The 72,089-nt window shown below is 38.8% G+C and overlaps 1 protein-coding gene across 1 annotated transcript; it reads right to left on the bottom strand.

The window, feature by feature from the left end:
- Positions 1–31,402: 31,402 nt before the first annotated feature.
- Positions 31,403–66,328, bottom strand: ZPLD1 (zona pellucida like domain containing 1). Its single transcript, XM_064521582.1, has 13 exons — positions 65,973–66,328; positions 64,143–64,271; positions 63,867–63,980; positions 54,014–54,127; positions 48,569–48,789; positions 45,139–45,320; positions 44,458–44,530; positions 41,774–41,871; positions 41,034–41,114; positions 40,028–40,199; positions 38,542–38,650; positions 35,280–35,309; positions 31,403–33,299 (listed from the first exon to the last, which is right to left on the bottom strand). The coding sequence occupies exons 4-13, from the start codon at positions 54,117–54,119 to the stop codon at positions 33,124–33,126; spliced, it is 1,248 nt and encodes a 415-aa protein (XP_064377652.1). The 5' UTR covers positions 54,120–54,127; positions 63,867–63,980; positions 64,143–64,271; positions 65,973–66,328; the 3' UTR covers positions 31,403–33,123.
- Between the last annotated feature and the right edge of the window lie 5,761 nt (positions 66,329–72,089).

Below are 72,089 nucleotides of genomic sequence, written 5' to 3'. Positions count from 1 at the left end.
TTCAAACAGAACTTCCCATTTCATCTGAACCAGCTTGTCCATCCCTATCATAAATTCCTGAGCTTCCAGGTACCCATGGACAGATAGTCTTTAGAGCATTACATACATTGTGCTCAGCCCCTGGAGGTAGGCATGCTCCTGTACCCATCCCTGCCAACCTATGAGCTTGAGACACAAACCCAAACCCTCCCACAGCAGCCAAAAGAACGTTCTCCTGAAGGAGAGAAAAGCAACCCTCTTGCACATGGAAACTCTTTTTTCCTCAGCATTTTATAAAGTCACAATGCTTTTCCTGCCTGTCTCCCGACAGACACTTAAATGACACAACCCCCCTGAGGAAATGGCTATATCGCCCTCTCCACATAGCTTGGTAATTGACACTTCCCTGAGATGTCTCAGCAACTCCTCTCTGCTCAATGCAGAACATGGGCTATAACAAAGGTGTCCTAGTGAACAGCTTAACTCCCACTCACATAAAGTCGCTACTCTGGCGTTTGTACAAGCAGAACAGCTGCAACAGGGACACTTCCCCCAGACTACCTTACCGCTTCTGACCTAAATCACAGAGATGATTTGACCATCTCTCTGCTGTATCCCTAAGTGTCTCCATGCCTACACTGCAGAACTGGAAAAGAAAGAGTGCATGCTGCCACCATTTTTCTCTTCTCTGAGTAACATGTGTCTCCTAAAATAATCTCTTTGTTTTATACAGTTTCAAATATTTGGTGAACTTAACTCAAATTTGTGCCTAGCTTCAAGACAACTGAATTGTTATTTCCTAGTTCAAATTCACCCTAAAATAATTTGCTTTAATCTCTAATCTTCTTCCAAATCCTTTCCACAGTCAAAAATAGGGGAGGTAGTGCCTTTATCTGTGGAGAAAAGCATGTGTCACTCCAGTCAGGTAAAAGATGCCAGCTAGAATAAAAATGTGTGTCCTGAAAATATTTGTATGTAGGTCAGATAGTCTTTAAATATGCATTGAAACAATATTAATATCACTGACCTGTCTGATCACAAGTGCAGCTGCTGCCTCAAACCATCTTGAAATTGTTTCTTCTGAGAATAAGTAGCTGCTGTCCTTCAAAATCTTCCTTTTTCGGGGAGGAGTAAGGAGGAGATTATTTACTATCAGATGTTCAGCTATGTTTACTGGTTTTAATGAAAAAAGAAACTTTAAAAAGGACATTTGATTTCTACTTAATGGCCCCCGAAGGTTTATCGTTTAAGACATTTGGCACTGGAGCCAAGGGGAAGTTTGTATTGCTGCTGTTCAGCTGTGCTTTGCCTCAGGTTAACTAGTACCTCATGTTCTGGTGCAGCTAATCTCCTGTTTTTCCATGAGCACGAAATATTTGCTTTGCTTGGGGAAAAATCCAAAAAAACAAAAATCCCCATATGTACAGAGACAGCAAAGATTATTCATAACTGCCATAATTTAAGGACAAAAAGAATTGTCTTATCTCACCTGTAGACTGAATCTAAAAAATGAGAGCAGAAAAGAATGACTCTTCCTTGCTGAAAGGAAGTTTTGGAGGATGTTATTGTGCTCCAAATACAGAGTTATATGTCCTCCGTGCAAAATTCTGACACCTTATATGCACTTTGGCTTAAGCAGATTTTGAAAAGGAACTGGAGTGGATATGAGTTCATTGCCAATACATAGTCAGCTGTGATGTCTCCGCTACATATTTATTCAGTGCTTGGCAAAATAGTACCTTCACATGGAGTTAGGTTCCTAAATGCACAGCAATATTACTAAGAAATTATATCTATAAATATGAGGGAGGAGGGTGCACACACATATTCACAAGTATGCTATATCCGTGCACGTAAAAATGAGGATGCAAATGAGAAGGCCTGTTTCACCATTCCTAGCATCTTCAGTCATTTGCTTCAATGCAAAATGAGTGTAAAATACACTAGCTTAGAGATGGTGGTGCTTTACACAAAACTATCTGCCCAAGTATCTGTAGGACAGGTATTATTAGCTAGGAGGAAAATTCATTCTTGAAGGCATAAAACTACCTTCTGTCAATGTATGTCACTTTAGTGCCACAGTTAGTGGTGTGACCATAAGAAAACAGCTATTTTGGATGCACATATTCTTCTACAGATACCTTGCAACAGCAAAACTGTATCACATCACATTTATTTTACTACAGAAATTCTTTAAACATCTGCTTACACACACACACACACACACATACATATATATATATATATATGACGAGTGACACAACAGAACTCTACCCCTTTAAGTATCTCAGGAGGGGTTAAGCAAAATAACCTTCATGCATGGACAAGCCCTAAATAAGGAAAGCATTTTCAAGAAGATGCCAGGATACAGTATCAGCATGCAATTAAGGAAGGTGCTAATCCTGCTCACATCACTGTGCAGTTAGGATAATGTCACTGTCTATTTCCACTTTGCAAAATACTTCGAGATCCTCAGATGAAAGCTGTATATCAGTGTGAGGCATTTATACTTTCATCAGTGAAGCAGATGGCATGTGGTATGCTTGTTTTTGTGTGAACTCTATAGTCATCACTGTTATAATTAGTTAAAAGCTATCTTCTACTTTATTGCAAGCTCTGCTGTTAGACAACATTTAGTAAGATCTGGTATTTCTATAGGAACAACTGTATTGTCATGGTATATACTTACGTAGTTTCCATCACTCTTGTATCCATAACTACATTTTAAAAGTAGTGTGCTATATGGTTCATCTGAAACACAATACAACAAAAGTATACATCAAGTAGTGAAGAGTGGAAGAGACTGAGAGGCCATCTTGTCCAGTGCTGAGCACCAAGCAGGACCAAGTACTCGTAAGCATTTCCTGACCAATTAGTCTAACTTTCAGTGATGAAAGCCCACATCTTCCTCAAGAAGATATCCTATCCTATACTAAATGTATGAGTTTTTCTAATACCAAATCTCAGGTTCCCATACTGAAATATAAATCCACTATTTTTACCCTTATTTTCTAAGGACAATTTTCCAGCCAAGGCTCTTATTCTTCACATCTATCTTTATATACTTGAAGATTATTATATCAAGTATATTGTATTCTTCTTCATTTCACTGAGAAATATGCAATGTGCTATGTACTTCTCAACTCCCTCCAACTTGCTGCTGCAAACCCACAGCTGAAAAGGGAACATTGGAAAAGAAAGAAATTATATATATATATATATATATATAATATATATAATATATATATATATATATCAGGCAAAGGACACATCTTTCAAATTAATTGCTGTTTAGCAGACTGAGGCTGGAAGACGAGCAGATTATCAGCTGCAGATTTGTATTTTTGGTTTATTCACATGAACAGTGCTTCTGCCTTTGCCAACAGGAACAAAGCACCTTGCACCAGACATAGATATATCTAGCTAAATAAGAGTAAATACACTACTGGTACTGACTGCATGCAGGGGATGTGTGACAATCCACAGATAAGGACAAAAAGAAAACATGAAATGAATTTGACTAATTCAGGTAAACATTATCACATGCACTGATAACAAATGGGGTCAGTTGTTCTACCCTCACAGCATGATGCACCCAATCAAATGCTCCTAGCATCAGGACTTCTTTCACACCTTAGAGCACCACATACTCTGTAACTAATTTCTACATTATGGAGATTTTAGAAGTTTAAGTAGCTCTTAGATAATCAGTCTAATAAATAAATCGGTCACTTACAGCAATGTTACTTGTATTTGTAATCCAATTTGTCCTTTACAATCCATTTCTCTTAGAAGAACCAATGCCTAAGAGAAAAGCTTCTTTGGGAAAGAAAAACAGTAGGAGTTGGCTCTGCTCTGCATCTTACTGGATAATAATTCCTACAAAGCATTGCTGGCCTGAATCAGGCAAGAAGTCCATTATGCCCAATATCTTGTCTCTCCCTGTTGTTCTCTACTGCTTTCCTAAAATATTTAGGGTCTTTGCTCCTAAATCCAAACCTGTGTAAAGAGCTACCATTGATGTCTTGTGGGTAATTTCCTTGAATGATTTAACTTATCATCAAGACCTCAGGAAATTCTCTAATCTGCCTTCTAGGCAAATACAAGATCAGTTTAATGAAAATCATTCCATGTCTTATCTGTTCTTAAAACTTCAAAGAAATAAAATTTCAGAAGATCTGTGGATAAAGAGCTCCAGTACTTAATTGTCCTTACTGTTGGAAAGTTTGTCTTAACATGTTAACTTGCATTTCCCTTGCTACAATTAAAACCCTCCATATTTTTGCCCTGTTCACATGTACTGTTAGTGCAAATTCCAGTTTGCACTCCTAAAACCGATTGTCTTACACACTCTTGCCTTGAATATTTTGACCGATGAGTGGCTTCAAATGACCATTAAAAGCGCACTAAGCAATACAGAGTGATTTCTACCTGGAACTGCTGCAATGTCTGTAAGCATAGCGTATGCACCTGATGCAATGCCTACACTTAATAACATTCCATTACCTCATCTAAGTCAACAATTGTTGATAAATGGATTTCAAGTGCTGTAAATATCTGAAGGATTCTGGCTGTTCCTATTTAATGGCACTTCAGTGTTAACTTTCTTAGGAATAAAATGGACATGAGTGTTAAACCACAAACCATTTAAAAACTTCCTTCAGAAATAGGATATAGTGTACATCTGAAATAGCATTCCATAAGCTGTTTGGACTTGCGATGGTGCTACAAACAACCACCCAGACTGTAAAATAGCCCTTACCATTTAAATTCCAAGATGACTCCAGAGTTAGAAGCTACCTGTGCACCTGATCACCTTCCAAAATGATCTCCTGAGATGTCCACCTTATGGTCACTGTATTTCCAAGGGCCACCTTCCAAGAGCTTCAATGCCATTCAGAGGAAAGCCAGACTCAGTCATTTAGCTGAGCAGTGAATCAGACCCAAATTTCACGATGTGTCTTAGTCCTCATCTGTGACCAAGTACATCCTGACTGCCTGGATTGTCTTCATCATATGTATAGCATCCATACAAAGAGCCAAAAATGGGGGGGAAAGTCAATTTAAATTAAGAAATATAGTTCATTCAGCATAAAGCCAGTAAACCTTGTTTTCATTTCAACTTTTCCTCCTAAAGCCCTACTTATTTTTTAAATAAATGGAAGAAAGTATTAAAATAAAATTCCTTGGGATTAGGAAAAGATAGCATCTTCTTGCAAGAAATAGCATGTTCTTTAGAAAGTATCAAAGGAAAGCACTTTGGATTTTTCAGAATGTTTCTTTTAAAAAGAATGACAAAACAAATACAAAAAATTTAAAAGATTCTGTGTCACCAAATGTGTTCAGACATAGCATTTAGCAGAAAATGTTTCACATTAAAAAAAAAAAGTTTGCCAAACTTTCATTTTGTGGCTCAGGCCACATGCATGCACAGGAGTGGCACTTTGTCGTTCAAGTCCTAGACCACCAGGCAGCAAGAACAGTAGATAACAAAGCAATAAAATGACTTATCAGCTATAGCAGCTGTTACACTGGAGACATTTGGTTACTCCACACAGACATCCTATGGCCTTTTTTTTTTTTTTTTTTTCCTCATAGATCTTTCAGCCCTGTGTAGTCAATTGGCCTTATACCAGCTCTTTTCCTAGCATTACGCTTTACAATCTGATCTTCTGCATGGAGCAGGTCTTTCCCTAAGATGTATGTTAAAACAGAAGATGATAGCTTGGTACTATACTGACGTGACTTGTGAAATACGCAGTAACATGTTCATATCTCTTCCCAGATAATAATATAGAGCTTCAGGACAAGTTACTGAAATCAAAAACTGTTTTTTCCTAACTAGCTCGTTGGGGCAAACATAGCTTCCTCCAGTCAGATCTCCTTGCACTGAACGCTCGAATAGCTTTACCATCTTGCAAAGAACAACTAGGTTCACAGTCATAAAGCAAGAGCTTATGATTTTCCATAAGCTAATATGGTGTTTAAAAGCATACTGTATTATTATTTACTTATATATATATACTCATGGGTTATTGCTAAGTTTATAGGAAAGATCAGTGCAGACTAGAACAGGAAAAAATGTGAGACTAGGCTGCCTTTATGGGAAATTCTGATAGAATTTAGAAGAAAGTAATTATATTACACTAAAATATTATTATTGTTTCAGCATATTCCAAATATATGCAAGACACTGTCAAACACTTGATGAGGCTTTCACACTTAAAGAGCTCCTTAAACATTGATTTGAATTGAATAGATCATTTTTTTTGGTTTAGCAATATTTTATTTCTTATTATCTCAAAGGTACTCAAATATGGGAACAGGAGCAGGATGTACTATTATATGGATAAACGGCCAGAGACAGCAATGTGAAGAACAAATTGAAAACCAAATCTCATACACAAATTATTATTAGCACTAATTCCTGCATATTACAAAGCATCTTCTTTGCATGTATGACATTGCCTTTTGCACCCCAAACATGACTTTAATTAAGATCTAACTTATTCATGACTATAATTCAGATCTAACTGCTAGTCTAGTCAAATCAGTGTAATTAGTCCCGGAGAGCATTTATAAGAGAACTAGATTTCCTTTTCATTTTTCTGTTTAGGCAAACATAATAGATGCTAGAAGACCATTCTGAAAACCTGAAAATTTAAAGAGCTTTACAGAGCTAGTGGGGAAATTCTAAATAAAAACATTGTTAGAAAGAACTTTCATAAAGGCTTATTTAGTTTAATTTATTCTTATAGACTGTGCAATAGGAGTGAAACAATAGAGATGATTAACCAATGTAAAAGCTCAAACTTTTCATAACAGTTTCCTAGCTTATTAAGAAATAGAATAGTACAAGTTTGTTCAACCCATCCATAGCTTACTTTAAAGGGGATTAATGACATGGACTTTTGCAGCCCTCCTGGGGAGAATATAAATGAGCCTATCCCCTGCATAAGTTGACACTAGCGTAACCAAGTCAGAAGAAAGTCCTACCAAACACTTTATATTCATCAAGCGTTCATTATCCTAGTGTGCAAATCCAAACCATACTCCACCCAGAAGGCAAAATTATGATGATAAATCAATCCATATGATTTGCTCTTTCTTCTAAGATTTCATTCAAAGTTGTTTTGCTTTCCACACAACTCCTCCTCCCCCACCCATGTTGCAGTACCTTTTGTGCCTCATCCATAAGACACTAACTTAGTCCTCCCTGCCAAACTGCTCCACGTCCAGCTACTCCATTCTGAAAGGAAGCAAACGAAAATTGTTTTTGCAGTGAAGACTATCCTGTTTCCCTTCCCCTCATCCCCACCTCTCCCTCTGGTCCAACCAGTGGAGTAAGAGCTAAAGTACTGACTATTTTGCTGGTCTCACTCACTAGAGACAAAGCAACGTCTTAGTACAGGCTGTGCCACATGCAGGTGGTCGACAGCGGTCTTCAGAGTGACATAGCCCTAGGGCATTACTACATAGATAACAGCAACTATTTTTGTTTTTACTGATCAAGGCTGGAGAAATTCACATTTACCAAGCATAAATCCACCAACTCAGTTCCTGAAGTTCAATCCCAGAGAAGCATCACTTTTTAGAACAGTCACCATGCTCTTAATTCTCTTTTTAAGTAAGCAGGGCTTGGTACATGCTTAGATTTAAGCATATAAGTAACTGCCTTCCTAAACTAAGGCTTTCTTAGCATCTGTAAGTGCAACTTGTTTTGAAATGATTCCCAGAGAGGGAGGAAAAAAAAAAAAAAAAAACACACACACACACACAGTCAACCTCACAAGCAAAGAATAGTTGAACTCACAATATAATGATGGCAGCTAATGCATGTGGCTCATAACACAGCACTCAGCTGATACAGTGTAAATAGGGGAGTCGTTATTAAACAGCTTATATGACCTATTGTATGAATCTGGACTGCTCAATGATGGCTGCTTACAAATAGCAAACTCAGATCACTTTTGACTGAACAGTTGGAGAGGTTCTCTTTAAACTGTATGTCAGAATACATAAGCAAGGATAAAAAAAGACGACTTTTTTGCCAATGTTTTGGAGTGAACTCAATGCACCAGGTGCTCAAAATCCTGGGATTGATTCTGCTCTTGATATGTTTTTACACCTGTGTGTTTCTATTATCTTCACTAATTTTCACCTTTGTATACAAAAGGACGATCAAACTCTCAAGAAATTAATCACTTATTTAATTGTTTGCCATTCATCACAAGGTCTCTGCTAATATTAAGCATGACAGATACTCAGTCAGCCGTGAAAAGAAGCCAGTTATTTTGATCTCAATCCCAACGTGGAGAAGAACATTCAATGTTTAACAGGGAGATGCAAGACTTGCTTAATTTCCAGAGGTATTTTTGAATTTTTACATCCCACACAACCCTACCAAGAAAAGACAATGACACTTTAGAAGCAGGTAACCGGATCATGCTTACTAAATTGCTTTTGACTCAAAGTTTCAGGTGATGTACTCCCTCAAATGGCAGGAGTCTTCTTCCTAAAAAGAATGCACTAAACACAGTGTATATGAGGTTCTTCGTAGTAATTCCCTACACAGTGCTAAAGCAAAACTAAATAAGAAACAGGACTAAAAGCCCGAGAAATGTAAAATGCCATTTACATTGCCATTTACATGAAGTACAAAACCAAGCTGTAATACCCACATACTTTGTCAGGGGTTGTATGATGGATGCTTAACATTTTGTAGGCACTGGCATACATAGTTATAGTAGTACTTCGATTGATATGTGAACTAGAACAGCTTGTGTATACTGCATAATCAAAAACAATAGTAAGAAATCTGAGACAAAATAAACTTACTAGACTATCCATTTCATTCCCTTACCAGTATAAGATTTTGCCCTATAATAATCTCATATCATTTATTCTAGTCTAGTTTAAAAACGCCTGGGGTGAAGGAGCTTCCCCTGAGGTATTATTCACAGTTTGATAGATCTCAGTATGAGGAAGGATTTCCTAATACACAACACTCATGCTTCCCTTTGAACTCTCATCCCATTACTCCTGGGTAGCCCTGGGCAGGCACCCTAATCAATATTTCTTTCCCTTCAGCTATTTGTCACCTTCAAGTTTCAGCAATCCATTCCTCCTGCTCCCACTTAATAATTCTTTAATATTTAGCAGTTTTAATCTGTTCTAGTAATATAAATTGATTCCTCTCCACACCTTCATTATTTGTGCCTTTTGCCTATAATTGTTCAAAACTTGTTGTCAAATAATGAGTACCTACTGCAGAGTGAGGAACAGATCTCAGCAGCCCTGATTCAGATTTCCCTGTTGCAGCCATGCCACGCTTTAAAACCTAACTGAGCCTTGTCTTTGGAGCAAAGGCAATCTTAGACTGGGGTCAGAAATGTATTCACCTATCAAATGTATTCCACTTCTTTGCATAATGTGCAAATGCAAAGGTATAAATACATATGTAAATTCTTGACTGAAGGTTTATTTTTAAATGTATATATAGACCACACGGTGAATCAGGCAGTTAACATTACAATTAGGAATGAAATTTGTGGGATGCATTTTGCTTAAAAGCTGACAGGTGGCAGTGTATCCTTAGGAATGAATGATCAAAACTTGGCTGCCCTATTGCTATGCATCTCTTCTTGGTGGTGGCAAGGAGTCTTTTCTTTCCTCTCTTTTCACATTTCTTTCTTCTTGATAATTTTCTTTCCTCATGTCTTCCTTCCTGTGCTCAAAGAATTTTTTTCACGTTCCTTCATTCAGTTAGGGAAGGGAAAACAACAAAAAGCATGCTGCAGAGCCTAATGCTGCATATTTGCGTGTAGTGACATTTCTAGTTGATTCCTAAAGGTGCTCTTTCCTCAAAATCATCTGAAAACGTTTGCCTGCAAGATCAACAAAAGGGACACTAAAATGAAGCAAGCTATTTCAGACAAAAGCTGAAAGGAGAGGGAAATCTGAATTAACAAGCTTGCTGATGCAAACCAGATCAGCCAGCTAGCCCAGTCTGCCATGCAAATACGTATTGTTGGTCTTTTATTAAAGAGCTAAAAGGGTAAAAACTTATCTGGCTTCTGCAGGAAGCCCGGGTGAGGCTGAATACATGGTGGGAAGGGAGAAACATGATGCTGATAGTATTTGTACATTGTCTTACTTCAGACAAGGAGGATAGTCTGTGTTTCAGCTCTTCTGGCAACATAGGCAGCTCCTTAGGAAAGACAAAATGGGCTCCAGACAGCATCTCCTGAAGCAGAGCCCATTTCTGTGCAGGTGCAGCACTGCTGACTCTCAGGAACCTTTTCTGCTTCATTCCCAGCCCCCAGCAGAGGAAACTGGGTTAAGAAAGAGCCAGACCCATCCTGTTGAAAGGCATGTTAGGGGCAGGGGTATAGAGCTAATGCACCCTTGCTGTTTTCAGTTCAACCCATAAGGGTTGTGAGAAAGCAGAGGATAGAGTAGCTCCCAGTGCAGCCTCTGCTGCCTTACTAGAGGCTTCAGTGATACCCAAAGAGCTGCTGAATACAAGGAGCACTGTGCAGGTTTAGGTCACCTCACCTTCCCCATCCTGGCTGCAGCACAGGAACAGAGTGCTTGAGAGCTGGAGTCAGAGACTTGAAGCAAAGGGGCAGGGGGAGGAAGAGATGGAGCAGTATTTCAGCGGGCAAGTGTGGCTAAGAATCAGCCTTCTGAGGATAGAGGAAATCAGGGGGATTGTATCTGAATGGGAAGGTGATCGAAGCAAGCAAGGCACAAATGTGAGAAGAAAACAGTACATGAACACATTGCAAAAGCAGAGCAGTGTCCACAAGGAGAAGTGAGACCAAAAGAGAAGCCCACAGTCCCTGGGAAGGAAACCACCCCATTTCCCCCCGCTGCCATTTCCCCATACTCAGGGAAGGGGAGGAGACTAGGCTCAAGAGAGGAGAAAACCCAACACTGACCTCCCAGGCACAGTCCCAGCCTTTCCAAAGTCCCCAAAATCCCACTAATCCTCCAGGCCTTTTCTCCCCTTGATCCCACCAAGCTCCGCAAAGCAGACTGTTGTCATACCATGCCACATGCTGCTCCCAGGCCTCTAGGTAGCCCCCCGCAGCTCTCCACCCTACCCCACCGACTGTCCCAACTCTCTCCTCGCACACAGGACCCCTGGGGGCACTGCCTGCTACACTGCCACCAGCCCCTTGGCCACCATTGCAAAGCTGAGCCCTGCCTACACTGCCAAAAAGCCTTGAGCCTCCTCTGTCTGTGGAAAAGGCTCTGGGCAGCAGAAACTCAAAAAGCAGGCAGCTCCCAATCTCCTCAGGACCGCAGCATGCAGAATAGCAAAATACTTGGTCATTTTTTATACTATTAGCTCACTGCTGTTGCCTCTTGGTTATTGTTGTACAAGACACTTAGCCTTCAATTTCTCCACATTTGTCAGCTTAGATCATTTCTATATTCTAAGTTATGAACCATTATCTTATTCCCCAGTTCTTCATTATCCAAAGCACATTAAAATCAGTGGAGTCTCTCTTTTGGCTTCAATATATTGTGGATTAGACCTGTGTGGCCCTGGTGCAACAGCATCTGGAATATTGCTTGGTGCTTTGAGCATGCTATTATCAAAAGGGAACTCAAAAGAAAACAGCCAAAATCATTTGAGGGCAGGGGCAAAATGCTATGGAAAAGATTGAGTGTGGGAATTTTAAAAGCACCTTGAAATAGAAGGCAACAGCTCCCTGAAGTGTTTTCAAAGTCTCTTACAAAGAAACTTAAAATATGGACGGTATGGCTAAAAATACATAGCACTTGACTAAATAACAGCAAAGGTGACAGACAAGGTAAGAATAGAGGTATAACAACTGGAATGAGAAATTTAGGACTAAACCCATGAAAAAAAAATCCCAAAATGTAAAATTGCTCAGCTTCTAGAATACTCTCCAACATAAATGAATGCCAAGCTATTGATCTGGCAAAGCACTACTAAATACTCTATAGGGAACAACGTTATGGATGCTCTAGCTAGGCCTCTTTTCTGTGCTATACATTGTGATTCTAGGACACTAGATAGAAGAATGACGATCCTATGAGTTAATTCTTATGAGTTAAAAAAATTGAAGAATCCATGCCAAATTATTCTGCAGTATATGCAAATATCTGAATGCAAATTATATTGTTCTCCTTGTCTATATTCCCAAGAAGCCACAGCATCTTTCAAGCTCTTTTTTCTTCATATACAGTGGATGTAGCCATCCATGACAAATTTGTGTTTTCTTTTCTGAGAAGTAATATACTGTATTCCTCAGTGGCAGAGAAGTGAATGGAGCCGCCATTTAGGAAATTTAAATGTTTACACCCAGAGGGCAATTAAGTCAGTTTTATATGATAATGTTATAAATGAAATGCTAATAAGTACTGTAAATGGCCATGTAATCACACCCTGTCATTTGCCAATTATTAGAAGGAGGAGAAAAAAAAGAAAAGAAAAGTTGAAAGCCAGCTGTAGAGCTGAAGATGACGTACTACTTCAAATGAGCAAATGCAGGTACTGTGTAATGTGCAGCCTTGGCAGTGGCATTTTATAGCAGGAATTCAATTTTCTAAGCGATGTCTGATTTCACCTTTTATTATCATGTCAGTAATAATAATAACTTGCTCTGACACAGGCATTTTCTTACGAGGATTACCAAGGGATTTATAAAGCTGAAGCTTGAGATTTCAAAGGAGCTGGAGGATGTGACTGTATCAGCAGCTGCACAGTGCTCAGGGATGGCTTTGCCTGGGCTCCAAGGCTGTGGGACACAGCCATGCTCTGGAAACCATTTAGACACTCTGTTATGAGGCTGTGCCCTAGTGGGACATGTCTTTAAGCAGAACTTATTTGCTATGCTCCTGTAACTAAATGGTTCCCAGACTGGCCCTCCTTCTATGACCCCAAGGGGCAAGTTTAGCCAGCTCTCAGCAGCTGTATGGACATGTCTTAAGTAGGTGCCCAGACCTCACCGAAATTCAGCTAAGTTTCTGGGCACACACTTCAGTAAAGTTCTTCTGAACATCTTAGGGTAAAACAATTCAGGCTTCAGTTTGCTTTGCACATGAAACCTTAAATGAACTAGACTCTGGGCACAGATGACCAACCTCATAGAAAAAAGTACGAGCCACATACCAAAATATAGGGAAGTGTTGTAGTCTCCGTTATGCATGTGGTTAAACAAAAGGAAAGCCTACATCTGACCTCTTTTCCAAATCAAGCCTTCTACTGAACAGTCAGACAGGACCCTGAATAATTTCTGCTACGACCAATCAACTACTACAAAAGCTGCTTACGAACTCAGCGAATTAAGTTCAGAATTTCACTTTGTGTTTTCACAAAATCTGTTCTAGCTCATCAGTCGTTGCCAGAAAATATGCTGAAAAAAAAGAATTTATTGGACTATTGAGATAAGTAAGTGTCAAGATTCAACAAATTAATGATTAAATGGATATATCTCACAATATTTATTACAGCATAAAGTCGTAAGTAGAACAGAACATGTCTTGCCTCAGTCGTAGGGTCTACCCTTATGAAGGCAGTGTTTCCCAAACCAGCAGAATCAGTGAGAAGCAACCAGCAGAGAGGGTACCACAATGGTACATGATCATATAGTTCCATGACAGCAGCAGACAACCACGCTGCATCAAAAATGCAGATTCAGTTTTTGCTAGTACGGCAAAATAACAGTCTTTTTATCATAGTGGGACTGGGTCAGGCACTTTAAGGCAGTAATGTCTGCCTCAAGCCAGGAAAAAAATTACACCAGATATCAGACTTCTTAACCTTTGAAAACAGTATCTCTGAAATTATTTCTTTCAGCTTTGAAGCCTTTAGGGATCTCATTTTCAAAATTCTCTCTACCACTAAGAAGGTTGGGAATTTTCTAAACAAAGTCTGAGATTCCCACTTAATCATACATCTGCAGGAAATAAGGTTTTAGCAGTAGGAAATATCAATGGACGCAGAGCAACACAGAGCGAGCTGCAAAACTTAATAGGTAAAGGTTAAGAGTGAACAGAGAGCCTCCTCTTCAGGGATACACAAGACGACAGCAAATCAAACAGGAATTACAGCACTACCTTGAGAACTATACCAGTTTTAAATACTTACACTATTTCACAAGTTAAAGGTCTTCAGATACTCAGACAGTTTTGTATCTGAGAATCTAGGACAGGATAACAAAGCTGACAAAACCATCATATTATATTTCTTAGACCAAACTAAACTACAGTAATTCTGACTGGGCTTTGCTAGTCAGACTCTGACTTTTCTCCATTCTCTTCCATTAGGAGTATTGATCATGAGCATTGGCCAGAAAAGTACAATAAACATATATAATAAATAAGACTACTGTATAGGAGAAAATTACTTGATATTGATGGTAATTAGCTGGCAATTTCCGTGCTTATATTTGGTTTGAATTAAGACCATGAAACATTTTCTGTTCCTTCTGTGATAGATGAAGCATGACAGACAAAGCAAGCCAAGAGGTTCATTTCTGATTCAATGCAAAATAAGACAAAAGAAAAAGCTCTAGAATTCAACATACAAAGTATATTATTATAGTTTATACAACTCGGCAGTATTGAGGGAATAAGATAGCAAAGATCCTAAAAAAAGCACAGGAACTTCAAGTAACATCAAAGGAGTCTGTCTGCATATCAACACTCCATGAGTAAGAAATCAGCACACACACACGTCGCAGAACCTTACCTACTTCAGGCATGATGTAATGGAACCTGCAGCACTTGCAGTCCCAACGAGCAGGAAAAGTGTGGGCAGCCCTGCAGCAACTTAACCTTAAGTCTCAGGCTGATTTTGACCTTCTCGACCCCCGCAAGCAGGACAAAATGGGGAGTAAAAGGCTTAAAATTCATCTTTGCATTTTGCCTCTATTCACATACTCACCCTGGGCCCAGCTGAAGGCTATGCTCAGTGTTTCAACTACACTTACAAGCAGTGATTTGAATGCACATTTGATCTTTGATTTTTGCCTTGCAATGAATAAAGGGAAATATTTCTCTTCGGTGGAGTTCATACACGCACTTGCCTGCCAATACTACCTGAACTCCATACATATTAACAGTAGGACTATAGGCAAAACATTAGGGTTTTTCCTTTTTTCTTCTAAAACCTAAAATCTAAAATCCTGCTCAGCTTTTATTCATCACCTCCTCTCATCATCATATAGAGTAACACAACTGTCCATATTTAAAAAACAGAAGCTGGGACAAATATTTGAGACACCAGCATTACATTCACCACCTGCTTTTACATGACCAATCCTGTCAACATGACTAATTAACATCCTTTCAACTAGTGCATTTTGCTTGCTTGTGGCCCAAATCTTAGCCATGTTGGCAATGAAGAGCATGGACACGGCCCTCCAAGAAGCACGCTTTCATGGCTCAGGTTTCTTTAGCAGCCCTTTCTGCTGGAGACAAACAGGGGTTTTGGAAGGCACAGTCTTACCGCTTTCCCTCACAGCAACCACCAGGAAAGAACAAGCCTGCTCAGGAAAGGAGCTGCTGGCTACATCAGTACCTCCCTGCCATAGCCCAGAGAAATGGGCTGACAGCCAAGCGCTCACGGTTGCCATTTCTGCTCAGGGGCTGCGTATTACGGGAATGGGAAGGAAAGGTTATCAGACAACAAATCTGTGGTGTGTTCCACCTAGTGTGCACAGAGCACTCCTAAGGCCCACAGCACAGTGTTATCCAAAGGCCAGAAAACAGGGAACAAGAAATGGGAAACAATAGTGGCAAAACTTCCATTGTACAATGCTGGCTCACTTTACATCCAGCAAATTTTTAAAAACTTTCCTCTCAGTGGAAAACCAACTCCATTCAGATTTGCAAAAGGAATTAAAAATCCACTGTCATTTCTTGTACTGTGTTTAATGGGGCCGATACCCATGTTACCCTATCAGTGTGCAGACTGCTTTTCTACTTGAAAGCTTTCCAGTTTCAAAATCCTGCAGGACACACTAATAAAGTCATAGAATTAAGCAAATCCCCAGCAGTTTATGTGAGCTGCGTGTATTAGAAAAAAGCATGTTAAAAAGGGAAAACAAAAATCCAGCAGGGACATCAAACAACTGACTTGATTAAGCAATGGAAATCAAATGGCAGGAAATTTCAAAAAGGTAAAAAGGATCATGCAAGAGAATTAGCACAGCTAGGAAGCATGCCTTGTCACCTCACTCATGCAGACAGGAAAACTGAGAAGGGACTTTTGTGAAAGTGATGTAGGAGGCATTCACATTTAAATACAATTCAAAAATTAAATGCGACTTATTACCTGACAGGAGAGATCCCCTTTCGCCAGTCCTCCCCTACCCTTCACAGTCTCCGGCTGGTAGCTATACAAATCCAATTCAGTGCCAAAAAGCCAAGCAAATTCTTTTTAGTTAATGCATTGTCAACATGGATTCTGAAAACTGAATTCAATAAAATTGCTTGAACCAGTGGTGCAACAGTGAGAAAAGAAAGCGGCTCAGCATTCAGTGGTTTTTCCTGCAATGTTAACAGCAGGTAAAAGAAATAAAAGTAATAAAACTCAGTTTTACTCATGAAAGGAAATAGGCATGGCTAAGTACACTCAAGAAGCAGAACAGTTAGTATAGAAATGCTGGTTTTATACATTGCCATTGCTTTCCAAAATAGAACTGCACATTTTTAATAGAAAAATGTAGAATAGGAAGGTATATATAATATGTATAAAGTGCATAACAGATACATATTTTCAATGGTTGAAGAACCATTCAAAATTATTTTCATGTTTCCTGAACACAGTTCTAGAATTTGTACAAAATATTTCATGCACTCAGAATACATCTACATTCTTACAATGCAGTCTGCTCTAGGTATAAGTGTCATAAGGAGTTATAAGGTGAGAAATTAAAACCAACATCCACATACCTGGTAGCCAAAGTACCAAAAAAATGCACGACCACAAGGTTTTAAAATGAGGGGGGAAATATATTGTTTTTGTTAAAACACATTAGGATCTCATTTGTCTAATTCCCAGTTTAATGATGCAGCCTCTTGGCAGAAAAATAGCTTTTCCATTAGTTAGCTTGATTCCATTGAGGGTGGACTTTTTGTAAACAAAAAAGCTTTAAGTTCAAATCGATTTTTGCTCTATTTAAATGAAAAAGCACAAACAGATCTTTTTCTGTGGGGGTATTTCTATTGGGGAGAGGGATTTTGTCTGGTCTGTTTTGGGGAAAGGTTTTTCTTTTTTGTGACATGGATCATTGCTAATCTAAGTTATTTCTAATTGTAGTAGCCTATTTCCATGAAATCATCCTAAGAGAAATGTAGCTTTATTTCAAAGAAAAAATAATTGTGGAAATGCCTCATTTATTCCTATTGATTTGAAAAGCAGGCAAAAGATCATTGTCTTAAACCTTTTGTGAATTTGTTACATAGCAGTAAGTTATTGACATAAAAAGCCTCAAAACTAAACTACTAAAAAGTTAACTTTAAGAAGATCTATTTACCATTATTTAACACCCCCTCCCCCCCCAAAAAAAAGAATCATGAAGTTGGGAAAGTCAAGATTCTATACACATTGCTTTTCCTTTTTTAATTTCCTTGTAAACTATTTAATACATTGTTGTATTGTACTTTATGTTGTGTGTTTATGTGCTAATCAGAGCAAATGCTAGAATGAATTATTCATCTCAAAATTAAGACATGATTTAAAGTTAGCAGCAGAGGTATGTTGATTCATCTTTATGCTAAATTTGCAGAAGTCACGAAGGCATAATAAATAATAGAGAAGGAAAAGGAAGAAAACTAGGGAATGGAAAGAAGGATATGAAAATGAAAGAAGATAACGAGAAACATGGAGGGCAGAAAGAGTGGTGCTGGCAGCCAACGAACTTTTCCAAACAAGAAGCAGAAGATGGAGGTAAACAAGCAATCTGAGTAAAAACAATGTGTCAAGTCCCAGACACACACCATCACCCCTTCACTCAACTCCAAATGAGAGTTTACTTACTGTGACACTATAGCACTTTTCATGTTTTGACATATTAGTCAAGACCCACTTACTGCAACATTTAACTCATTTCAAATATAGTTTTGCAAATTCACTCATTGAGTAATCTGTATATTTTCACATGTTTAGTTAGTTACCAAGGGACGGAGATGAGATTAAAATTCCCATGAAGCAAATGCTTTTGAAACATACAGCTGTTCGGAAGAACAATCCATTGTGAAGCTTCTTACCAAGCTATTATGAGAACTAGGTCGCTGCAGCTCTGACTATTCAAATGTCACTCCTTCCTTCCAAGGATCAATCACCACTAGGTCTCAGCTAATAAAAGGAATCTCTCTAGCACAGGGGGGGGGAAAAAAAAAAAAAAAAAAAAAAAGCAATTTCCTAAAACATCAATGACTTCTCACAAAAGCAATGCTGACTTTCCAGTATCTGCTGATAGATAATTGCTATAAGAAATAGAAGGAGCACAATTTGGAAGATATCTTTCTTCAAATACTACTTTGAGTTATTCATATGTCATTTAATGTTTAGGGAGGTTAGTTGGCTTAACTAACCCCTCAAATGATTTTCTTTTTCCTTTTATGATACCCTCACTTTTATTCCTAAGCATGGATTAAGTCTATGCTATCATTCTGATGCTTTTTGTTCTCCCACACCTTCACCTCCCACCATCTTACAAATAAAATAATACCCGTCTTCTTGTATGGAGAGAGAGGTGGTTTTAAGGTTTGCACAGCATGTCTGAAGATATTAATAGGTCTCTGAGTGCACTGTTTTCCCTCTGCCATTCTCACAGAGGACATCAAGAATATGAGAAAAATGTGAAATACGGTAAGTTCCCATATGTGTCATCTACTGCCTTTGTAGGTAGGGTTGACTTACATAAGAAACAAAAATCAAACCACAGGTTATTATCAGAAGTCACTGAGGCTCTATGCTTATATTCCAAGGGATTCAGTGGTTATCCATTACTCGCCCTATGTAGTCTGATGATTAATCTGGTGAGCTTTTTCACTACAACTGTATCTGGATAACATAGGCGAAAATTCTGTAATTTCACTATGAGTGTTAGAGCATACACAGTAATACTTCTCTTAATTGACCAAAAACTCCTTGCCATTCTGCTTTGTTAAATAACTCCTCATTCCTGAATTTGCACCATAACACAACTGTAGACTTGCAGAATAAAGAGGCCAAAAGCCTCCTAATTCTCACTGAAATAAATAAATATGATAGGCTAGAAAAGGAGCAGTGTTGGAATACTTTTCATTATTATTGAATTATCTCCCTTTCTCTATTCCAAGGGAAATAATGAGCGTTTTCTGTCTCTTCTGACATCACTATAAATAGCCTTTCCTATACAGCCTGTCTTCTTGACCTTTCAGGGATGAATGTAAGTATTGTGTCAGCATCCTCCACTGACCTGAAACTCGGTCCTCCCTGGACCTTCTTATGCTGGTCCTTAGCAACTGAAGCAACATCAGAGGAATGGAAAGCAGGCGAGCAGTTCAGGCATCTAAGTATGCACATCTAGTACACTAGTGCAACCAAGACCTACAGGAGACATCTTTGAGTGACAAGCAGAGACCAGGCAGAGTACTCTAACATGCCTGAAGTGTCACTTTATTTTTAAAGTGTCTGTTACCTATGTTTAGGCACCTAAAGCTCACCCTTCGTGACCATTCCTTTAATTTGAGTACTAGGGGATTACTGAACTGACAATTCAGAGGTGTCATCTCCCTCAGGTTCCTAAAAAGTTAGAGTTTGTGTGCTTAGTAAATCATTTGAAAAAAATCAGGCAGTGCAAAGCAAAGCTGTTTAAATCTCATACATAAACAGTTAATTGAACCTTTTAGCGAGTATGGAGGTGCCTTCTGAGAATGAAGGAGCTTTCTTTGCTTCTTTTGATAACTCTTCAGGTCCTGAGTCTCATTCCCACAACAGCTTAAAGCAGAAAAAAACAGCAAAGACAAAGGATAGATATAGGAATCCAGTCAGAAACAGAACACTAAAACACTACTGGAACTACTAGATTTTTTGCAGTTTTGTTTTTAACTTACAGTATGGCCATAACTCCAAAACAACACTAACGTAATGATGACACTATATCCCACTTCCCTGAAAAACCATGGTCAGACCTGAGTTCTGCAAGACAGATCTAAGGCAACTTCCGGACCTAACTGCTTAACTGTGAAAGAAATACAGCAAGACAAAGCCTGCTATCAAGAGAACAAAATGATCTCAGACAGACCACAGTGCACTGTGCACATAAGCATGTCAACAAGTCATGTTTCCATATTAATAAAGGTACAAAGCACATACTTGGCACACAGATTGACAACAGATGGTCAAAACACAAACCCAGAAATCTACTTAACCATAAATCTCTATTCATTGATTGACATCTATCAAGGAATACATACCTGCCTTGGCTAAGATGGGGATAGTATAAAGCCTGAAATCACAGCCTTTAAACATATGATTCTTTCAGATGACAGTGCAGAAGATTGCTTGGGCTTGACTGCCTAGTAACATCCTCAGGACCATGTTAGCATTCACTGCAATGTATGATTTATTTATTACCCATACTTGCCTGCAAGCAGAGGGGAGCCATAACCTGAGCATCCTAGATTAAGAGTTCACTGAAGCTGAAGTAATTTTTTTCTTTCCTTTTCACTTCTTGGTACTTCTTTGACAGTTGCTCTTAAGGGCTCCACCTCCACCAGTGGCTTTCCTGTCTTTCCTCCAAGCCAGAGGGATCCCCACCTTGAAGCAGTATACTCTAGGGCTAATTTTGGAAGGACAGGTCTGAGCTGGGTAGATAGACTCTTAAGAGCTTTTAAGTCAAAAAGGGTGTCGTTCACTTCAAAAGCTCAAACTGTTTCCTAAGTTTGTTTGCCTTTTTTTCTACAGAGAATAAAAATATTTAATATAAAAGGAAATACATTATTTTTGCACTTGCTGCTGCCTTTTAAATGTTCTATTAGTACCTGAAAAAGCAACTTATTCCTCCTTGCCATACCAAGGATGATAACTTTGTTACCCTCAGGTAACATAGGGCATCTGCTTGGCCTTTGTCCATGGAAAAAACAAATGATGTGGCCATATCATAAGAAAAAAGAATCTCATCATATTGCGGTACAACATACAGTATATAAAAGTAAAACACAGTACTGTTTTGCAGCACAAAGTCATTTCCTCAGAACTCATCTGGGTGATGTGAAATGGCCTTGCTCAATTCTCTAATGATTGACAGACATGATATAAAATACCAAGATGAATAATACTGGCCGCAGGGCTCTGAATCCTCCAACCATTTGTGGGATGCACTGGTCCCAGTAGGAAAGAGGTATTGAGCTGTCATCAGAAACTGCAGGACAACAGCTTCATATCTTTCAACAGAAGGCAAGAGATAAGATCAGGAATGGTAGGTCATCTTTTTATGCACAGATACATCAATTCCTGCTATGTCATACATTTTATCTTTTTACACTGATCTTTAGTATCACTACGGTTTCTTCTTCCTACTGCTAGATATGAAGTGTGACAACCACAAAACAAGTATTTTCCCCAACACTATTATGAGCAACCATCTGATATAAAAAATGCTATAAGCACTGCTAATATGAACAGCTTCTGAGCTTACACCTACACTGCTGAAACCAGGACATTAAGTATACTAGCCTTAATGATTCCTGTTATACAATACCTCCGCAAATTTACTAACATTAACTTACAATAGCAGCAACTTAGAATTCCTTCATGCTGACTTATATTGATCTAGAAACATGGTGGTTCAGAAACAAAATATTACAACCGCTAACAAGCTGATTGTAGCTGTATATCAGCTGTAATAATTGCTGGTTTACTGCTGTTATACTTTACTCCTTAATCACTAGAAAATAAACAAACAAACGAACTTCAGAGCACTGCTGTCCCTATCTACAATCTAGCTTGTTGATGTGCCCATTCAGGAAGGTGCTGTAATACAATGCTTAAAACAATTCCAGTCTTAATTAAGAAGAAGATTCTAGGCCTGATCCATTTTCAACTTTTCCTTGCAAAATCTCTTTTTGCTCTTGCTCATTGGTCTTAATTCTGACTCCTTCCTGCTTTTATGCCATTATCTGGCTCGCACTGTTAAATATTTACTCCCTTTGGGGGAGTACCACTAGTACCGCTCCAGCATAGCAGGAGGCAGGCAGCATGCATTCTAAAAAGCACGCAGCTGTCCTCACTGTGATCCGTGAACAAGTTAGACTGTAAAGTAGGGCATGGATTTATAGTATTTTAGTTATCTTTTGATAATTACCCCACACCAGGTGTCTTACCCAACAGTGAAAGCTAGCGAATGTGGGCAATTATCACTGTGTAGTTCACAAACTGCAACTTTGTACATTAGCTTGTCTCACAGTCACTTACTCGAGCAGTGATACCCTGCACCCTAAGTAAATAATCTTTCATCTGAGGATTGTACAGGCTTGTTTCAAGGGAGTAGGACACAGCATGTAACCAGTCCCCTTATCGTGTTATCAAGGAGATGTGCAATTCCTAGCTAACAACTCATCTGCCCAACCTTCACATTTAGGTAATAATCAAACCCCCAAAGTATCAAACCCAAGCATCTTCCCCCACCTCTAAATACACTTCTTCTAAAATGAGACAGAATTACCTTAAAATGAAGCACAATTTTAAGCAGCGTGGGTTTTTTTCCATAGACACATAACAGCACTAGAAGGAACTGGCTCCCAGCATGACTCCACTTCTATGGAAAGACAGCACTCAAGACCCTCCCAAAGTCTGCTAGGTGGTCAGCTATCAGGAGAAAGAATACATTTTTTACATGAGACTATCTTCCTGTCTCCCCAGACTACATCCTTTCCCAGTGAAACCTCTTTCTCTCTCTCTGATTTTAAAGTATTGCAGATTTTCAAATGACAGAATGAACAAAATTAGAACAACAAACAATGCATTTTTAAGCTCTTCTTATAATCTTCATAGTTCATGTGTTCTCTGTATGCTAATACTCTAGATTTACATTTCATTGGAGCAAACCATGACCAGCTAAGTCACCAAATCACAGTGAAATGCAGATAAAGTTCTAAAACATTCCTTAAAGTCTAGGAAGATATGAGATGTTTCAGCCAAGACAGGAGGATATACAGATAATTTTCACAGAAAAACCTTCCAAAGACTACTTTGCTATTATAAGACGACCCTGGTTTTCATTGCTACATCTTAGCAAATACAGAGCCAGACACATCTCGCAAAAATCAAAGAAAGAAAAAATCAGCTTGCTGTTTATTATTTTCCTCCTTAAATGCCTTTCCTACTGTCCTAGCATTTTCAAAATAGCAGAGAAACAGAAGCACTAGATCTAATAATACAGACACCAGTGAGTTATAGCAGAAATTAGAAGGTGGAGGACTCCTTTAGCAATGCTGAGGAAGATCTTGAAAAAGTGAGTATTACAGAAGAAAAGAGGCTGCAGAGAGCTTCTGAAGTGGGAAACTAAAATTTCAGAGGAAACAGAACCATTAAAAGAACGAAAAGAGAGAGAAAAAAGGAAGCATGCAACTTACATCACAGAATTTACACTTCTGTATAAAATAAGCCCGCTTCAATGTTTCATTCAGCAATTCAAATGGGAACCATTTGTGAGGCTACTGTTTGAGAGGCTGGACTGTTTTTACCGCATTGAATCAGCATACATAGATACCATAATCTCTTCTGCCGTATATGCACACCCTTATAATCATACAGACACATTTCTCACAGGGGGAAGTTGTTTTATGACAACATACACAGCAGCAAAGCTCACTTTCTTTGTCTGCAGCCAGGCAAAGACATGCAACCTCCATACTCACCTTAAAAGAGATGACTGGTAGCCCCAACATACCTATAAGCAGAATTAACTAAGTCAGACACAGAAACAAGAAGCAGGGTGTAAGAACCTCCCTCCAGATTTCTTCCTGTGCAAAGCTTAGAAAATAATAAGAAAAGTAAATAGCGTCTGCATCATCAGAGCAAACCTGTAGAAATCATATGAACAAACAGCTGAGGAAACACATAAGCAAGCGCCCTGCTTGCCTTATTTTATTAAATGTAAAGGGCCTTCATGTTGGTTTTACATCCATGTAAATCAAAGTAGACTGGTGACCTTTTGCACAACTCCAGTGCCGTACAGAATAGCAAAGCTACTGCAGACACAGATTTCTTTAGTCTTTAATTACGAAGCAAATGCAAACATATTAGTATAAGGTTTTGCTCTTGTTTAGCATTTCTTACTAGTATTTCTGCTCCCCAATATGATGGTAGAAGCAGTGCATACTGAATGTACTGAGCATCAAAATTTATTTGCTTAAGACTTACCTAGAGGAATGACAGGTTTGACATTTACCAAACAAGAACTCATTCTCTACACTGTTGCTCACTATATACTCTCTTTACTGTAACTCTGGCCCCCTGTGTTCTATCACAGGTAAACAGAAACTGAGAAAGCAGCATCCACCTGAGAAGTTTGGCTTAACTGTTCCCTACCAAAGGAGGGAGGACAGTGGTATTCAGAATCAGACAAACTCAGTAGGGCCTGCACTGTGGCAGCTCAGATGTCAGTCATGTTTAGTGGTTAAGCCAGGCTGGCTGACTGGCTAGAAGCAGAAAGGCTGCAGTCAAGGCAGGCGTAGGTCAGGAACCAGAGAAGGCAGACATCCCCCACCACTCCCCAAAGGAGCAGCAAGAAATATAATCAAGTGACAGCACAGAGGAGTGCCAAGAGACAGTGCCGGGAGTCCTAAAGCAGCAGGTAGGGTCAGAATAAGGTCAAACAGGCAAAGTGGTGGAAACCTGTATCAGGAACAAGGCCAAGGCTTTGGCTTGAGTAGACTGGATTCGTGGACAAGGTGAACAATTAAGGCACACAGCCTGGGCTCAGTTCAATCTGCCAATACAACCCTGCTATGTCCAACCACAGACTGACCCAGAAGCACAGTCTAAGTTGGCAGACCAGAAGCAGCTGCTTTAATTATATGACTATCCTCTCTTAAAGCACTTCCCTGCCTCATTCACTACATACTATAACGTCTTCAGTAAAAGAGATGGGGGTCCACGAGGCAATAACCTCCTTTTCAAGCATTGCTTTGAAACTATCCTAGTTCACTGTTCATCCTGTGCCTGACAAAACAAGTCACTGAGGTTCCATGGAAAATAGAAGGGCCTTTCCAAGAAAATACACCATGCTTGAGCCTAACTTTTTAGTGCTTGACTTTGCAACATTAACATTCAGTCAATGTTGGATTTTTGACAGAATTTCCTGATAAAAAAATAAACAAATAAAAATCTCCATAGTAAGGCATCATTGTTGTCCCTATCATCATTTGTGCATAGATCATATGATCATAGATCGTCAGCAAGACACGGACTTTGAAGTGCACTGCAACAATCTCTTCCAGCTGAACAGAGGAACTGGTAGCAACTGCAGGCCACTGCTGCCACTGGTGGATGGGAAACAGACTTCAACAGTGAGTTTCATAGCTACTTGCAGGTGGCAACACTAAGACCTCATGGGTTAAATCCCAAGGGCTCTTTAGCACTTGGAGCAATCATGGAGTAAAAACACGAAGCAAATCCTCTTGGAACACATTCCTGCGTGCATGAAGGAGAAGGTGACCGGGAAAAGTCAGCATGGATTTACCAAGGGCAAATCATACCTGACTAACCTGCTTTCTATGATAAAATGACTGGATTTGTGGTCAAGTGCAGAGCAGATGTCACCCCAACTTTAGCAGAGTTTTCAACACTGCCTCCCATAGTATTCTTCTACCCAAATGAGAATGTTATGGTCTGGATAGATGGACAATTACGTCAATAAAAATATGGTTGGATGATCCGGCTTGGAGAGCAGTGATTAATGGGTCACACTCTGCCTGGACGCTGGCAACAAGTGGAGTGCTGCAGAGGTCCGTCCTGAGATCTGTTTTGTTTAACCTCTTCATCAATGATCTGGAGGCTGTGACAGAGTGCACTCTCGTCAAGCTTGCAAGCGACACCAAATTGGTGGGACAAGTCAGTATGCTCAGCAAAAGGGCTGCCATTTAGAAGGACCTAAACAGGCTGGCAGAAAGGGCCAATAGTAACTTATGAAATTTAACAAGGACAACTGCAAAGTGCTACACCAGGGTGGGAATAACCCCTTGCAACAAAACAGGCTAGGGACTGACTGACTGGAGAGCAGCTCTGCTGAAAAAGACCTGGGCATCTTGACAGACAGCATGGTGCACAGAAGCCCGTAGCTGGCCCTGGCAACAAAGAAGGTCACCAGTGACCTGGGCTGTATTACAAGGAGTACAGCCAGAGCAAGTCCAGCATAGGGCCACAAAGATTGTCAGAGGCTGGATCGCTTGCCCTGTGAGGGAAAGAAGCTTGTTCAACCTGGAGAGAAGGCTTTGGGGACCTAACACACTTAAAGAACTTGCAGATCCCTAACTGAAAAATGCTAACAAAGGACAGAGTACCATTGTGAAGTCATACCAGTTTCAAGTTCAACAAAACAATTTTTCTACCCTAAAGGATTAAAATTACAGTAATGACTGAAACAGGACCATTCTAAAAACATGTCTGAGATTTTTAACGTTATCTAAGAGCTTTCTGATACAAGCCACACCCACAAGTTTAGCCTGATGGACTCAAGCACCTTTATTAAATGCAATTAATTTAATAAAGGCTCCCAGAGTTAACTTCTTCTCCGATCAGTGTACCAGTGCAGCTGTCTGCAAGTACTGATAAAAGATTTTCCCAGTTAACTGTGCTGAGAATGTCAAAAAGTCAAAGCAAAAAAGCCTATTCTTAGTGCAGAAATGATCTGTGCAAGGGTAAAGTGAGTGCTTATGTTGTAGCTCTGTCCACTGTTGCAAGTTCAGTACCAAAGCAGATTACTCAAGGATTATATAGACCTTCCTAGTTTATCCTACGCGGTCTACCATATGCAAAAAAATGCCCTAGGAGGCATACCCAGCCAAGAACAGACATGCGCCTGCACCCTAAATACCCTAAAACGTTATCAAATCTTTTCACATAACATAGCTACTAGCCTTTGAAGACCAGGCAATGGCAGGCAGGGAATAAAGCCCTCTCTCTTCCCTGCAACCTGACAAATCAATGTTTTTAGCAGCTGCTGAGACAGTCCATTCTACACGGGCTGCTTCTCTCACTGCCTAAGTTCATAGCTCTGCCACTTCCCCCTCTTGCTGGTCTGCTTTTGTTTATGGAAGGCAGCAAACAATTCTCCAAAGAGGGCATTACTCAGTGATTTCCTATCAACTCATACAATTCTGTTAACGTATTTAATCAGCATTCCCACCACGGCAAGTCTGTATGGAGTTTGCACGTAGTGGAACAAACTACTCAGCTATACCAACAGGTAGGAATATAAATAGACAGCAAAAGCATCATCCAGGCTATGTTCTTGCTTTGCCAAATTATAAAGCACATACAGAGTGCTACCACAGTGGGACCCATAGCTTAGGGGGGCTCAGGAATGGTCCTAGAAGGGCCCCAAGAAACAAAGATGAGTTTGATTGGGAGCAGTTGTCCAAACAGGAAATGCCCATTTAATTCCTGCTCACTCATTTTGTACTTCTGGCTGTACTTCTGCCTGACCTCCTATTAGTTACAATGTTGTGATGGCAATGTGCAACCTACTGGTACCTGTTTGGGCAGGAGGGGAATCCCTGTAGGCATTACTCCATCACATGACATTGACTCAGCTGCACAGCCCCTGATATCCACAAGCAGGGTTTGACTCTGCAAATGAGATACTGTGTGCATTTACCTCCACACAAGTCACTCCCTTCAGAAACAATGCAAGCCCATGTACGATACATACACGGTGAATGTATGCACTTGCATTTTGCTATAATACCCAATATAATTCCAAGTCTGCTATAATTCCAAGTCTGAATTTAACTAAGTCATGGTCACTGATGCTCCAAACACATCATCCAGTCCAGAGCCCATACTGAATTTCTGCCTTTCTATTCATTTGCCATTAACATTTGAATTAACAGGATCATTATTCTTATTCACAACTATTTGGAAAGAAAAAAAGATCAGGAGTATCTACTCTATAAAGTAACCTGGGATCACGCTGATGAGTAAAGTTCACTGAATTGCCCTTATTAAGGTAAAAAGTCTTAGTTTTCTGAATAGCTTAAGAAAACAAACAAGCAAAAAAACCTGTCCCTCAAAGCAGCTGCTGAGCAGACAGATGTTACCACCCTGCTAAGAATAATAAAACTGACTAAATGGAGGCAGACCTCAATTTGAATTAGGGGATAAAAGTGCTCAGGGGAAAACAGTCACAAAAGCAAGCAGATTTTGCCTTACCCATTCTGAAGCATAGCTGCAATGGACATCATTCAGCCTCTTCATGTTGACAGGAGATTATTTAGTACATTGCTAGCAGGAACACACAGCCTCTCCTGATTCATTCTCCATTCCAGGGAAATTGGTTGAAAACATGCTGAAGCAAACCCTTTTCATGTTTATGCAAAATAAGCATATTTGATAAATGTACCTCAGAGACCTAGGTTTTAAACATAAATAAGCCAGTTCAGGGTGTATACAGGGTTTGATGTCTGCTCATGCTAGGATACTGTATTTCTAGAACACCAACAGTCTTGTCAACCCAAAGCATTGAAAATTTCTCCTTTTATCAGGAGATTGCAAGTTAACTTGCAAAAACATTTGAGCTATTATTAAAAGGTATTTCTTGGTCACAAGGACAGGTGTTGGTCCTGGTTTAGCGGAAAGTACTTTCCACACTATGCCATGAAGCCTAAAAGTGTGGGCTACGAATGTACTATGAGCATTTCAAATCTTGCTGGCTGGCAACTCTTTAGTTTGCCGGCAGTAACTAGTTTACCTTCCTCATCACTTAGTGAAAATGGAAAGTTTAATTGAGAAGTGTCCATCTGTCTGAGGAACGGGCTTCCTAACTGTACAAACAGGTTAATGTCTAGAAAAGAGTTACCTACTCACTAGTGAATAATGGAAGTTATACAAGCTTTTCCAAACAGACATTACGGCAAAGAGCCATGATGATACACTGGTAGTTTCAGGGTTGTAAGTGGGCCAGTCCAGCTACTAATGAATCTGTAGAGCTGTTCTCTGCTCTCCCTTCCTCATCCATCACATTACTTGAAAAAAAAAGATTGTGTTTCTGCCTGAAAAGCACTTGAAAGGCCCAAATAGCACTGATATAAAAATTGGGTGTAACCTGAGGAAGGATTTATTTGCCACAGTTGGAACATTTCCCAGTCTATCACAAAACTCCTGTCTGTCCCTCCTCCAGATAGAGATGAGTAGCTTAACTAGCCAAGCCTGCTTCTTATCGAGTACTTGTGGAGCCTAAGAGATATCAAAAGGTAAGAGTAAGAAACATTACCTGTCGAATGAAGTGGGAAATGTGATTTACTTTCAGCTCCCCTTGCCAAGGCCTATTTGTCAAATATCAGCTCAGTTTATCCAAAACACTGGTGTGTTTAGCTCCAGTTGGATACACTATTTATTTCTTCCAAAGACAGGAGCCAAGGAAGTGTTTTCATCTCTTTATAGATTTGTTAAGTTCTCTTGTATTAGACCTAAGCTTAGAAGTCTTGCTTGGTTTCTTTTCTGCCTGCCCCTCAATTTGGTTCACTGGGCAAACACAGTTTTTAAACATAGGTGATGGCCACCCCAATAGAATTGGTTTTATTAGCAGAGTCAGTATTCTTTTAGTACTCTAATTTCACTTAAAACCTATGAGACACCCATTATATATTTGACTAGAGTTCCTTCACCCACTGTACAAAGCATCTTTTTAATTCACTGTTCAGTTTAAAACTTGGTATCTCAAGTGCCAGGAGTCTCTCTGCACTTCATGTAACTCATGCTTTCAAGCCATCACCCCTTCCCTCTGACCTAAGGTTCTGCCATTCAAGAAGCAGTGTGCAGCCTTTATGTACTTTCACCCCACACCTAATGACCTATTTCTGGAAACTGGTCATAGGGGTGAGGTCACAAGTTACAGTCTCCATGAGTTCCCAAATACCTGTATACGTCCTTCAAACAAACGAGGACAGGGATGTTTTCACAAATATAACCACTCCTCTCTCTGCTAGAAATATTTAGGCATCCTGGCTTAAGTTTTCGCTTCCCCTAAAAAACGTTCCTAAAGCATTTCCATGCCAAATCTGTGAATGAATAAGCCTATTCTTACATATCGCTTTCTACCCGTGGATCTCCACATCTGCTTTGCCAAAGAGGAACAAATATTTATCTCATTTAATGAATGAGCAAGACAAAGATATTCAATCCATAGCAAGCTCAGTCATGGCTCCTACAGCTAACTGTAGGAACTATGTTCACTAATTTAACTGGTGTGGGATCACCCTTTTGTACCTAATTTTCACCTGAGGAAAAGTTACACAAGCGACATAGAACATCATCTATTCTAGCTCTTCACACAACAAACCGCTTTCAAAATTTTAACACAGGAAAAACATTTTCCATATTACATAAAAATTCAGTTGTTATCCAATAATAAGAGGCTGCCCAAGACTCTGGAAGTTTGACAAGTCTTTGTTAATTACTGTAAATTACTTCTCTATATAAAGGCAACAGAGTGTTTTTCCAGAAAAAAACAGAACTTGAAGTAGGACAAGTATGATGATATACAACAGCTTTTGTTTTTCAACTTTTTCGCAACAGCAGCATTCAACTTTTTTTCCTGTGGTCTTAACCAAAATATGAGGCCGCTTAAAAGATGAGAAAACATGATTTGTAGGAGATGAGCTGCTTAGATTATCGAAGGGCAACAAACGAGTTAGCACAGTCTAAGCACCTTTACGTGGAAACAAATCAGAGATTTCCATTAGAAAAGGAGTCTCCTCCAGTCTCGCAGACAAAGGCACAACAGTTTCTAAGCGCGGGAAAACTAAGCTGGGCACCTTCAAGATTAGAAACAGACTAAAGACAGTAATCAAATGCTAGAACAGCTTACTAAGGATGGTAGTGGCATCTCCATCAAGGGAAACTTTCAACTAATGCTACTGGTTATGAAGGGGAAGTTACATTTATGGAATTTCTGCGGTTGTCTTATGAGTAAGATACAGTAGCTTATCTGAATTTCTGTATATCCAGACCTTGATGCAAGTCTCCAGATTTTTTCACCACCCTTTGAGGGCCAGACCGGTAAAGCTATACTTATATTAATTTATCCTGGATATTGAAAGCTCTTACCAAATTGTGACTTAAATAAGCACATCCAGTTTTCATCTTTACAGGATCAGGTCACAGAAAACAAATACAAAACTGCAAACAATTTGAAAGGGAAAAATAATTCAGACAAAACATCCATTCTGAAATGTTTCAAATAATTTTATTAAACAATCAGGTTTTACATGTCATCAGACCTAAACCCTGAAGTGCAAAAAATGTTTCTGAGGTATTAAGACTGGAGGAAAACAGGCACAGTATTGGTTGTTAGGGGTACCACACTAGTGGTAGAGTGGACATTCTGTGAACAACAGGCATTTATACAGCATTTTCAGGATCAGAGAAAACTGAGAACAGAGTATTCATCTTTAGTCTGGAGAGCCAAAGCGCCCTGATCATTAGCCAGTTGTATCACACGAACAAAAACACAGACATGATTAACACAGGGTAATGAAAAATATCAATGAGGTGTTTCTAGACCACTATGTACAGTACATGAAAATGGAATTCTGAATCAACTGCTGAATTTGTGACCAAAATCCCAACTGCCTATCCAGTCCAGCTTAATGTATGTTGTGTCTACTGTGGCTTCCCTAGTACCAGGTTTTTTGTCTATTCCAAGCAGCTTCACCACTACCCTTTGCTCCTGTTTGAATGGACATGGTCACTCACTCAATTCAGGTACGTCTGAGGTTTATCAGATTAGTTAGTCAACAGTATAGTAATGCTGGTAGCCTGTTATTCTTCTAGTTGCCCTCTTCCCCTCATCCATGTAGTGAAGATATTCCATGGGGAATATCTGCTGAAGTGTTGATCTACAACTCTTTATGTAGATAATGGAAAGCATTATCTGAGAACTGTGAAACTCATGCAGAAAACTGGCCCTTGCAAATGAGGATGTGAGTTTTACTCAAATTAACTGCTGAACTGGGCTCCAAAAATAATTCTGAATGAGGAAGGTTTTATTATTATTTGTTTGTATTATTTGCTCAAGGAGAGGGGGAAAAAAAGGGAGCTTTCTCTTTTCTTCCCCTTGGAACAACTCACAGGGTTAGAATTTAACTAGAAGCTACAGTAGTTTTGATTGTGTGCAGAACTAACTTTATGCTGAACTTTAGTTAGGTTTAAAGCTCTCATTCACATTCTCACTCGATGATTTTGGTGGAAAAGTTTTTCCACTTCCATGAAAACTGCAGCATGGTTCCCTGGGACCAAGTGCAATTCATCTTAAACCACTTGATTCAGAAGGATACCCAGCCAAATTCTGCCCTGCATTACCTTATGGGCTATAACCAGAATTCAGTGGAAGACATACCAAAAGAAAAGATTTCCAAATGAGTAATAAGCAAAAGTCACTCATTATACTGAGTCTCTCTGTGGTTCTCTTTAGCTAATATAGAGGAGAAAAGTTCCTCCTGAGCCACAGTCGTTTTTCAAATTTGTGGTGCAAAATGTGACAAAACAGAAGTGGCCCTTATCTTACTAAGCGTGTATGAACTTATAAATGCTTCCGACTGTGTCAGGTTTTGCATAAGAATGGCATAGTTGGAAAAGTTCTCATCTTAAGCATCTTCAGCTTTAATACCTTACTGAGAAGCTGGAGACACAAATTTTATTGTCAGTACACCCATGGGCATAATGTCGTATAGTCTGATCACAAACAATTGAAATTTTCATAATTTCCTAGAATTGTTACCAATATCACTGCTGCTTATCTATACAATAATGTCTAGCAAGTCTAAAAGTAAAGAATATCTAGAATGGAAGCTGGATATAGCCAGAATGTTGCCTTGTTATTTTTTAATGGAAGTATATTTTATGGACAAGAAAGGCAACTCCAAAGTGCATGTAAATCACCACTTTCAGTTGAAAACTGGGTTTCGGATGCCATTCAAAACCGAGGTGTTGGGCCACTTTCTGCGCAGAAGAGTTAAGGAACATATGAAAAAGAAAATGCTTGTGATTCCTAGGATAACCACACTTGAAATCAGTGTGCTGGTGACTGAGTTCAGCTGGAAAGGAGGTCCATTTGGATTAGCTGCATGGAGAACAAAAATGCACAGGTAGGGTCTGGTTAGAATCTTTCAGCAGTGGCAAATACTTCTGTCTGCTCATTACAATATGTTATATACAGAATAATTACAAGTAGAAACAAAAACTGAACTGCAAAGTGACACCTGCATACTTCAATAATGCTAAGTAAACTTAAAAAAACCAGTTCGTTCTTTCAATACCCATCATGCTGGGGATAAAGAGTGAGGGTACTACTAAGGCATAATCCCTCATGCTTAGTGACTGATCTTGATATGTGCTATTTAAGGCAAGACTATCACTGTCCAAAAACTATCAAGGCAGAGGTATAAAGACTTGCAGCCTACAAGTTAATGAAAGGATTTTTTTCCCTGATATCCTGCTTAGCCACCTCTCAGTCTAAAGGGTATAAAAATCCTGAGAAGGCATACCTAATATCAGATTTCTGAGCTACTCCAGGCTTTTCTGTGCCCCTTGACAGAAGGCCCCTTAACATGTTTATCAGGTCTTACACAGGAAAAGTAGTAACATATGCATTTACTGTTTAATGTGGTTCAACTTACTGTCTGTGGGCCAAACCCAGTACTGGAACACATTCATCTAAACTGTACCATTTGTTTCAGTAGGAAACACAAAGACCCATTCAAGCCGTAGCTGCTACCCAATGCACCAGCATGTGTTTCTGCCTAAGAGCTGTATTTACCATTACCAGTGCCAGAGAGCAAGGTGAAATGACAAAGCAGCTGCTAAAGGGAAACAAGACTGCTCCTCCCAGAACCAGATTCCTGCCTCCTGCCTTCACACCACCAATCCCTCCATCGTCTCTCAAAGCAGAAAAAAAAAAAAAAATCTGTAATCAGGTGGCCCTCCCCTTCTCCACTCTCTGCTACCTTCTGACCTCACTTACCAATCTTCTCTCCACAACAGTCGTAGTCCTACCTTGCTCTACCTCTGCACTCCCCTCTGGGACTGCAACAGGCTGTTGCTGTGAGAGGGAAGAAGAGGGATGCAGCTCACACTTCATGGGAATGAAAGGTAGCAGCCATAATCACAGCAAGCTGCGTGTAGCAACTGGGGAAGAATTTCACTTTTTTTTTTTTTCGATACCTAGTCATATCATGGGTAGAAATACACCAGGAAACAGTTCATTACAAGGAAAACTTGGTTTCCACAGCAGGAAGGAGAAGTAGCTGCTTCTATGGGGTCTCAACAGTTGACTGAGAAGGGAACAGATAGCTACTTGAGCTCTGAGGACAGGGTAAGGTTGCTTGTGCCAGTGGGTCCACTTTGAGCAAGTAAGAGGTGAGATGGCCCAATGGACCGCACTCCTGCTTACCTAAATTTGAACATCCTTCCCTAGCCATTAGCTACTGATCTTTAGAAGTAGACAACAGTAACAGAAAGGCTGCAACAAGTCCTCCAGCTGACCAAAGGAGAACCACCTTAACCTTCAGAGACTTGATCTCCCTTGCAGCCTATCTCCTTCATCACCCTAGCAGAGATAGTGAGTTCTATCCAAGCTTCCGCCATAGGCTGTTCATGTGGTTAAATGCCAAGAAAACAGGAGCTGAAGCGGGCTCTTCCGACTTTGAGCTATGAACCGAGCTGGACTGCACCATAATTACCATTTTGCTGTTCAACTCTTCTGTTGCATGAGCAGATTTTACTGCTTATATCTGTAATTTTACTTCTGGCAGCTGCAATGTTCCCTCACGCTCGTATGTCACAGTAGTGGATTTTCATTTCAATTCCATTGTGGGGATTAGAAGTCGCTACATTGGTGGGGCCAGGTACACAAATTAAATTGAGTATTTCAGATTCACCAATTGCTTTCTTTATAGCATGTCAGTATGTACTCATTTAAATGACAAAAACAATCCAAAAAGCATTCCAGCTCAGTGCAGAGTCTGAATGCTTTACCTACCCAGTTCTGTTGCACTCATATAAACCCTTTCTTTTGCATTTCTTGGAATTGTGATTAACTTACCAAGCTGTGAATTGTTGGTTGGTGTCTCATCTGTATAAAATATAAAAATGAGTGCATTATATTTTACAAACACCTCTGCCTCTCCCCTCCCCACCTGGAACACAAAAGCCAATAGTCCTAGCTTTATTTTCAAGACATATCAGCTATACTTGCAACATTGACTAGTAGCTGTTAACATGTCTGGCAGAATCAGGACAGCAACATTAATTACAAGAAGTTTCTTCATTTTTAATGTGAGCACACCAATATAAAGCTACTTGTATTCTGAGGCAACTCTCCCCCCACCTCAACACACACACACACACACACACACACACACACAGACACACACACACACAGACACACACAGACACACACAGAGTACAGGAACCACTTACTTGAAAAGGTTCCCAATTCTATTCTGTCCCTTTTAATAAAAACACAATCATAAGTATGATACTATAAGCAAGTTCCTTCACTGATAACTGTATTACAGGAGGACATATATGGACAAAATATTTTAACCCAAGGTTTCAAGTAAAAATACCTTAGTGACCACAAACGATTACAAAAATGCCCTCTCTCCATGCACAGTTTTCTCTTGACAGTAATAGAGTGACATGATATTCAGGGACACACTTTTATTTTGCTCTCAGTTTTTGCTTACTTACCATTGTCCATCTCAAGACTATACTCCTTGTCATTGTTTTCACTTTTTTGTGTGTTCAACTCCTAAGCATAGCTGACACATACATTTATTTTGAGCAGCTGTCTTATATTTTTAAGTGAGACATCCATTAAAAGCTATACAACTTCACCTTCACAAGCAGGTACCTCCTTTGTTTCCATACCCATAGACTAAAACATTTTCTTCTGTGTATTTCTCCTGCAATGACTTATTTTAGATTAACAAGTAAGAATATTGTTTCTCTGAAAAGAACAGTGTAAGAAACAAGAGCTCAGAAATACACAGGAGAAGGACTTGGTCATTTGTAGTAGTATTACTCAGTTCCTATCAAGATAATTATATAAACAGTTTTGTTACTAGAGCAATTGGTGACCAGAATAATGGGAAAAGCTGGCTAACTCAAGGTGCCTCTGCAGAGATTTTGAAATGCATGGGACCAGCCCTGGGAGTGATGCAACACCAATCTAAATGAGGAAAGTGAAGGGCTGCACATTCATACAAATGCAGCCACATGTCTTGGTACTGGAGGATATACTGTGGTCAGTCAGGTGGATGAGGCCTTATTAGCTCTGTACAAACGTAGCTGACTAAAACTGGACCACAGCTGGCCTTGAAAATAGCACAACTACCTCCATGCAGCACTGCCCCAGAGATGGCGAGTCCTCCCAGAGTGAGCTAGCCCTGCACCCATGGCATACGTCATCCACAAACCAGTTAGCTCCAGTCAACTTGAAATTCTCATAACCTGCCCCCTTTTCTATGCTCGACTATAGTATACATGAACCTCACACTATTAATAAACTCATTTTCACAATGTGAAGGGGCAATGTGAGGAAATACTTCCCTCTTTTTACTCTAGAAGGAAAAGTGAAGTACAAGTCAGACTAAGTGACTCACGCAATATCACTCAGCAAATTTGCAGCAGAGTCCAGAACTGAATCTCAGCTTTTTGGAGCCTTGCCTGTCAAGCCACATTTGTATCAGCAGGAGCAAGATGCTCCAAAAACATCCTATAGAGATTCAGATATCTGTCTAATCTATAAAAACCATTAGCTACATATCTCAACTGAGAGACACTCCAAAAATGATTACTTTCCCTTTTCAACCCTATTGATGTTTTCACTAGGGATCACACAACAGCTGTCAACAAGTTTATATATAAAATAGTCTACTCTTACTTTGGGATCATTACACACTCCTGGACAGAACTTTGTTTGCTTGAAATCATGGAGTATTAAAAGGTTATTGACTTTATTTTTTAATTTGAAGAAGAAAAAAAAAACCCTCACAGAATTTGAACTGTAAGTTGTATTACTTAATCGGGATTGCTTAGATAACAAGCTTTATCTAGTTTCCATTCCTTGACTAAGGTAGCATTTCTCTAACAAATGTTTGCCTGGGCAAATCTGTCATTCATTTCCCGTAAGTACTCACACATGCAACTTTGAAGTTCTTTTTACTTTTTGTTGACTGATCAGATGACAACAGCAAGGGCACTCAATGGGGGCCATGTATAATGCAGGAAAAAATATTAGTTGCAATTGCAGAAATGCTGATTATTATTCAGTGTATTCTGCTTTTAAAAATGGTCTCTCACTAGATGGTTCCTTACTCTGACAGGTCAGTTTTGTCTTTGTATATGTGGGGGCAACCACGTTGCATGTAAAAGAGGAAGGATTTTATTCTCAAGGTGTTTCAGTTATTTTTCCTACATGGGATTCAGTCCTGTCTGGCCTCTCTAAATCTGAAACTGCTGAAAGCAGTTGCTTAATTGCAACTACTAGGAATGTCTGTAAGTAGAATTAAAAAAAAAAAAAAAAGAATTTAATATTTTCTCTTTGCTTTGTTGTCAACAGTGGTCACAAATATTTTTCAGAGACTGCAGGCTACATTTAGAGTTTCTTCTCTTAAATCTCTGGGAATAAAAATGCAAATCTATGGAGTTTCACCCTAAATCTAAAAGAAATCAGATTTTGGCCAGCTCTGTTTAGAAATACAGCGTGTTTGTCCTATTTCTTTCTCTACAGCTGAAGTCTAAGCATAGCATGTATTAGTTTTATGCAGCACTGATAAAAACCCTAAGAAGAAGCTGGAAGAGATGGTGAATAGAAAGTGACAGTGAATATTCATTACCTGCCAAATCATTTATTTTTCCATATCTCCAATCTGATCTCAGAATTTAAATTGAGATGTTGTACATGGTACCTTAAATTCCATAATCTTCAGTGAAATCTGACAAAAAGGAAGTCAACCCACCGAGTTCGGACTTTTATAATGGCTTTACGTGCATAACCATATTCCACAGTGATTCTACTGGGAGTAGGGAGGAATGCAAGAGCCGAACATAAATATTAGCTCAGAAATTGTACCAAAGACTCCAACGGTAGTTTAAAAACAAAAAACAAACAAAAAAAAAACAACAAAAAAACACCCAGCCCCCCGCCCCCCAAACAGCCTCCCCTCCCCTGCAAAATACCCAGCAAACTCATGGAGAATCCAGCCTCTGAGTCACTGCAAATTCTCATTAAACTGCCAAGCATTTTCCCAGGTTTTTTAAAATCCAGCAATAAATAGAAAAAGTTTGCTCATTCCTACCGCTCCTTGTAATGATGGGGCCGGCAGAGATTACAGCATTGCCAGAGGTGCTCTGAGGGCTGCCAGTTGTTCTCCTGTTGGCATCTCTTCTTTCTCTGTTACTGCAGATCTGAGCAGTTAATCAAAACAATCAGTTTCAGAGTAGAATGGAATTATTGCCCTTCTGTGCTTCCAGTTTTAATGTAAGCTCTTTTATAAGCAATACTACAACTTTGATTTTATTTCTTAGTATGCATTAAATTACTTTGCAATAAAAACAGCTGCAACATTCCCTAGAAGTGCATCTTGTAAATGTCTGGCTTCCAGTTGTATTTTGCCTCATTTCATTTACAGAATTGCACTGCTGTCATGTACAAGATCCATCTTATAGTATATTAAATTTTCAGCAGTTAATTTCCCAAAGCTTTGTTTACAGCCAGTTTTCCCAGTAATGTTTTTTGCTTGACTAGGGATAGAAAAGATGCTATAATCCCTATTCTAACAAACTTCTCAAATTGAGGTTCACACATTTTCCAGAGAGTTCTAAATAGCAACAAAGTAATGACCCACATTAAAACGATCTCCAGCACTGTATCATCTGGAACCCATCTTTAATTAACATTTCTAAGTTTTTCATCTATCTTAATCTTGGGCACTGAAATAAGAGCATTTATCTAATTTCAAAACCTTCAGAACATAGGTTCAATAGAAACAATAAATTGTTTAAACATAAAAGTATAAAATAATGTCAAAAGCATAACAAAGTAGTAACACCTTAAAATTCTAAATGGAAAGTCATTCAGTGGGAAATGATACTACATTCTGAAGACATCAGCACTGAATATTCCATGTTTATTCAAATGTTTCAATTTCCCAAATATATTTGTTGGTCCCAGTGTTCCTAAAATGATGCAGTCTTTGAACTGACACATCCTCATGAACTTTGAAGTTCAACAGAAGAACAATTTCTAAACTATAAGGAAGGCTATAATGAAATATAGGGAAAGTGGTGAAGAGTTTTATTCACCATCAGAAATTCTTTCAAATTTTCCTCGTCAGGATCACAACACCTAGTACACCGTTAATTTTTCCATAATTAGTAATTTCCATTATTCTAAGATATTTATATTCAACCGCTGTGATTGTGGATACTTTGGTTTTCAGATGCTATGCTAAGAATATCAGCTCTTAAGCTATCTCAGAGTGGTTACTTTAAATAACAAATTAAGGACCAAATCATGAGAAGATCTTTTCTCCCAAGCTCAACAACCTGTGCTTTGCAGGTCCAGTATTATTCCACCTGTGGATGATAATATGCATTTCCCTGTTTTTCATCGGTTGTTTTACATTCCTTCAGACACAAGACAGACATCCCTACTTCAGACTCTGAAAGTTGTCTTCCTTCTGCGCCATCCAAGCAGCCTTTGCATTTGCATGCAGAATAATTCCAAAGTGTGTCTATTTCATATCCACATAATTAACAGCAAATTCCATCCACCCAACTTACTGGCACAAGAAAGGGACAGTCATCTGCTCTGCACAGCTTTGTCACACAGTGAAGGAAGACTGTAGACATCTTCTGGTTCTTGTGCTTCACAAAACGGAACACCTCAAAGGAAAACCGGCCCATTTGGCTCTTGCCATTTTCAATTATGGTGGTCTGTGGGTCCTTGTCACAGCTAATTTTTGTAGAGAAGATTAAAACTAGGATGAGCACTTATATCGTTGCTTTTTGAAGCCCGTAGCTGAGAGTAAGGTAACTTACTTAGCAAACTTAATGCTTTAGCTCCACGCAAAGGAACACAGAACTGTAACACTATATGGGCAGCCATGATCGCTCGGTTTAGGCTGTACAATGCTTGCTGAAATGTACTGCTACAAAACAGTCCAGTTTTGCTTTGCAACATCACAGCTACAACCAAGAAACCATTTAATTCCAGTGCCCAAAGAAATTTGAGACCTGAAGCAAAAAGTAATCAGATATGCTAACTGCTATACACAGGTAACCCCAAATGAAGTGGCATCTCCAGCAACCACCACTGATGAGATTTAAACCAAGATACTGTCAAGATGCTATTTATTTTTTCAAAATTCCAACTCAAGGAAATATATTATCATTGAAAGCAGCAGCAGGAGTATATATTTATCTTTAATCATTTGCTTATATGCTTTCCTGAACTGGGGTCTATGATGTTTTACATCATTGTCATTCACTGCAAGGGTACCTACCTACCTGCCTTTGGCAAAATAAAGACTAATGTAGCCATTTAGTTTGGAGGTTCCTAGGATCTCCACTAGATCCATTTTAGAGGTATGCTTCGCCACTTTCATAATTCTCATGACTGTGCACTTATTTCTGATGTGTATGTTCACAAACGGGGTAAGTTCTGACATGTTATCTGTAAGTGCAATCCTTGGACCTCTCAGTTAATATTGCTCAGATTTCCAAATAGTTTAGACCACCACCAAAGAGATTTGTAACTGTGATTTTGAAGTGTTTGCATAAGACCTACCTCAAAAAAAGATCATATCGAAGATCATCGCTAGGATTACCAGATGGTGTGGTGTAACAGTAGTCCATCAAAACATTCCACCTGCACAAGAAGCAAAGTGATAAATGATCAGGGAACAGATAATGGTAAGAGTAGGAGCGGAGAGTCAGGGAAAAAAGATTAAAGCACAGTAGAGGCAGGTATGCAGACTGATAATGCAGTTTGTTACACTGAAGCCAAGTTGTTATATTTAGAAAGTCATCCTGCATTCCCACTACGTCATCTGTTTTTATCCTTGACTTACAAAACTAAGCAGCATAAGCCATAGCAGCAGAATGATACAAATCATTAATCTGGTTTCATGCAAGTCAAACACTATACAGTACTTCCTACCAGTCTATTTGTTATCCACCTCCCTACAGAAGTCATGGCCATGCAGGACCAGAAATCAAAATCCTACTGCTTTTTAAAAGCTCGCGAGTTTTTTATTTGATCTCATGGAGAATCTCTCTTAAAAAACAGGAATATGAGGTTTAGAGCACAATTCAGGAAAACGTTCATAAAGAGAAACAGCAGCAAGACATGCATTCAGCTTGAAGTACAAGATTTCCTTCGGCCAAGAGGAACAATTATCAAACACAAACCACTCTTTTAACCTACAAAAGGCTATGAGGAGAGACAGTTGCTTACAAGTCAGAATAAATTTACAATCCCAAGAGCTGAAAAACTGGCAAGGCAAGAAATAACATCCTTTCTGGTACCTGCCATCAAGGTTGGTTGCTCTCACAGCTGCATATATTTTGGTTTTCAAAGGTAAACCCGTACTTGGGATAAGGAGCTGCTGGCTGTAGGTTGAATCCTGAAAAACAAACATTGTCTCAGTGTACCAGAAATCCCACTGTGACAACTGAGGGGTACCTGTCCTTATTTATAAACTGAACTCCATCTGATTTTTTTGACATTTCTTTATAGGGCTGTCATTTACTTTGTCCTCTTTACAGGAAGAAGCAAAAAACAGTGCAAGAGCACTTCCCTGCCAGTTTGTCTGTAAATATCATCATCACTTGACTGGCCTTATCCTACACAACTATTTTAGAGAATCTGTCTATTTATGATTTCATCAAGTGGTTTTACCATTGATTAAGAAAAAGTACCCTTCACAAAGAGGTCATTGCAAGGCAGCACGTCAGTATATCCCCCATCGCCTAACACAGCAGCTGATGCATTTTCTAGAGTAGCAGCTTGACTGGGCTGACACGCTGAGCCCTCTACCAGAAAAGATTCTTATGGTCCTTTGGCTTACTGAAGACTCTAATGCCTTTTGAGTTTCATACATCTCAAATTGTAGGAGAACAGACATACTCTGATAGCTGAAATGTAGCTTTCATGGAAGCTGGCTTGTTGAAGGTTAAGTGACAAAATATTTTCATCTATATTTCAAAAATTCTGTTCCAAGAAAACTACACACAACAAAAAGAAGTTGGGGATTTTCCCCAGGCAAATACATACTGCTGTTTTATTATGCTCTGTCACAGAATGTCAGTTTTTCATCATAGGCTGAATCATTAATATCACACCTAACAATGACCTACAGACATAATTCAGCATATCAAAATTCACTTACAGGTAATGTCACTTAAATAGGTTGCTATTCCAGAAAGTATAGGGAATCCACATGTTGAGAAAGGCCTCCTACAAGAGGTCAAAGCACTCAAGACAATAAAAATTTGTAAAGCAGGATTTTGAAAGTGCCACAGTAAAACTAGGTTCAGTGTGGCAGGCAAAACCAAGAGTAGCAGCAGATAGCACAATGAAAGAATAAGTATGTAGAAGATGTGATTTTTTCAAAGTGAACCAAGCCAAAATTTACAGCTAGCCCCATATTCAGCCTCCTCAGTATTGGAGGCCTGGGGAGCCATGTTTGCACACACAGACCAATTTTGTAACACATTAAAGCAGTTCATCTCTTTAAAAGAGCACGTCCACCACTTGAATCTGCCAACCTTGGCAATATTATTCATACTACGAAAGTACCTACTACTTGAGTAGATAATATGATTGAAATCAGAAGAATAAAACACCATTATTCATGGTCAACTTGTAAATTCATTGGGATAGAGTGAAAACTTATCTTTTCAGCTGGTATGCGAAAAACAAAGGCACTTTTTCAGTACAAATATTAACATCATTTTTAGCCTAGTGTTTGCAGAATTAGGTCCTGAAGGGCACCAACAAACAAGCAGTGGTCAATTCTCACACTTGCAGAGAAATTTGAAAGCCCCTCCCCACCACAAACAAATCTTTTTGCTCACAAGTTTATTTAAGAATGAGAGAAATATAATCTTCATTTTAACACATTATAGGTTGTTATTCAGAGCTCTGCTCTGTCAAACAAACATGATTTTTTTTTTTAAAAACATGCCTTTGGAAAGTGTCCTGTTACAATATTTATAGCTCATTATATTCAAAGTATAAAGCATTGACTTTTAAATCAGGTGCATGAATTATAACTCAACATCATGATGGCATGAATAATAATGCAAAAAATCAGATTTATAATTTACAAAAATGTTGCTTGACAGATTGAAAAATTGATATTTAAATCAGGTTTTTAAAATGTATGAATAAAAATTTTAATCAACACCAAAATATCATTTCAGGGATTAATGTTGCTGTTAAGTAGAGGTCCGTGCATTTTTCTGGTTTTACTGTCACCATCCATATTCATATAATAAAAGTTTATACAATAATGCATATTCAAGTTAAGTTATTTAAAAAGTTAAGAAAGAAGTGTTGTTTGAAAGCTGTTATTAAAATTTTTGACCCTTAAAACCATGAAAAATCATGCGATGAGGTAGCATGTACGGTGTACTATAGACTTGGAATGAATCCCACATCCCTCACTACAATTACAGATGATCAAAACACTGTCATGAAGCTTGAGCATAAAAATACTCCAGCAAAAGTGCTACAGTTTATTGCTAAGGGAATAGGTCTAGAAAATTTTTTACAGAATTCCACAGCGAGTAGTCTCCAGATCAGTACAGTGTACCTGTGCACATACACAGAAATATGAACACAGGCACATTCACATATATATATAATAAATGCAAACACCAGAAATATGAACTCTGAAGCATGATTATTATTATTACAACTGATTATTTACACAGCACTGGAACCTGAAAAGACAGAGCTTTAAACTCAGGAACTGTATAAATTCAGAACAAAACGTCAGTGCATGTATCCTCAAAGGCCAGCCATAAGAATACAAGACAACAAGCACATGCAAGCAAAAAGAACAACAGAACTCAGAAATGAGAGATACTCAGATGAAAGGCCTGGTTCTTCATGGGAGTAGTGAGAGGAGAATAGCACATAATGAAGGGGAGTCTAAATTCTGTTTTGCTAATCGGATTTCCGTATTACTGTGTTTTATACTCACATTGTAAAGCAACAAATTCAAAGTGCTGATAAATGTGCCATTGTTCTCTCTCACAGAAATAGCAGCTGATGACCTACAACAGAATTAGAAAACAAGCTACTGTAAAGATTAAAAAAAAATTATGTTTGTGTTTACATAACTTCAATGGGTTTTATTGTTAAAAATTCCACAAGCCATATCACAAGGAGTTAATTTGTGTGTTTGGGTTATAAAACACAGAAATAGGAATTTATAGTGGAAACACTGACAGAACCTTAAATATGGGGAAAGTAATGTATACTGCTGAAAACATGAATCAAGAAAATAATTAGCAGAGAAGCAAAGTGACAAAAAGGAAGCCATTTTCCATGATGTACAGCAACTACTCATGAAAAATATTCTCTTTTGCCCTCCATATTCATATGTTTACAAACTATTTCATGAAGAATTTCCATCTGTTTGTTGCTACCATTCTGTCATCAGAACACCTGAATTTTAAGGCAAGTTTTACATTAACTTAAGCGACAGATTCTTTCAGTGGTTCCCCACGTGCCCCCCTCCCCCCCACACTGCTGCAAGGCTAAATATCAGTATGTTGATAATACTGCTATGGCATTCATATATTTATGTGTATATATATGTGTATATATGCGCTTATGTTCATAAGGGAATGAAACACATAGAAATGAAAAGCACACTTACGAAGCAAGCTGGGTATTGTTAACCAAGTACTCCAGTGGATAGCTACAGCTAAATTTGTACAGAAGCCCAGGCAAATAGCTGATAATCGTTGGTGGGTCTGGCGTATCTATATAGCCTGAAACATTACCTATCTGTACCACTGAGGTATTCCCATAGGCATTGACACCTCGTGCTGAGGATACCTATTGAGGGAGAGAGAAAATTAATATTACCAGAAGATTAAGCATGGAGTAAGAGCTACCTAAGAACACTGATGCTTTAATTCATAATTCACCCAGAGATAAGTTTAGGAAATCCTTCAGAAATTAATTTGATTTGTCAACATCAAATTCCCTGTGTTCTATTTCTCACCTCCCCTGTGTCAGGAATACACAGTGCACAGTGGATACTGCTGTTCTTAAACACAAGACATGAGCACCATTTGAAAAGAGATGTGATGAACCCTGGAACCTTTTTTTTTTTTTTTTTTTTTTTTTGGTAGGCACTTTTTTTCTGAGCATTCCCAATCAATTCTCAAGACTTACTAGAAAAAGCTTAATGAACACTTCTACTATGGTTAAAAGATAATAGCTTAAAACGGGTTTCCATATGCAACAACAGAGTTGTTCCCCTAACAATTTTATTCACAGAAACAATACTTGGTCACTCTTGATATTTTTGTTTTTGACACATCAAAACCACTGCATTTTATAAGCAGATACAAGGCAAACAGTCGAACTTCAGGTCTGTGTTTGTGTCTATTTTATACATGTCTAATAAATTACTTGCAAAGAAACACTGTCAGAAATTCAAGAGTTGAAAGTCAAGTATTTAATATATGGTCAGATAATGCCTTATTTGAAGTTGCCAACAAAACCTTAATTCGGTTACCTGTATTCAGTATACCTCAGGACACCTATGCTCAATTCAGCAGCAGATGAGTATACTCATCTCAGTAGTATAGTCAAATTCAGTATACCTCAGGACACCTGTGCTATCCTATGTCACTCAGTAACAGGACACAGCTCACCAGAATCTCTGGTGCTTCCAGAAAACTGAAGAACACCGTTTCCTCCCGCTAGCATCCAGCCCTACTCCATCTGCAGCTACTGCTCTGAAAACAGCACAGTGGTGGCGTGTGAAATCAGCAGATAAACACGTCACAAATTACTTTCTCATTAGGGGCATATGCAACAGGGCCAAATAGGGTTGGCAGAGAACTTCAACTGTAGCATTTCTTTTGTATAACTGTATAAGCAGAACTGGCATTTTTAATAGCTTTTGAATACTGTTTCTTAAACTTTGGAAAGATACTCTATAGTGAAGAATTGGAGAGGGGTGCATGAGTCATAACATTTGGAACTGAGTAGCAGGGGATACACGACAGATATTCTGATTTCTTTGGCTACAGAAAAACCTAGTAGAAGACCGATATGTTTATGCACTTTCCCAATAATATACTTAACCATTGGCTAAATGGCAGCAAAGGGCAGAAAAACAGAATTCCTAGGATCTGTTCCTTGCTTAAAGAACAGTCTAGAGCATATAGTAAAATCGACTACAGCTCTATTTAGCCTTCCCCCACTCCCACAGAAAAATAAGAAGTTGTGCCTGCCATATTACAGACCTAGGTTTTATCCTCAGTTCTGTCTTAAATGCTAACTCTCTTTCCGTAATAGGAAAGGAAAGGTAAAAGGTCTTTGCTGTGAAACACAGCCAAAAATGCATGGGTTTGTACTACTCCAGTCAGAGGAAACCAAAGAGAGGGGCTTCCTGATCCTTCATCCTCTCCGTTTGTGACACAGCATGCATAAACTGAGGGAGAAGAGGAGGGAAATCTGGGGTTGTATTTTTAGCAGCTGCTACATTGCCTTGTATGCTCTGCAGTCTTGTGGGGGCCTCATGGGGAGCTCCAATTACTTGGAGTGTGAGTTCTTTTTTTTTTTTTTTTTTTTTTTTTTTTTTTTTTTTTAAACAGCAATCTCTTATGATTATAACCAAATAGGAAATTTCAGCAGTTTACAATGTGGCCAACTCCAAAGGGACAGCAAAAGGTTCCTACTTGTCAAATTTTTCTAGTCCAAGTCATGGAGGCTCTACAGCTTTTCAGAAAAACTGGGGAAAAAGAATTTTGAACTACCTGAACTAGTATTTGTTGAAATTTTAAAAGAAAACTCAGTCTGAGACAAATAGGTCACAGAGCAATACGGAACATTTCAGCCCAGTTTCACAAAGTTTAGGAAATCAAAGCAGGTGGTTTACTATGAAAAGTGGCAGGTACCTTTAAGTGTGACTAAAAATTCCTGCTAGAATAAACCTTAAAAATAATACATTTTTATACTTGTTTTTGTAAGTTATTCATAGATACTTTGATACAAGTCACCACTGTTTGTACAGTGTGATGTACACACAAACTGTACAATCCACCTCCTCCCTTGGTTTAGAAGGGTTGACACCTCACTTTTTTGTCATTCACAGGAATATAAGTTCACTGAAGGAAATGAAATTATATTGGTATGAAACAGACATTGGAAGTCAGCTCCTGGATCAGATTCTGGTTCTAAAAACTCATCTACAGCTAAAGATCGTATTTGATTATTAGCAGTACAAAGACGTTGGTTACCAACACACTAAGCAGCAATATAAATGCAGACACTGAAGTCACACCACCAGGCAAAAGACCGCAGCACAGACCGTGGCAGTGCATTAGTAAAGGATCAGAACTGAACATACGAATCTGAACTTCAGCTCTGTATCTTGGTGTTTTTGTGATTACATTTAATATTTTTGCCAAACAATATTCAAAATTTGATTTCAAATTTCTTTTTCTATTTTTTGCCAGGCAGTTCCATACGGAGCTGAGATCTTCCATGGACGTGCACGACCTCATAGGACTACTAGCAGTGATGCCTACTGTTAGCCTTCTCCATTGTAGGGTTCGGTATCTGGCCAGACTATGTCCCTTGTAACATTCAGCCTGAAATCAATGCCTTACCACAGAATGTAGATCTGTCAGCAAGGCCCTCTCAGAGGGCATGAAAGTAGGTACCCAGACCATAATTCTGACCTGATTAAACTAACTTAATCTTAAAAATACTGTTTTCATTTTCTGAATAGTTATTTGAAAAATTTTGGCAAAATTTAAAACATGCTCAGCAAAAGTTTAGATTTTTTTTTGGAAAAATTTATTTTTCTACTAAAAATTTATTACAATGAAAAATGTACTTTCTAACCAGAGGGCAAATTTGTCTCCTACCATATCTTCTAATTAGTAACCAAGATTATACATTAACAACTTTTGCTGTTTTTCTTTGACATACGCAATATATTGCTAATTGAACGAGACCATGTAAACATCATCTATCTGTAAAAGATCTAATGCTGGTCAGGGTATACACTCAACCTCATGCATTAACAGCAATGCTACAATTTCACTTGGATCTTGTCTTACCACTAAAGTGTTTCCGCAGGACTCCAAAGTACTCAGATTGATGATGAAAATGACCACTGCTGGAAAGGTGTTGTTATTGATGAACCCCCTGCAGTGAGCGTCCCCATGTTTCCCATTCAGTGCCAAATCTGTTTCAGAATAACCAGAAAAAAGAACCGTGCAAAAATTTATCTTCATAGTAATTGTCTGTACTCCACAGAAAACATTGATGTCTCGTTCAGCTGCAAGAAAAATACAGGAAAACACACTGTAAGAAGATGTATTTCAGCTAATTACCACATAATTATTGCAGCAGTGCTTTTGTAACTGGTGATCAAATCAATTTTTAGACTCCAGTGACAGCAAACTGCAAGTTATGACCCCACCCTAGTGATGGTCAAAACTGCATTATTCTGAAAAGCAGATTTATTTGACTGTACAACTCCACTAAAGAAAAAACAGAACTAAAACATGGTAACGTAGTCTACCATGCAACAAAACTACTTCTCCAAAATTCTCCAACAGCTCATTCGATAGTACATTCATAAACTGAAGCAATGCAACAGAGTAAAAAACAACAAGGGGTTAAATATTTGGAGTCTGACTAAACAGTCCCCTTCTGAAACAGTAATTCCCAGGGACTTGGAGAAACTCAGGAGACTGAGCTCTGCCTTCCAGCATACCCCTGCCAACACCTGGCATTGAAGCTGTGTGTGCTTGTCTGAGGTTGTCTAGAGTCCACTACAGTCTCAGGCTATACAGACTTCGAAGTACAATCAACAGCATATCAGAGCAATTTATTGTGGTATCTTCAAAGGTTTTTTTTTTCTTTTTAAGACTCATCAGCTTTAGCTTCAATGAAGAATCAGTTGCCTTTGAAAGACGATGATCAATACTACAAAGTGTCTTGCAATCTTTCATTCTGTACATTATGATGGCACAAAAGACCTAAAAAACCCAGCAATTATTACAACTGGTCAATTTCTGAACAACAGTAAACACTTCTAGGATGAAGAAGTTGGCCTTTTATTTGAAAATTCTGAAGACTGTTACATACTTGAATGGAAAAATGAAAGCATCGTATTAGGATATAGGAACAAGTGATCGTTTGTTTAGCTACAGAACAAGAAAAAGTAGCTTTACTTCAAACTCTTTTTTTTGCCTTTAGAGGATGAGGGTAGGGTTTTTTTTGTTAAGTTTCATTTTTTCTAGCGCTCCACAAAGTGACATATTTCATCAGGTTAAACACAAGCATTACTCCTTTATGTAACAACTCATTTATTGCATCTGCTTAAAGATTAAGTGCTATTAAAAGTGGCAGAACAACTTCAATCAATACCATACCATTAAGCTTGCCGAAATGAATTGTTTTGCTGCATTGCCACAACAGAGAGGAAATGAAGTCTCCATTACAACGAACTGGCTCTTCCCCCACGATAGAGGAACACAAGCAGTTTAATTCAGACAGCTTTAATGGTGGCTTTAAAGCCAAATCAAGTGCAGAAAATAACTGGCTAAACTCTGTCCTGAGCAATGTGGTCTTAAACATTACTCTTTTGGAGGTGAATTAGGCAGAAAGGTACTAGAGGCAAAGTAGGACTTCAAGTGATTTGGCATGAAATTTTCCTGGTTTGTACAAACATGTAATGCCATTCAGCTAACGTACAAAGGTTGAGAAGCCACGTGCCTTGGTATTCACCATATAGGGACTGTCATAACAACTTCATGGATATATTAAGGCAGAAGAGACAGAAGAGAAAAGGCGTATGGCAAAGGGAATGTGCCCTTACACTTATTTGGACCAATGCACAAGCAGTGAGATAGTAACAAATTGCAAATAGCAAGTGTAATATAAACTAGCCCACTTAATTCTATAACTCACTTCAAACCCTTTAAAAAGTAGGATATTACTTTTCTGTTAAGGCACCATTACCACTTGCAAATTATCCTTTGACACTAAGAGGAATAAGACCACACACACTATAAAAACCACCTCTGCACTATACAGGAGGATAAGCCACTGTACCAGTTTTACCTTTTCCCCCACTACTTTACAAGGGAGTACTGTTATAAAATTTGTCAATTCTGGAACTCAAAAATACACAGCATTTGTTCAGAAGTGTGTCTGAAACCAGATGCAAATGGAGATAATGTCACTCTAGATATTAAAAAGTCTTGCTCATTTCTCTTGAATTGTTAAAAATTACTCCTATATGAGTTTAAATGAAAATGCTTGGATTCTGTCTGTAAACACTTCTATTTTCTAAGCAACAGAGAGGAGAGATGCTTTGAAGGTTAGGTCACCCAGCTGAGACTTGACAGGGCCTTAAATATAACAGTCTCTGTCATAGAGTTTATGTAAGGACAAAGCACTTGGCCTCTTTCTGATACAAATCACACTGGCTCCAGTAATCACAGGGGTGCAGTATGCAAAACACAGTAGAATACATGAGGTACCTAGATACGAGGGTAACAGAGGCCATCCTGAATCAGGGAAGGACTCATTGCAACATAAGCCAAACGCAGACAGGTCTATTGCCCACTTCTGTTCTGGTTCCCCTCCACACATTGCCAAGAATTGCTCCAGAACAGACAGTGAAAAACTTATGGAAGCACAACAGCTGGCCAGAACATCCTGCGCCCCTTTTGGTGAAATCATGTGGTCAAAGATATTTATAGTTCAAAACCAGCTCTCTGCTCTGCATGAGCCTCCTCTTTGGTCAAACCACTGCTTTAGTAGTAAATTAAAATATGGCATATGTGGAAGAAGCTGCAACACCTATAGCAAAGCCCCCTGAATAAAATCGCTGGGTTCCCCATCTGAAGACAGTCCCACTGCTATGGTTCTGTTCTTCCAAAGCATTCCAATAGTTACGCTTTTACTGCGATGCAGAACTAAAGCCAAATTACAAATCATGAAATGCCGTCAGGAAACAAATGTATTCTTCTCCAGACAGCTCTCCAAAAATGGCAAGATTTGACCTTACTGCATACTCTCTAAAACACCTAACTTCCAGTATAAAAAGTCACAGAATTTTCTATCTACCAAATAACGTTTTCTTCAGTCCAGCTATTTCACACCTACACTCTAAAACAAACCCACAAAAAGCAGAAACAAAAGTCCTGCCTGATTAGTAATCATCTTATTTATGCAGCACCATCCCTGTGCAAGGGATGTCACCCAAACAATAAATGGTAAGAACACTATCAAATTAAAAGTGGATAAGCCATTGGCCCTTTGGTTCCTTTAGGAAGGCTTAATTTCTAATCTTTGCTGAAGACAAGCTTCCCAAACTTCTGTTCTTCGTGAAATCAATTTAAAGAAGGAAAAAAAAAAAAGAGGAAAACAACTTTAAAAGCAACAGCATCTCTGCTATCATCACCACAGACCTCAGCTAGAAAGTCCACTCTGAGTCCATGCTTGGAATTCATGTTGACGACAATGAAGATTTCTCATGCAGAACAAATAAAGACTAGGGAAAAAGAGTCATATCCATAACCAGGCTCTGGGCAGCATCACAACCTCAAGGATCCTTTTTGAAGCATTCTCCTTTCTGTCCTCTCATTCCCCACTCCGCTTACTTTCGAACTCTGAAAGCAGTCAGAGTTCAAGGTCTGAACTGAGTGCTGGGTATACTGAAAGTATAGCAACCCCCCCCCACGCCTTACCCAGCACAGGCTCTCTCACCCATCTTCTGGGGATCTTGAACCCATAAAATAGAGCTTCACCAACCCCACACAGCTCTGCTAGTCCCGCTGTATTACACAGCAATCCCTCCTGCAAATTGAAAATACCACCTGTCAAATTTCAGGACAGAAGTTTACTGACTTTTTTTTTAAAAAAAAAGAAATCTTCACACTGCATGCCTAACTTCAGGAGAATTACTCTTCCTTCCTAGCTCACAAAATCAGCACTAAAACAGTTAACTAAATTCCAGTCTTTGAATCTTTACTGCTTGAGAGTCACGAACAGGAAAGGGCATGGCTCAACTCTCAGCTCCTATGGGGAGGAATGGGAAAGGGACAAAGATTCAACATGGAATCCAACTTTTTTTTTTTTTTTTTTTTTTTTTTTTAAGGCAGGGGCTACTTGCAGTTCTTCTAACTGCCTACAGCTGCCATTCATGGGTATCACACTGCAAATATAAAGCCTTGATATAGAGCCACTGCAAAAATGATTAGTGCAAATGAAAAAAAACAGAGGAATCTGAACTTCCCTCCAGCTGCTGAAATCCTCTCAAGAAGCCTGAAACTAGAAAACAATTGCATGAAAAACTATGAAATATGGATCTGATGCAGAGCAGCACAATTCATTCACGCTTTTCCAGGCAAGCCCATAAAACTTTGCCTAAGAAGGGAAACTTACAGGCACGTTTGTGAAAGATCAGTTAAACAGTGATTTTTGTCAGGGATGGAGACAACCTATTTGATCTTCTTTGCATGTCCTGCATTTCTCTGCTCTCCATATTCACACCGTTTAACTGTAAGAATAATCAAACCCACTGTTGATCTTTATTTCCACAAAGCACCTAGCAGTATAGTGGTAACACAGGCAACAGTAAATACAGACTGTAGGCTTTCTGCTGACTCAGGTTTAATAAAAGAACTGATCCTGCCTGAAAAATCAAAGCTATTATTATTCAGAAAAACAACAACAGTGAAAGGTATTACAGCATAATAATATCACCACTAAACTGTTCAATTCAATCACTACCTCAGAAAAACAGGATGTGAATACCAGCCAGTATTTGCAGTATTATTATTCTGTCCAAGAAACAAAGGAAGGAAGAAGAACAAACCATGTAACAGAGGCTAAAACATCCTTTAGCCAAGTAAACTCTGACATACATATTGCTAAGTCTGAAATTTCATTTCCAATTTTCATTGTACGAACAGCTCTGGGCATGTAATGTCCCCAAGACAACGTAACTCCTGTTTTTTCACAAAGGTATGAGTGTACATCCCATTGCTTCACCTGTCTCTAACGACTAGCTTAATGATGAAGTGAGTCACTGAATTTTGCCTTCAACTACATCTTTCTCAAAATTAGACATATATTCATGTATTTCAATAAAAGGACATAGATTATATTACCTTACCCAGTTAAAACATGAAAAAATCCCAGTTATAAGTGTCAGACTCTTAAATTCATAATGAAGATTTCCAGCAGTGTGACCTCTGGTCTATTTTTTGGACAGAACAGAGCTCTGACAAAAGCAGGTCAAACCCCATTGGTGTCACAAAGTACTATTCATTAATATTAGTCTGAATTTGGCTCACTGTGCATTAAGAAGAAAAGTGCAACATTAGAGAAGTTTCATTGTCACTGAGATAGTTAACACTCATTTAATGTGAAGTCCTACCCCTAGGCACCACACAATTTAAAAGCTCTGTATTTAAAAATAATCACTACTTTGAACCAAGACAATAAAGAAGCCATTATAAAGAAGCCTATTAAACACTTACCAGGAAACCTGCTATGGAGGTTAGCATCACAGTTGTATCCATTGAACTGAGCAGTCACTGAAAGCACTTTAACTGTCAGCAGGAGCAGTAACCATACCTGTTCCATTGCAAAACCTAGCAAAACATTAGGTAGTTATTACACACATCTGTTCATTGCATTAAAGATGCTTACTGCAAACATTTAACCACTCAGGAGGTGATGGCCTCCAAAGGAGCTGGGAATAAAGCTCACAGACGTTTGAGAAAGAGGCCACAGGCAATAGGGCCCACTTCTCTGCTTCTGAATAATGGGTAACTTCTATCAACTTCTGTGGCTTTTAATTGTAACTTGCAGCAAAAGAGGTGGTAGTCCAGGATGGTATAAAAAGAAAATGAAAAAAACAAAACAAAACAAGAAACAATAACAAAAAAAAAACTTTAACATGTATTCACAGGTTAGGGAAGTGTTTACACATCAACAGCTTTTTTTTTTTTTTTTTTTTTTTTTGACATTTTAGTGTAAAAACCTTTTGAGAAAGAATGCTAAATTAGACGGAACAGTAATTAATTCTTCCAGGTCCTTAAAAACCATGCAGATAAATGGTTTGTTGTTTAATTCTCAGGCTCATGGACCTCAAGTAAATAATTCCATATCTAATGGCAAAAAATCTGGTCTTTGGAGCATGCAAGCAATCACATTGAGCTCACGTACAGAGCTAGCGTAAGAACTTTTATCTACTTGAATCATATCTGGCAACCAGACTAGAAGATCAAAACGAATGAGTTGTTAATGTCTTCAGTAATTACTCCACTTGGGAAGAAACCTCCAGGGTCCAGTACCTGGCACAACTGAAAATAAGTCTGATTCACATTATTTGTCATAAACGGCCCAAAGTATTAAGGGTTTTGTCCATGAATTTAAGTGTTACTGATTTTTTTTAATTTAGAGTATTTTATAATCATAGGAAACCTCTCTGCTGATCTGGAACCCAAATACAGCAGTTGCAAAATGTTGTTTTTCTGAACAGAAACCGAGCATCTTTATTTAGGAGGTTTGCTTTCTCTAACATTATAGATACAGACATGTTGATCATCACCTTTCTCTGAGTGGAGATCAAAACTCCTCATAAACTGCATAGACACAGAACACCTGAAGGCAGTCATACCTGGCATGGCAAGTGGCTATCATCACTGCTGAGAAGGGCCGGCAAGAGCACTGGGAGAGCATATTTGAGTCAAACCCTCATTCTTGTAACTGGATGTTTCATGGCTGCACAGGGGTCTGAGCTAAAGCTTACTGAAATTAACAGAGAGGCTTCCACTAGATTTCAGACCAAGATCACAGAGAACACAAACCCGGGATTTAAAGTCTTGTGTTGAGAGAGACTCATGTAGGACACTCTCCTAAATGCTCCTCGTCAGCAAACAACCCAGCTAGAACAAAGCACTGAGCCAACTCTACTAAAGAAGTCAAAAGGATGTCCAAACGTGACCAGCCATTCACTTCTCTGTAATTTTGCTTGGAAGTGCATGGAATAAAAATGGAGTGAGAACACCAGGCTCCTGCTAAGCATGCAGGTTTTGTCAGTCGGGTATAATTCTCACTATCCTATTGCAACACAAAAGTGCTTTTGGATATTTGCACAATTTCCAGATCAAAGTATGATCCATGGCACCAATCCAACCTCAATGAACTTCCAGAGCACCAAACGAAAGTCCTCTTTGACCCTCTGCTCTTTTTTCCATTAGATTCCTGTGGAGGCCGACAACATTTACAGGTAATGTTAATAAAGAGTTATGAAAACACATGCAAAGAAATAAAATTCTTAACTGGTTTGCTAAGAAACCTCTGCATTTTCATGATCTCCTAATCCTTTCCACTACTCACAGGTGGAGAAGTAGTTTTGTGCATTTTTTTTTAAACTATAAAAATTTGTATTCTATTTCAAAAGAACCACACTTTTCCTTTGGAAAACTGACATCTCTCTAGTGTACCAGAGCCTTACCTCTGCTTTACAAGAGTTACTTGGATAAAGTGGCTATTATTGTTCTGTTGTATATGGGCGAGCTTCCGATATCCATTACAATGGTAATAAATCAAGGGAGATTTACCAAGATATAAATCTGACTTCAGTTTCCTAACTGCCACAGTATTTTCTTGCTACCAAAAAAACAAAAACAAAAAAAAACTTCGAAAAGAATTTAATGACACTCACAAAACTTTAGCTATTATCATTTCAGATGAAAAGTAGAACTTACAGTAAATTCTAAAATTTTTAATTATTAAAGTTAACCTTTGCTGATGCATTTCAGAGGAAGGAGAGACCATTGCTAAGGAACAAAGCTTAATTAAGACATTAAGTATTTAGAGCGTTACTTCTCCAGCCATATCTAGAGTGAGTCAGACTAACACAACCATTAATTTTCTGCTTGCTTTCTGGCTATTGATTCATCTGCATATGGATCAATATGCAGATCTACATCACAAGTTGGGCTGAATCCTGCTCATTTTAGTTAAAAAATATATATATATTTAGGAACGTGCATTATTTATTCCTCTTGAGAAAACTGCATGGCCAGAAAGCACCCTAAGGCCACCCTTACCTATCCTTCCACCCAAAAGTAGATTCACCTATATTATTCAGCTATATTTATGTAATTCCTGTTTGTCCAGCCTGTTACTAAAGGCCTCCAGCAAACGATTTCTCAATTGAAAACACTAAATCCTCAGTCTCCCAGATGTATACAGCCATCCTAAGCAAAGGATTTGTACCATACTGATATTGCTGAATATCTGTCTCATCCAATTGAAGAAGAAAACACAAAGCTTTATCAAAATAGTAACAGGACACTGAAGTCTTATTGCTGGTACACAAACATGAAATGAAACTTCCACTTAGAAAAAAAGGGAAGGTAAATATTCAAGTGTCAGAAACAGGGTGGCTTACAATCCAGCAGCCAACACAGCCATGTGGAAGATATGTATTTGCCTTCATACCCACCCGTCCTTTAACATGACATGCAGTGTTCTTTAATCCTTTTTTTGAGGGGGGGGGGGGGAAAGCTTGGTGCTTCCCAAAAAAATGTTTCTTTCACCCAGCAGCAATATATTTGGCTGTTAAAAAGACAGTCAAAAAGACAGTTTCATGATTCGAAAGATGCTGGCACAATACTGCAAGGGAAATCTGACCCTTTCAGGATATGAAACTCTTAACAGACAAACCCACTCCAAGTTTCACCGATGTACACAGAGCTCTCATTTGTATTCTTCAGACGTCTTCTCCCATTCTTCTACACTAAGCATCTTCAAGGACCTTTTCATGTCTTCATAATCTACCATAATTTGTTTATGACACTCACTGTCATGCTTAGGAGCACTGAAATCACTTAATCTTTTCATAGCCACTTGAATCATTTTACTTCCAGATGTTTCCGCATCCACCCATCCATCTAAACATCTCTTCCAAAATAGGTTTGGCATTTCCTATTTAGGAAGGGAATTGTTCTTCCCATGGACTTGGAGATGAAGGTAAGGTTTTTGCATAGGACTTCCATTGACACCAACAGAAGTTCACCTGACAACTAATTCAAGCACTAGTGACAAAACAGATCTTTAAAGGCAGGGTACAGATAAAGAGACAGGGATTTAAAGACCTAATCAAACCTGGTTGGTTAATTAAATAATTTCATGAACTGTGATTTAGATTTCCAATACAATTGATTAAAACAAAAAAAAAACAGTCCAACATATTCAGGTTTCAATGCAATAAAATGACTAAATTTTCAGAATGCTGAAGTAGCCAGGTTATGAATCTCTACTGAATCAAAAATTATTTATATATTTAGCACTGAGTCATACTGCAGGTTTTACTTTTCTATGCTGCATGTCACTGAAGAGTACAAAGAGGTAACAGTTGCAACATACTCTCAATTTGATTTTTATCATTTTACAAAGCCTTGTTCCTGCTTTCACAAATTTTGCCATGTCAAAAAACCTGCACAAAATTTCATAATAAAGATGTTTATGATTTAAACAAAAGCCATTTTGCATTTGATTTAGTAACTGAATTTTGTGGAACACCAGTGGTTTTACCTGCCTAGACTCCCTCTTCTTCCCCTTCTCGTATCACCTGACATTTATTTCTCTTCTTCTCCCATCCTATCTTTATTAAGATCCAAAAGGATCCTCACAAATTTTCCATTATGAACAGCATTCACTACTGATTAGGCCCTACCTTTTTATCAGAATTCGTTTGTGAGCCAGTCCTGACTTCTGAATATAATCTATTTCACATTTTCATTATGAGAAGTTATAATCTATTGCTTGTTCTCCATCTTCCATTCACAGTGTGCAGCATTTCTACAAAATAACATGGTAATATTTATGCCTCCTTACTGAGTAAGACTTTCTAAAAGAGAATAGTTAATAGGAATAATGAAAATCCTACTGAAAGTAAGTTGCAGATGTGATAAACTCATGATGGAGTTTGCTGAAACATTTATAAGCACTTTCATACACATCTAGTAACTGCCTAATATTCCCTAATAAGGTACATTAGGTCTCTACAAGTAACAGAATAGAAATATTACTTCTACTCATAAAAAAAAAATTTCAAATAATTTATATTGTTCAGTGAGTACTGTTTCTCACAGTCATCTAATGATTAAATAGCTCGTCTTTTTGCTTTGTCCGTCTCACTGTCACACTTGCCTCTGCATCTGCACTCAATAGGTGTCAATTATGTTAACTGCGCCTTTTTCAGGTTTTCCAGAACTGCTTTTCTTCTAGACGTGCACTGGATCACTTGCCATCATCTAAAAATAGCTGGTGAATACAAACAGAAGAATAACCATCTACCTCAAGTCCTTCAGCATTGACACGTTTTAATTACAGGTTAACCGCCTCTTGTAACTTGTATATCCCACTAAAACTGATTATCCAAATCAAGTTTTCACTGCTGTCTTCCATTCCTTTACCTCTGTTCACCCTTGGCTCTTCTGATTCTGACAAAATAAGACTTGGAAATTTACAGTACCCATTCTGAACAATGCATCACCAAACAGTGATCCTCTCATTTTTCAAAAGGATTATTACAGAAATAAGGGCATGCCTGCACCTGAGATGTAAAGAATTTTTTAGGAAAGGTTTCAGCTACAAGCTTCCCTCTGTTTGAGGGCCATCTTTGGGGCCAAGACTTTGAAAAACACACACACTCCCCTACCTATTTGTATATAGCATTATATAGACATACCTATATCTATATCTAATATATATAAAATATATAGATGTATTGTATATATGACTATAGTATAGATCTAATATATATCATTTATCTATAACAGTATATATATATATTTTGCATATGTATATGTGTACACACACACACATATATGTATATATATAAAAACCTGAAGATCAGTACTTTTCTGACTGGAAGGCTACAAAACCTAGCCAGCAACATAGCTTAACCTGCAAACAGACTGGATGTCCCCGTCCCTCCGCAAGAAAGGGGAAATAGGTTGGTTTTGTTCTTTTAATAGGTAAACCAATCTCTATTTACCACCTATTCAGCACACGATTTTAGTTGTGTGCTGAATAGGTAGTAAACAGAAATTTTATTTAAACGTGACAGTTTTTACTCTACTCTTGAGATTTTATCAGTCCTGGATTAGCTCCATACTATTTCAGCTTTATAATTAACCTTGGGTCAAAGTTTGGAGCCCCTACTTAATCAAACCTCCGCTAGAACCAAATGGAAGCTTTACCTGAACAAAGACTAAATTATAACTAACATCTGAAATGCCAACAGGTTTTGTAAACAAAGCACATCCTTACGGAGATAGAGAAACAAATTTTTGGACAATTTCTTTTAAAAATAATATACAGAGTTTTTGTTTTACAAAACGTTTCCAAATTCTGGTTTACATTCCAGCCCCTTTGCAAGAACTGCTTTTGTACAGGATAAAAAAAAAACCAAAGGGAAAGAGACTTAATTCCCTGCAAACGGAAGCCACACTAAAAATACTAGATTTTAAGCTGGAAGGCAGTCAGTTTAGAAAGGTTTCAAACCTGGACCAGAGTGCTACATGGGAGGCTGAAATTCAAGACCATAAGCAGATTTATATGCAAGCAGTCCATAGTTTTCTTACAAATTGAAATGAAATATCCATTCTACACCTTGCTGAACAGCTAGATCTGGTTCCAAAAGCTACAGCTCAGTCTTTTTGTAGTCTATTAATGGTAATGGGAGTTACATGTGTATGTTGGGTGGATAATAGAAGCCAATATACCCACACATGGTTCAAAACAAAATCAGATACTATACTTCAGCATATGTGTCTCTGTTCATTACTACCATAAATTTTTGGATGCACTGAGGTTTTTTAATCTGGTCTGAAAAGAAATTATTAAACAACTAACTGCATATTTACAAGGTAAAAAGAGAAACAGTGATCAGATGAAGGACTATATGAAATATTTCCAAGAAATTTATCCAAAGTAGTACAGCACCTTCCAAGAAGCATTAACATCAGGCCAATTGTGAAATACAGTAATTAAAGCATAAAAATACTTCACAACTATTTGTGTAACAGGCCAGACATTCTGACTTACTACATCTGTATTTAAGATGCTTGAAATGAAGGAACAAATTGTTTGGCTGCTACTGTGTGCTAAACAGAGTTATTCTAGCTGTTTCCTACATCCATTAGTGAAATACTGATACTCTTCAAATGATGTTTCGGCTGCCTTTCCCTCATTCCATTCCAGATTTTACTATAGATATGTTTAGCAATGAAACAGTTGAATTCTACTTTAAATACTGCCAGAATACTTGTTTTGCTGTCCTACAAAGATTACTTGAATAGATTGTTTGGTTCTCTCTTCCTGCATTTCACAGAAAGTATTGCCAAAACTCATCCAGACATTTAAACAGCTTAAGGCCCCCAGAAATGCAAGTCTTTTACAAATTATACCCATCGTATCCTATATTAGCAGTAGGTAAGTGATACTATGTATCTGATAAGCTAAAAATTTCAAATTTACATTTGAAACTAGACGTTTCTCATTCCATGGTTCATAGGTGCCTCAATAAGATGTGAAAACACAGATCGACTTCAAAGTTTCAGAGATAAAAATGCAAAAAAACCAAAATTTCCTCAGTCACACAGGAAAGGCAGATTTCTATTCTGTTCTTCCAACCTGCATCAATTAATCACTGTTTCCCAGAGGAGATTCACACAGATATGAAGTGCAGAATATTGTCACTGAGAGCCAATATGAGGGGGAAAATGGGCTGAAGGAAGTGATTTATGGTCAAAGCACTGGACTCGAACTACAGAATTCTGAAAAGATTCTCCTCTCACTTCCACACTCTTCACATTCTCTACTGCATGGGGGGGGGGGGGGGGTAGAGGGGAGGAGGGAGGCATCAGCAGGAGACCTAGGAAAAAAGAAAGTTCAGTTTAAGATTTGGAGAGTGTTGCAGTGATCTGAAAAGATCATTTTAGCTCACACTTGGGGGTTCTTGACAAAGCAGTCTCATCTTCTTTTAGTCACTAAAACCCATATGGACTGACTTTTTAACTCTAAACTTTTTTTTAAAAAAGAAAAAAAAACAACTCTTGTGTGTTGAAAGCTAGATCCTTCAGTATAACTTTGGTTGATCCAACAAGAAATGCCAAGAATATAAACTTACTGCAAACAAACAGATATCCCATTAAAGTCACTGCATACCTGACTGATATATCATAGAACTACACTAAAAATCAGTTTGGATTTTCCAGTCACCACTTTAGCCACAGAATATCATAAACAAGAAAAGAAAAAAAAATCTACAGTTACCAGTTAAAATTAACCAATTACGAAACAAGGATCATCCTGTAACCACCTGTCATACATCACACCCATCTACACACTGGATATTACATATAGAAGTATCTGTAATGAACAAGATGGCTACTGTGTTTTTAAAAGTTGGTTAACTAAAAGTTTGGTTAATTAATCTGATATTGAGAGAAATAAGTGAGCTGACTTTGCTCTCTTGCACCTGTTTTATATTGTGTTCCTTTGTCAATTTTAGCAGAGACATTCCAATTTAAAAATCAGTAGGAGACTAAAGTCCAGGATCTTTAGACTGACATGTACAAGCAACAACCAACCAACCCTGTACAGGCAAACCAAGAGCGTCCCTAGATCCTGGCATGAACAGGTTGCTTCTAAGCTTAAAATACATTCTCAAAGCACATACATTCAGTCTATCGATTTTCTTCTCAGACCACTGAACATTATGGTGGTCCTATTAGCTAGCAAATTTACAGAGACCATCACATCATTTGATATAGGCCACTAAAGAGTCATCAGATGCTAATGGCCTTCAGTTGCCTCTAACCATGGTCTGGATTCAAAGCCACTGATCTAGTAATGAGGCTCTCTTAATCCTATTGCCTGTCCCAGGAGCCTTGCAGTCACATGGGCAGATAAAGATCTAAATGAGCATCACTCTACTTAATTACTCTTTTTATGCTTTTTGAAGAGAGCAATATAAATATAAGTCTTTAGTAAATAATGTTTGATGTCACTGGCAAGTAGATTATATTGCAGCCATCTGTTTGCAGCTTGAAAAGTTACCATTAAAATAAGTCTTCCCTGACAAAAAGTAGCAACAGTTTATGGCATCAGGATGACTTCAATTTCCCTACTTTAGGGACAGAAATTATGCAATGAAGTTGTAGAAGACTACTGTAGTACAGTATAGCCTTATCTAATCCTTAAAAGTTAAACAAGTTTGGGATAAACAATGCTGCTAATCTCTCACTCTAAGAAAGTACCTAATATCACGGGTTACCTTTGAAATCAGAGCACATGAACGGTGTTCCCAGGTTTATATTTAAAAAGAGACAAAAATTTCTACTGTGAAATAGAAAAGATTCATTTACGGATACGTCTTTCAAATGAAATATTTCTTTCAATATTTCACCTCAAAGAGGCAAAACACAGTCTGATGTAATTTTCAAGCCAAACTAAAACAAGCCTGAGGGATACCGCTCAAGACCTAGATGAAAGAAAACAAAGCATGTCATGCACTGATAAAGTATTCTTTGATCAAGAGCACACAAGCAGGGCCAACAGTCCCATCTTTTGCTGCTCACAGACCATGACAAAATTTCCTTTCACAGTACACACAGCAAATTGCAGTAACTATGTCAATTTGGACTGTATCAGTTCATCAGCTTAACCACAGACTTGATTTCAAATCCCAGTATCTTCACTCAAGAATATAGTCATTATTATCACTTTAAAAAAAAAAGGAAAAAAGGTGGAGCAATTATCACGTCCAGTCACCTTTGTGACCAGAGACAGTGTCATTTCCATTAAGTGAACTCATGTCATTCGATTGCAGTGGGAGCCAGATAAGAAGTCTCACTTATCAAAATTTTTCTCCATCAATGCAATGATTATGAGAACAGGCAGACTGACACCACGAGCTGGATAACATTGTCTCTCTCAAGCAATTGTTTCCCTCCTGAAAGCACTGAGAGTGCGTTTGACATGCATTGGTAACCTCAGCACTGCAAGGGGTTCCTAACCATCCTCCCCTTACATTAATAGTATGGGTCTGGTCTGGGTACTTTTAAATAAAAGCTAAGTTGAGAAAGAAATAACACCTCTCTTCACAGTTGGATGCTAATTTACCTTCCTGTTTTCATCAGCTGTTCCCTGCAAACTTCTTCCCTGACCAACTCCCACTGAGATTTCCCAGCGAGGTTAACCTTGCCTGACAAGTGATAAAAAGAGAAAAAAAAAGTAAAGAATAATATGACTTTTACCAATATTTTAGTTAAGTTCTAGGTGGCTGACATGGTGGGCACTTACCCAAATTCCCTGTAGCTGTTGAGTCAGCTGTACTCCATCTATCCTGTGCTCCTGCATGTGATCAAGTGTTGAACTTCTCTGCCTTGCAGAACTTTTTCAGAAAACGCTCTGAGCCTGCGGATGGGGAAGAAGAGACTCATTATGAAAAATCTTTTTAAAATAGGCCTGGATTTTAGATGGGAAAATTTGACAGGTCTCAGAATACTTTACAAGTCTGTTTATCACCAGACTGAAACCTGAGCAGGATCTTTATGGTAGCTTTTTTCAGTCCTCCACCTCTTTTTTTTCTTGCAGCCTTTTGATCTCCTTCTTTCCACTGTATGAAGATCTCCAGAGGTCCATATGGGGCAAACAATCAACCTGGAGAAATTATTCTGTCATCAGCTTGTTGAGGGAAAACCTTGTCTGCTTAAAAAGAGGGGTGGGAGGAAAGAGAGAGAGAAGCACCGAGATAGGATCAGTAACTAGTCTGCAAGGTTATCAATGTCCCGTTGTGTGCTGTGAGAAGTGCCTAGCTTTTTCAGTTCTGGGTTAAATTCACAGTACAAAACAAAACAAAAGCAAAGACAGCGATATTTCACGCTGTGATGAAAATGTGATATGGGGGTGTCATCGTGAATACAGGTGTCAACAGAATGATAATTACTAACAGGACATCAGTGCACACAAAGCCAAGTCCACACAAAAGCAAAGATCAAGCTGCTAGAAACTGAGCCTGCTTCATAACATCTACTCCTGTATCTCTGGAATTTAAGGGGGGGAGGGGTGTTTAACTCCCTTTTGTTGCATTAGGTTTTTTTCTTCCTCCTGCCTCCTTTCGTCCCCTCCCTTCAGTTTTAATTTCAGCTGTCTATGCCTGGAAGCTATAGTTATGCTTTGGCCAGGGAAAATGGTAGTTCACAGCCCTTGGCACCACAGAGAGAGCTTTGAGGTGTCTGGATTTGTTGGAGCTTAGAGTGTTTTTTAGAACAGAAAAGCCCCGTTTCTGCCATGCCTGCACTTAGGCCAGATCCTCTTAAACATCAAAGCACTACTGAGTGCACACTGCACATTCATGGTAACCCTGGCAAGTCCTTAAGAGCAGCGGTGACAGAATGTACAGTGACATAAAGCACTGATCTCCTTCTCATAAACCTACTATGTCAGGACACTAACAGAAGCAAGAAAGCGGATTTTCCCTTTAAAATTGGAGTGTCCCACAGAGGCACTAGCCTTGGTAAAGGACTGCTACAAGAACTCCCAAAGACCAAGTCTGCATGTCCCCTACCTGCTCCCAGTTTCTCTGGAAACTGTGGGAGTGCTTCTATGCCCTTTCCTAAGCTACCCCTCCTTCCGCCCCTGCCAACCCATCATCTCCACCCACCACCACACAGAAGAGCAGTAGCCTTGTCTCCTAGTAGTACTTTCTGCATCTTGAGGGGAGCTGGGGAGGAGCAATTTCTGTCATCTTCCTCCTAGTCCTGAAGGGGGTAGCCCCTTCACGAACTTCATGCTGTGTACCATGGGAATGCCAGGTCACACCCGAGCACTTGAGATTCAGACAAGTCACAGGAAAGCCCAATGCTGTCCTCTTACTCAGAGAGCCAGAGCTTTCGCTGTTTCCAGCAGGAGTTTTGCTCCAGAGAAGATCCAGTCCATAAGAATACATTATGGAGAACTCAGGCACCAAAGAGCTCTTTTCCTCCACAAATGTCTAGCCCTTCATTCAGGCACATACCCTGTAATGCTAATGTTGGTTTGGCTGCGTAAGGACTCAAAAACTAAACCTGACCTTACGATACGACTAATGGAATACAGCCTTGTCTAGGGCAGCCTTGGACTAATAAAAAGATGAACCAAGGGAAATGCAGCTGTGAAAGATTCCACACTTTTACTTCATATTAAGTGTTCAGGCAGATTTGATATCTCATCACATAAATCCACAATGAAGTACCTCAGTGTAACATCAGTTCCATAAACAAGAGCATTTAAAGTACTGTCTGCCCTTGAGTAGGTTTCCAGAACACGAACCTTCTGATGTATTTTTTAAGATGCATTTAGTATCAAAAACCATCCCACACCTTTTGGCAAGATTATTAAAAACATCAAATCATCTTAAGACACAACCTGCAGTTCCTCTCCATTGTCACTGACAGCAAGGCCGGCTTCTGCAACATTTGGGCTGCTTCCCTTCGCAGGGGCATGAAGGCAATGAAATACTAGGCCAGCTTCAGAGCGATCACCTCATCTTCTCTTGCAGACTACGCTGTTCAACAGACGAGACAATGCTCCAGGCTTCAGGACAGGTGCTGCCAGCCTGAGAGGCACCCACAAAGCTGGCCATCTCGGCAGCTATGTACAGAGGAATGGTGGCTGCATGCTTCTGGGAGGCCTAATTCTTGCTACAGGCTGCAGCAGCTTCAGAGCAGCTTGGCTGAGGTGAACACACTTCCATCTGCATACTTGCGAGTAGAAACAGGTTAAAAGCCAGCTGGGCAGTCAGTGCAGCTTAAGGTGGCTGCATCACTGCCTTCTGTAGCCAGCAAGCTCAGCCTTCCTCCTGGCAGGCTAAGGCCCTTTGAAGATTTATCAGCTACGCAGTCCATCATACACTCCTATGAAAATTATTGCTGACATTTACCAAGAAGCATATTTTGAGAGAGGGTAAGCGCAGTTAGCTGTGTGTTCTCATCCCCAAACAGACCACACAGTTTGCAACTGCAGCAGTTCAGCCCTCAATCTAATAAAGTTTCATCGGAAAGAGGAAAACCAGCCCCAGCATGTTCCAACAGTATTTAACTGCACTCGTTATTTATAGAAAGTAATCGACAAACCCTTGTACCTCATAGAAACAGGCACTTCACCACTACCCGACTGTACTATAAACGATCTAAAGAATATGCTGCATGCATCCATAAAATCCAAGCTTCTGTTTCAAGTTCTCTATAAAAAATGGTATTCAGTAATTCCATAGCTATATAGCATGTTATTTATCTACTCTTTAAATTTAAAATGAAAAATTCCTGTATCCATTAACATGAAAGAATAAAACAAACCTGAGTACTTCACCATTATTCCTTGGAGGAATCTCCCCCCAAGTATTTGATTCTCTAATCTTACACAACTTACTTGTAGAGAAATGATTTTCACCATGTGAAATATTCAATAGTTTTGCAAGTGTTGTTCAGCACGATTTCAAACAGTTATTCTGGCCAGAACAAATAAGGGCATAATGCTATGAATATATCAGGTAAAAAGCAAAATATGTTTACTCAACACAGCTTTCCAAATGTACTTCATTAGGACTATAACACATCCTGCGCATTTCAAATTCTACATCTGTCTCCATTCCACAAATTTCTTTGCCTGTCTCACTATTTATTTTGTACATTATTTGATACTTCTAAACAATAATTTTAGAGGATTTTTGCATATGGTCTGATTAAAAGTTTTAGCCTTTACTATCTGAGCTTTCTCTTTTTCAGTAGAAAGACGAATGCATAAGCAAACCTACTTCTCCTCCTCTCTCCTCCAGAAAGGCCTCATTCACCCACAATTTGCTGCTGACATCCACGTATCTGTAAGGAGGTAGACCAGCCACAAGAAGATGATCCAAAAAATCAAAAACCTCAATGGGAAAAGAAAACATCCCAAGAGGACAAGTGCAAAAATTCTTATCCACAGAATCAGAATAGATGGAGTTGGAAGGGGCCTCTGGGGATCATCTAGTCCAAACTCCTCGCTCCAGCAAGGTCAGCTAGAGCAGGCTGCCAAGGATCTTGACCAGACAGCTTTTTAGCACCTCCAAGGAAGGAGAATCCACAACCTCTCCCAGTCCGGCACTCAGTCACCCTCACGGTAAGAAAGTTTCTTCCCTTATGTTCAGGCAGAACTTCCTACCTTTCAGTGTGTACCCACTGCCTCTTGCCCTGTCACCAGGCACCACTGAGAAGAGTCTGCCTCCATCTTCTTTACACCCTCCCTTCAGATATTTACAGGCATTGATAAGATCCAGCTGGGCCTTCTCTTCTTCAAGCTCCACAGTCCCAGCTTTCTCACCTCTCCTGAGAAATGCTCCAGTCCCTTAATCATCTTTGATGCTCTTTGCTATGCCCACTCCAGAAACTCCATGTCTCTCTTGTACTACAGAGCCCAGACCTGGACACAGCACTCCAGACGTGGCCTCACCAGGGCTGAGGAGAGGGGAAGGATCACCTCCCTCTACCTGGTGGCTATGTTCTTACTAATGCAGCCCAGGATACCATTGGCCTTCTTCATCACAAGGGTGCATTGCTGGCTCATATTCAAGTTGTCCACCAGGACCCCCAGGTCCTTCTCTGCAAAGCTGCTTTCCAGCAGGTCAGGCCACAGCCTGTACTGGGGCATGGGGTTCTTTCTCCCCAGGTGCAGGACTTGACACTTCCCATTGCTGAACTTCATGAGGTTCCTCTGCCCTTTTCTCTAGCCTGTTGAAGTCCCTCTGACTGGCAGCACAACCATATGGTTTACCAGCCACTCCTTCCAGTTTTGTGTGATCCATATGCATGTTAAATTCTAGTGCTGATTCGTCCATGATATAATTTCAGAGTTTGCCACATTTACATTTCTCTTAAGATGACAAAAAAGTGCATTTTTTTTCTTTTTTTAAACTTTAATCAGCAAAAGAAAATCTTTCCTTATGCTATTTCACCACTATCATCTACTATAAAGCTGTGGAAATATCCTAGCTTTTCCTTTGTTAGGTTTAAGCCACTATTAGAACATTGCCATGAAATATGAAATTCCATAAAACTCAGGTAGACTGGTAGCTTTCTAAGCACAGAATACAAATAAGGACTATTGCAAAACAAAATATTCTTTAATTCTACAACTCACATGAAGCTCCCATGCTTGGTTTAAGAGTGAAACATTCTTAGGGAGGACTCTGCCTTGTTGGGAATTGGTTCTGAAGGCGCACAGTGATTGCCGGAGGGTACAGAAAATTAATTCTGCAATGTAAACAAATTTTTAAGTGAACAATTTAACCAAAATGTATTTCCATTGTTTAGGAACAGAGAAATTCTGATACATGAACAGACAAGTAGTTTATCTGAACCTGTGCCTTGTCTACAATATAGCCCAATGCCAAATGCTTCAAGGAAAAAAGCTCATGAAAAACACATGCTGAAATTACATCACCTGAAAAAACAAACAAACAAACAAACCTTTCCCACAAAAACACTGACAGAAAGTGACTTATATCTGGAACTGGAGAATAACAATATACCTTACACCTTTTACTGCACAATGCAATAACTTCACACATTGTCATTCCGTCTCCTTTAAATCACAGCCAAGTATTTTAATATCATTAGTAAAATGTCCCTGTAAGGCTACTTACATTCTGCTTTCAGTGCTGTCTACTAGTTCTTAAGTTAGCATAGATGCTAAGCAGACGTGGTCTCACAGCTTTCCTCTCTAGATATTATCATTATCAATATATAGCTACTATATCCCCTCCGCCCAACCTCTTTTCCAGCCAGGCTTACACTGGCACTTTCAATTCTCCTTATAATGAAATTTTGGAGACCTCTAAACATTTCATGCTCCAACTCCAGCTGCTTTGTCTCTCTCATATTTGTATTTATTTGTATTTAAAAATCTACACACTTTTGCTTTTCTACTCATTTCTCAGTATTAAGCCCTTTGGGACAAGCAACTCACACTACTACCCGGGTTTCTTTTCTAAATCATCAGATTTATTTAGAACCCAGTAAACGCAGACAAGCAGCTTATGTTATTCTTTCTATACCCAATCAGTGCAGATTGTATCTGCAAGAAAATATACATACCGCATGAGAAATATCTCTCCATTATGATCAGATATAACCATACAAAAACATGGCTTAAAAACTGTAATGTATATTTACACTACTGACATCTAGAGAGAGTACGTATCAGTCCTAAATAACTGAACAGCATTCAACCTCTGAGCCAGCTAGTTCACCACTTACCTTGCCGAAACAATTGTCATTTAAATCTCACTCTAATGCAAACTGTTAGTGGAACATGGAGAACACGTGAGAAAAATGATCATGAAATTATACTCACACTGAAATATCACAGAGAGCCCAAATGCAACTTATACAGAGTTTTACTAAAAGCAACAATGTGACCTGAATTGATTATAAATAATCCTGACATCACTCACTTCATCTAGGTAAAGACTACAGGTGCATAAATCCCTGCTAGTCATACTAACACACAACAACATACATAGAAGGACTAACATGTTTTAGTATCAGCAGAAGTAAACTTGAACAAGGAACAGTTGTGGTAACAAATTGTGAATCACATTTAAGAAAACAAAAAACAACAAAAACACCACAAGAATAATTCCAGCTTCTCTGGCTTTATGAACACCTGCCTGTCAGAGGCAACAAATACATTCTCTCAGTGCTTTAGAACAGCATTAAAAACAGTAAGTTTCTTGCATTAAAACTCCTCTTCATTTCACAATTTGCTTCCTTTTTGTTTCTTGACCTATAGGCCCATAGCCACAGAATCTACATCCAGCTTCATATGTGAGCTTCAGCTCACCTGAAGGGTGTTTTGAAAAAGAGTTTTCATGTTGACCATAACAGAGCTGACAGTCAGCTGCAAAAACAAATCTGGAATTAAACTTCCTCTTGGATTAGGGATAGTCTTAGCCAGAATTTTGCTTTTTCCTCAAATCTAACAAAAATTAAAATGATTTTCTTACCAAATACTTGCCATCTCATCTTTACACACAGAAAATTACACTGTCCCAACACACACACTTTTTATATAAAGTTTGTTTTTAAACCATGGTGGTTCCAACAACACTTCCAAATATACATACACTTTAAAGTTAGATTAACTCTAAACATTAGTCTCCAATTTTTAATTGCAAGAGACTCCTTTTTGAACCCATTCCCAACTCCCAGTCTAACCCACACGCCATATTCCTCTCCTTTAATACACAGTTTATATTTATAGTCTTTCACTAATTTGAGCATTTTTCTTCTGCCAAGGCCTGCAGAATGAGAGGAATCAGAATCAGATGAGAAAGAGAGGGGATTTTCATTCTGAAAGCAATATTAATCTAGTTCTCTTAACAGAAGAGCCCTTCCTTGTCTCCCTCTGCCATCAGCTTCTTCAACTAAATGCAGATATCACCAGCCTTTCTTTGGCAAAGAGAAATACATGTCCCATTAAGTATTTAGAGGAGTGAACAGATTCTCCCATTGAGCTGGTTCCCTACACACTTGCTGGTGCTGAACAGTATCTTGTATTTCTGAGAAAGGGCCATCACAGAGAGGTTATTTTCCTCTAAGTGGTTTCCTTATTTCACCTGTTCTCAAGTTTAGTGCTAAGTTGCTGAAAGATTACTTCATTCATATGATTAGGAGCCTGTTAGCCTCTAGAGTATAGGGTGAGTGAGGCAATAATTATTTGTTTGAAAAGTATGGGTAGTTTAGCTTGCATTGCAAAGAAATATGCCTGTATTTTCCATTATTTCAGGGACAAATCCTGAGGTCTTCATTTCATTTTCAGAGACTCAGCCCATTCTCACAATGGTGAAAAATTACATGCAAATAGTCCTAGCTGCTGCTCACATTCAGCAAGAGCCTGAACAGAATGGAAGAAAATGGGGCCACCTGCCTCAGTCAGGGCTGCTGCAGACGGCGTGTGTGCAAACACGGACACTTGGGCTTCTCTAAGAAGCAATGCGATCTCAGCATAAGTTAGGATGTGAATTCAATGTACTTCAGTGTTCCAGCAAAGCTCCCCAAGCCAACCGCATTCCCCACCCCCTGGTGGAAGGGGACTTTTCTTTAAAGCTTGGTTTACATTGCCCTAGAAGCTTCTTCACAGGGTTGTGCGGGTCTTTTTTTTTTTTTTTTTTTTTTTTTTTTTTTTGGAGCTACTTTTATTCAACGAAGTGAGCAAGCAAGGGCAGAGCAACTACAACACGCAGTCTCCCATGTTTTTTCAAGTCACAGACAGATTTCTAAGATCACCTTGCACAGGCTCTTTCTGAGGTAAATACAGCCCCTGTTTTGCTTACTAGGGCAATTTTCTATCACTTAATGTGAAAATAAATCTTCAAAACAAAAACACCATTAGGTGTCAGGAAACTCTAATCAAGGAGAGAGAAAGGCAAGAGTGAAAGAGAGAGAAATGAGAGAGTTTTTCACAGAAGAGTCCTGACCTGATCCTTTCGGTCTGGAAGAAAGAAAG

The sequence above is a fragment of the Dromaius novaehollandiae genome, chromosome 1 (assembly GCF_036370855.1).
Source record: "Dromaius novaehollandiae isolate bDroNov1 chromosome 1, bDroNov1.hap1, whole genome shotgun sequence".
Taxonomy (NCBI): domain Eukaryota; kingdom Metazoa; phylum Chordata; class Aves; order Casuariiformes; family Dromaiidae; genus Dromaius; species Dromaius novaehollandiae.
This window is presented reverse-complemented; position numbering and strand designations above follow the sequence as displayed.

What these genes read in the sequence shown, in the direction of transcription:
- ZPLD1 (XM_064521582.1), bottom strand. Translation starts at nt 54,119, where the DNA reads ATGGAACAGGTATGGTTACTGCTCCTGCTGACAGTTAAAGTGCTTTCA. An exon ending in AACAATACCCAGCTTGCTTC is followed by an intron (nt 44,531 to 45,138) that starts GTAAGTGTGCTT and finishes ATTCTGTTGTAG; the next exon opens with GTCATCAGCTGCTATTTCTG. An exon ending in ACTGTCCCTTTCTTGTGCCA is followed by an intron (nt 38,651 to 40,027) that starts GTAAGTTGGGTG and finishes TTAACTGCTCAG; the next exon opens with ATCTGCAGTAACAGAGAAAG.